Source organism: Camellia sinensis, chromosome 6, assembly GCF_055761805.1.
Source record: "Camellia sinensis isolate YWXY chromosome 6, ASM5576180v1, whole genome shotgun sequence".
Classification (NCBI taxonomy): Eukaryota; Viridiplantae; Streptophyta; class Magnoliopsida; order Ericales; family Theaceae; genus Camellia; species Camellia sinensis.
The window spans coordinates 197,040,540-197,112,628 of NC_138966.1; the positions used below are offsets into that span (position 1 = coordinate 197,040,540).

The 72,089-nt window shown below is 32.9% G+C and overlaps 4 protein-coding genes and 1 long non-coding RNA gene across 31 annotated transcripts in view; 2 read left to right on the top strand and 3 right to left on the bottom strand.

Moving 5' to 3' along the window:
* LOC145793974 (uncharacterized) overlaps nucleotides 1–2,217 on the bottom strand; it is a 5,086-nt gene extending 2,869 nt beyond the window's left edge. Inside the window, exon 1 of the mRNA XM_082876893.1 lies at nucleotides 2,190–2,217. Within this exon, the coding sequence (XP_082733019.1) occupies nucleotides 2,190–2,217 (28 nt within the window). The remainder of the gene's footprint in view (nucleotides 1–2,189) is intronic.
* Nucleotides 2,218–2,673: 456 nt separating this feature from the next.
* On the bottom strand, nucleotides 2,674–14,028 carry LOC145792183 (organelle RRM domain-containing protein 1, chloroplastic-like). 27 transcript variants are annotated; one of them, XR_014331497.1, is made up of 17 exons: nucleotides 13,830–14,028; nucleotides 11,604–13,555; nucleotides 11,439–11,521; nucleotides 10,991–11,126; nucleotides 10,531–10,617; nucleotides 8,221–8,520; nucleotides 7,156–7,263; nucleotides 6,585–6,666; nucleotides 6,378–6,493; nucleotides 6,013–6,076; nucleotides 5,296–5,418; nucleotides 5,083–5,204; nucleotides 4,507–4,569; nucleotides 4,281–4,387; nucleotides 3,934–4,143; nucleotides 3,562–3,799; nucleotides 2,674–3,116 (listed from the first exon to the last, which is right to left on the bottom strand). XR_014331497.1 is itself a non-coding variant. In XM_082872896.1 (13 exons), the coding sequence occupies exons 9-11, from the start codon at nucleotides 4,565–4,567 to the stop codon at nucleotides 4,024–4,026; spliced, it is 228 nt and encodes a 75-aa protein (XP_082729022.1). In that variant the 5' UTR covers nucleotides 4,568–4,569; nucleotides 5,083–5,204; nucleotides 5,296–5,418; nucleotides 6,013–6,493; nucleotides 6,585–6,666; nucleotides 7,156–7,263; nucleotides 8,221–8,520; nucleotides 10,531–10,617; nucleotides 11,439–14,022; the 3' UTR covers nucleotides 2,674–3,116; nucleotides 3,562–3,799; nucleotides 3,934–4,023. The 27 variants fall into 27 exon arrangements, 3 of the variants coding, with proteins under 3 accessions (XP_082729022.1, XP_082729021.1, XP_082729020.1); XR_014331493.1 differs by having other exon boundaries at nucleotides 7,156–7,282; XR_014331489.1 differs by lacking the exon at nucleotides 10,991–11,126.
* Nucleotides 14,029–22,385: 8,357 nt separating this feature from the next.
* On the top strand, nucleotides 22,386–32,204 carry LOC145792182 (putative histone-arginine methyltransferase 1.3). Its single transcript, XM_082872893.1, has 13 exons — nucleotides 22,386–24,863; nucleotides 25,515–25,658; nucleotides 25,899–26,002; nucleotides 26,139–26,237; nucleotides 26,338–26,407; nucleotides 26,825–26,921; nucleotides 27,514–27,568; nucleotides 28,274–28,357; nucleotides 30,674–30,751; nucleotides 31,199–31,302; nucleotides 31,388–31,560; nucleotides 31,652–31,803; nucleotides 31,956–32,204. Exons 1-13 carry the CDS (start codon nucleotides 24,668–24,670, stop codon nucleotides 32,040–32,042), a joined length of 1,443 nt encoding a protein of 480 aa, XP_082729019.1. The 5' UTR covers nucleotides 22,386–24,667; the 3' UTR covers nucleotides 32,043–32,204.
* Nucleotides 32,205–37,308: 5,104 nt separating this feature from the next.
* On the top strand, nucleotides 37,309–38,700 carry LOC145792187 (uncharacterized). The gene is made up of 2 exons (XR_014331524.1): nucleotides 37,309–37,538; nucleotides 38,426–38,700. It is a non-coding gene; the product is annotated as an uncharacterized LOC145792187 (long non-coding RNA).
* Nucleotides 38,701–68,895: 30,195 nt separating this feature from the next.
* The window catches only part of LOC145793975 (uncharacterized), a 5,111-nt gene continuing 1,917 nt past the window's right edge, over nucleotides 68,896–72,089 (bottom strand). Inside the window, exons 2-6 of the mRNA XM_082876894.1 lie at nucleotides 70,145–70,282; nucleotides 69,881–69,972; nucleotides 69,722–69,760; nucleotides 69,559–69,600; nucleotides 68,896–69,268 (exon numbers count right to left, since the gene is read on the bottom strand). Coding sequence (XP_082733020.1) covers nucleotides 69,104–69,268; nucleotides 69,559–69,600; nucleotides 69,722–69,760; nucleotides 69,881–69,972; nucleotides 70,145–70,282 — 476 coding nt within the window. The 3' untranslated portion in view covers nucleotides 68,896–69,103. The remainder of the gene's footprint in view (nucleotides 69,269–69,558; nucleotides 69,601–69,721; nucleotides 69,761–69,880; nucleotides 69,973–70,144; nucleotides 70,283–72,089) is intronic.

The window sequence follows — 72,089 nt, forward strand, 5'->3', positions numbered from 1 at the left end:
CTTTCTTTTTTTGTTGGTGATGGTGGTGTTGGAGGAGGTATCCCTTTTTTTTGTTTTCATTATTTCCTTTTAATATTATTTCTTTTTTTTTTAGGTCCCGTTTGGAAACATGTTAATTTAGGTTAAGTTTGGTATATTACAAAAAAGTTAAAAAGTCAAAAAATTACTTAAAAAGTTAAAAAGTTAACACTATTCACCAAAACTTAACAATTACGGCTGCACAACTCTCAATCCTAATTTTTCCCTACAAATCAATTTTTATAATTTTTTATTACACATTTTTACATAAAAAGTTAAAAAATTAACCCAAACATCCATATTTTTTTCCTCAATTTTTTAGTCCAAAAAGACAAAAAGTGCATTTTTTTAGGACATCCCAAACAACCTCTTAGTAACTTTTTAGCTATTTGGCTAAAAATGAACTAAAAAAAACTAGTATATTTGGGATGATTTTTTGGCTTTTTACGAAAAATGTGTAAAAAATAGAGAAAAAAATGAATCTTTGACTTTTTAGTATGAGTTGTTGGCTTTTTAGCCTTTTGACTTTGACTAAAAAAAACCGAGCAATTTGAACGACTTAAAATCTGAATTACATTATATATATAATTAAATATATATTATGAGTCATTAAATGATGTTAAAATTATCAAAATCGTTAGATTATATCACTAATTATTATACACCCGAGTAATACAATACAAAATTCTAACATTTTATTTTCTTTCTCATAAATGACAAAGATTATTGGAATAGTGCATTGATACCTCGATTCTCATCTCTCTTTCATTATAAAAATAATTTTGTTTTGATCTTATTAATAATTTTAGAGTTTAATTTTAACAAATTATATAACCAATCTAGTTTTTTTATTATTATTATTTTAAAGATTGAATTTGTGGGTAATTTGGGTTTAGTCTTACTTGAATTTATTATATTCGAATCAAGTTTAAACAAACAAGTTTGGACTGCAAATCTGACTTGAGGAATTCAAAAAAAAGTTGAACTAAAAATTTGTGGCAGGACTAGAAATAGGATTGACAACTACAATTGTAAACCACAATTCCAAAAGAAAATGTTATTGTCAATTAAAATATGACTTATTACCGTGAGGTGCTGATTTATTTATAATGGTGCTATATGTATTAATTAATATAATAATTAATATATGAACATATAACGATATATTATTATTTTAAAATTATAACCCCATCTATTATATAAATTAAAAATATTTAAAAATTTTAAAATTATACCACATTATCCATTAATATATTAATTGATATACTAATTTATGGTATTATTCTTATTTATTAGTTGGTTTTCTCCATTTCTATATTTTATATTAGGAAAATGGATTTTTAATTTGCAAGTTTTGTAAGAGCTCTAAGTTTCTAATTTAAGTTTTATAATTTTATAGTTTTTAAAAATTATTTTTTTTTTTCCATTGATTAGTTTTTATTTAAACAAAAATAAATAAATAAATAAATATTAATATCCCTTTTTTTAATTTGCAAGTTTTGTAAGAGCTCTCTCCTTCCCTCTCTATTCTACTTCTGTTCTGCTCTCTTCTGGAAGTGTTCTCTCTCCTCTTCTCTATCTCTGTTCTGTTTCTCTCTCTCTTGCTCGCCGTGACCCCCCTCGTCTCTGCCCAACACTACGGCGGCGCAATAAATGGCTCCGGCAACACCACAGTCTACGCCTTCAGAGAGTGCTTGAAAGACCTTTCTCGCTCCAATTGCGATCTCTATTTCGCTCAAATCAAAACCCAGATCCTTTGTTGCCTCCCTTTTCCAATGTCTGATTCGCGATGGTTGATTGTTCTACGATGAGTGTTATTTGAGGTACGACGATTACATGTTTTTTTTTTTTTTTTTTTTGTGTTGTTTAACAATGGTGCATTTGCTGTTGGGTCTGGCTTAGTGGTTTTTTTTTTTTTTTGGTGTTGTTTAATAATGGTGTTCTCCCATCTCTTCTGTGTGGTGTTCTCCCATCTCTTCTTCTCTCACTACAAGAAATTACATTTTTCGCAACGCAATAAAATATGTTGCTAAAAGGAAAAATTCGTTAGCAAAGAGTTTTGCTGACACACAAGGCTACGTTGGCAACCCGTAGGCAAAAGTGAGTCGGCAAAAGTTTTTGCCGACGAAATTATTATTGCATTGGTAAAAGTAATGCCTTTAGCGACGAACACAGTCGTCGATAAAAGCCTTCATCCATCGTCGGCAATTTACCTTGCGTCGGTAAAAGTCATTCAAATATGATGATTGTGACACTTTTCGCGACACAAATTTGCATGGGCAAAAAATATACTTTTAGCAACAACATATGCGTCTGCAAAAGTAAACTTTTGGCGACACATTGACGTCGGTAAATGTTGCCATTTGCCAACGATTTGTTTGTCGCTAAAACTTTACTTTTGGCAATGACAAATTAGTTTTGGCAAAAAATACATTTCTACCAGCACAATATGAGTAGGCAAAAATAAACTTTTAGGGCACATTTACGTCGGTAAATGTTGCCATTTGCCAACGATTTGGTTGCCGATAAAGCTATACTTTTTTAGCAAAAAATACACTTTTAGCAACACAATATGAGTGGACAAAAATAAACTTTTGGCTACACATTTACCGACAAGTTGTTTGTCGAGAAAGCTTTACTTTTTGACAACAATAATTTTTGTAGCGGCAAAAAAAATTGAAAATCATTTATATTTTTTTATAAGATTTACATATTTACAAGAGGCATCCCTCAGGTACTACTATTACAAACTAATAACATTGATATTAAATCACCTAAAGTTGATGTGTAGACAAAAAAAATACTGTTGAAAAATATGCTTTTGGAAGCGGGTGTATAAAACCTGAAAGGATAAACTCACTAAAATACTCAAATACATCCAAATTGTGAACCCATAGTAAAAACAGCAGATAACAAAATGAAAACATGAAACTAACAACCACCCAAATTTGTAGCAGACCAGCATCTAGTAGCAGCCTGCTTCACAGCAACATTGCAGCAGCAGCAGCCCAGCAAAATTCTACAACAGCACACCGGCGGCAACAGCAGCAGCACACCGACAGCAGACCAACAAGCAACAACCATCAGCCACTAGTGCTCTGAAAAATGAGAGAAGAAAAACAGTTAATCATTGGGGGGGGGGAGGGGGGGAATTTGGGGAAATCCTCTCTAATAATAGCGAGGCAGGGTGGGTTTCCATTACGTACGGATTTAATTGCCATCCATAATTCTACCCAAAAGATTCCACCAATGAATCTCCTTCATCAACAAAATCAACAAAAAATAACTATCTACTATGTAGACAATTCAACAACAAAAAAGTAGCATGATTTAAAGACGACTGATTAAGTTGCCATTTCTTTGTAGACAACATGTGCATGACTGGGGATTATTTGATATCAAACCAATAACCCATCTTGTGCAAGTCACTATCTCGAGTACAAATGCAATGTATGTTTTTAGTAATTTCTCTAAGAACGTAATGAAAATGAACTCTTATGATTAGATGGATTAAAAAAATGATGCATTATTGTTAGAACTTACATCGTTCCTGCCACACGGGTACTGACATGAGTCATGTTGGCTGGGATAAGTTTTGGTAGACCAAAATCTGAAATTTTGGGTGTCAAGTCTTTGTCGAGGAGAATATTGCTAGTTTTGATATCTCGATGAACGATATGTGGTCGCACTTCCTCATGAAGAATGGCAAGTCCCCGTGCAATCCCAACGCAAATTCTAGTTCGTGTTCGCCAACTAAACTGGATGCTACTGTAACTTCCACCTGAAAGCCAAGGTCATGATAATGATGATGATGCTTTAAAGCTAAAGTTCGTAAATTGAGGTGCCAAATTTGTGTTTTTATGCCAATCCAACAAGTGTAAGAGTACCAAACTAAGAACGGATAGATTAAATTACCAATAAGTGTTTGCGCAAGGCTGTTATTCTCAAGGTAGTTGTAGACCAGAATTCTATGATCTTCATCCACGCAACAGCCATAGAGCTTGACTAAATTTTGTGCTCTATATCTAAAATCACTCTAATCTCTGTCAAGAACTCCTTCACTCCCTGTTTTGATTCAGGTGAAAGAACCTTTATTGCGGTAACATTCCCATTTTAAAGCCATCCCTAACCATCAATAAGCAAATTTTATTTGAAAACAATGTGTTAGTCTACAGAAGCAAGACCATAAATTAGTATTTTATTATATGATGATAAAGTTAGCATTATTGTGGAAATATGTCAACCAAATATACGCCTATTACCTTATGATCCATGCTTTCTAGAGCTAGCAGGGCATCGTCTTGACTAGTGTACTGAATAGAAGCATACCCCTTTGACCTCTTCACCTTTTCATCCATAACAAGCTTAACTGTCAGTGCAACTAGATAGAATTAGCAAACTTGAAGCATGTACTGGAACAAATAGGTAGACATGACACTTTCTTTTTCTTTTTTTCATGAACCAAGGAAAAAAATATATGAAACATACCTTCGGCTATCTGGCCAAAATTTTCCTTCCTTAAACAAGTCTCAGTGGTGGAATATGACATATCTGTCATTCATGATGCAAGGTAAGAACTTATGTCCGGGCAACAATTGATGTCATCTTGAAGAGAAATAGAGAATTTGGGCATTCAACAGATACTGAAATAGTCCATTGTCTTTCACTTAGAAGTTGAGATGAGTGCATTGCATTTGAAAGCATTTGAATATATGTACAACTACTCTTTTGCAAGTGTTAACCAAAACTACACAAATACAATTTCACAATGTCAGCTTTAATTTATAGGATAGAAAGATTACATATGTATCTACAGCATACTAGATTTCTCCTAATTCTACTAGAAAAAAGACTCAGAAATAGAGAATTTTGGCTCTTTGACCATTAAGACTTTTCTATACCCAATAAAATCACAAATAACAATCCAATAATATTCAACCTTTACAGTTTTCAACGTTCATATAATATTCAAATTCATTATAGGCTATGAACATATAATACAAATGACAAAATATAGCATGCATACACAGTCTAGTCCAAAAATAAGAATATACTAGTTGTTACCTTCCCTTCAAGATGCATGCCTGACAGGTGCAACTTCACCCACATTCCGCAACCCATTCTCTTCCAGCAAGTATTGCACTCATATCATCTGCAGTACGAAAATTCATCCCCAACTCCAAAACCTGCATTTAAAGATTTGTAATTAATAGATCATATCCAATTTTATTACAGCTGAAAGGTTTGTTGGTTCTTTAGCATACTTCTGTAACTTACATTCATGAAGCAGAGCCGAACTCTTTCCCTACTCAGTCTGTGTTCCTTAGTTGTAAATTGTATGTATAAAACAGTCCTTAATGCACCTTAGCGAGCCATTTGATGAAGATAAAAGGTTTTTATCTGTAATTTTTTTCCCAGTTTAGTTTGAAATTGCAAATATAACTTGACAATCATGATACTGTAATCTTACTTTATTCACTGAACACGGTCTCTTCAAATTCCATGAATATACATCACACATTTGGAAATTAATCTTACTGTATTGTCCTTGTAGATTAACAATCATAGAGTACAGTTTTAGACATACTAAATGCTATAATCTGCTGTTTCTGCATTACCAGTCACACAGTTGGAGGTATATTGGACAGAGCCATTGAAGCAGAGGACAAAAAACATGGAGATTTATTGAGGCTGGTGATACTTCCTCTCTTCTAACTCTCTTCTGTGTCTACTATTGGCTGTTCTGCTATACACTATGGTCACTTTAAAAATCCTTTCGTTATTTACATTATGTTACTATAATGTGAGCAGGATCATGTTGAGGGCTACCTTGAAATGTAAGCATTTTCACTTCCATCATCTAATCTAACCTACATACAGATACATCTCTAACATAATCAATGTGGCAGATCAAATAGAAAAGAAATGTAGTGAACTTCCTTACTTGACAGCAACAGAAAATTAAGTACACAAATGTGGAAAATAAAACCAAACCTTGTTCAAAAGGGCACCTGGCTGGATCCCCAAAATACTGAGACAATGAATCTGCACTTCTTCCCTGCAAGATAAATGTGTCGGTATACTTAACTAAGCAAGAACTTGCAGATTTTAACAAAAGAAAATCAAACCAAATTTACTGCTGAATTTTCCACTAAGATTAAAATTTCAGTATTGGCAAATCCCCTTTATTTTATATCTCAGCATCACTGCCAACAAACATACACTAGTTTTGTCATGAAACTAGAATTATGTACATCTATGAAGATCCAACAATTCCTTTACAAAAAGAAGAGTCAGCATTTTTCCTTTCAAGCATATTTCTAAATTTTTCTCTTTTACAGAAAACATTGTATGCCTACTCCTGGGCATAAATCAAGTTCCTGAGGTCGCTAATGCATCAATGTCATTTTATTGTTCCTTGCACGAGCATCAGACAACTTAAGTAGGCTGTCCAATTTGAATCCTATGGCAGATCCTGAAATACAAATGAGGACATCAATGCCAAAAGCTTTCCACCAAACAAAATATTACAGATCATAACATACTTCAATCTCACAGAATAATACCTCAAGCAGTGCCTTGGTTCAATGCATATCCTATAGTGAGAATCGTCTGCATTACTTGATGTAATCTTGCAGATTCTTTTACCTATAATAACGGGTATGATAGTAAGGTTCTGGGAGCTGTGTTTTTGTAAAGTGATAAAACAAAAAGGAGAGATTTAGCCCCTCAATAAAGCTTTGTATAAGGGGTGAAAAACACCACCTGGTCAAGCGAAACCATGAACATGTTAAATGGGTCATCAATCTAACTAGAGGTTCCAACTGTCTTCAAATACTTCAAAAAAAATAAAGTAGGTAGAAAGAGAGAATAAAAAGGGTTTCAATAGTTTTCAGAGTTATGCAACCACCAAACTTGACTAGTTCAAGGACCAGGGCAGTTGGAACCATCTAACAGCCTCAACTGCTGGATCCATCATTACGCACATTGGTCTTGTCTAAGTTTTCACACAACGCACCACATACTACCCCAATTCTCTTTTAACCTCACAAGAATCCACCACAAAATTAATCACAGATATAGATTGAAGAGGGAAGTTGAACAGATGAAATGGAATGCAATCAGGATTAAAAATACCTGGTGAAATTCAACAAGGAGATTATTGCTCGCAAGATATCTCTCAACTGATAAAGCAGCAATGCATCCTAAACCTGCTGCAGTTATGGCTTGCCTCCTTTCATGATCCTATATGAAGACCGGGAAACTGAAATACAAGTCTCAAAAAATTACAAGTTCAATGACTAATACAAATCTGTAAGATCATCATATACATGTTGGGCCCATTCCCTAACAGTTCATAATTTAAAATTAACCAAATTACCCTTAACTACTAAAATTTAATAAAACATAAATAAATCTATCTTGCCCATTTGTTCTCTGTAATACTTCTTTTAATACTAAATTAGAAATAATTACCTTTTAATCAATAACAAAGAGAATGTATTAAAGGAAGTTCAACAGAGAACAAGTGGCCAAGAAGTCCACCAGCACAAGCTAAAAGCAAGATAAAAAACTGAAAGATTACATATCACACACAGCTTTCCAATATCTAACAATAAAAAATAAGGAAGTCTCCTTGAAAGAGGGGGCCGATGAAGCCCAAAAATATACAAAACAGAAAATTTTATCCCATAAACCCCTTAAATCTTCTATATTTATCCTCAAACACTCCTGAATTTCTTAGCGTGTCTTAGATAAATCTAAACATACCCCGTTAATGTTAGTGCAGATTCAGCAATATGACTCGGCATAAATTGATCCTTCAAAGCACGAATAGTTATCAAAGTTATTTTCTCTAAGACTCTTTTAACATATTGAGTCCTCCATGTATACTTCACTCATTCCATAACTGTTCATCTAAGAAAGGAAATACAGTATCATGGAAATATTTGTGCACTAGGATTGCACTAAAATTGTATACATCTCTTCCACCAGATATATATGCATTTGGTGAAAGTGTCCTGCAGCAGCCAAACCTAATCTGTCCTACACCTTACTGATGGAGTTTCATTTCCCAAATGAGTAATTAATCCATTTTGAAATGCCAAAGCAGCACATTTTGGGGCATGTAATGAACCTGGAGAGTTCCATAAAATAACAAACAGAAGCAGGAAATAATCAAGTAACATTTGACATAGTTACCTGTACATCTCCGGCAGCAAATACACCTTCAATAGAAGTTTTTGCAGTACCCTCCACCAATACATAACCTTAGCTGTCAAGTTCAATTTGGCCTTCCAAAAATTGGCTATTTGGTGAATGACCTATCCCATAGAATAAGCCTTTTGCCTCAAGCACAGACTCGTCCCTAGTGTCAACTTTTCTAACCAAAATGCCAGACATTTGCCCTGTCGTATTGCTAACAATATCCAGAGTCTTTGTATTGAAGTGCACGGTGATATTTGGATTGTTGTAAACTCAGAAACATTCGCCATAATAAACCTGTTAAACAAACATTCAGGGAGTTGAAACTCAACATCTAAATTGTTCATTAGTAATTCTATTCACCAAATGGGGTGAAAAGAGCAACCCATCCCATTAAATACATCAAACTCGTATAACAAGAAAGAATCAAACTAGAACATGCATCCAAAAAGAAGGGGGCCACACACATGTGAGGGAATAGAAAACAACCACCACCATAAAGCAAACTTTGGGTCAAAGTTTCATATCCAGATATCATAATGCCCCCACACGCAATCATGTTAAACAATACAAGTTTAGGGGCAATACTCAATAACGAACTTCGGGGCAATACCACAACCAAAGAATTAGCATAAACATACCAACTAGGAAGCACAAATGCTTTTAAAAAGGTGCCCTGTGCGTATGGTGGTACGTGTTAGACACCAACACTCTTTGGACATGCCCCAACACTGTGAACGTATTGTATATTTAGCATTAGAGCATTAGAATTTCCTTTTAAGAGTTTCCTATTTTGTTCTTTCCTAATGTGTTTAGTGCATCTCTCTACTTAAGAAACATTCGGTCTTGTAATTGATTAAGAGATTAATGCAAAACTAATTTTCTCTCTTTCTCCTCTACCAAGTTCTGAGACCTTGACAATGGGGGTTATGAGAAACAACCACCCACCAATGCTGGACACACATCCTATCATTTTTCAAATCTTTTAAAACCAAACACACTTCAAACATTGGCGGCACACATCTCCCTTAGACGTGACACATGTAATTTATCTAGTCATACCGGAAGATCATTTTGGTGGTGTGCCACCCACTAGCAAGGGGCTTTTTTAATTTTAGGAATTCAAACGCCTAAAACTTCCAATTTGTTTTGGAATAGAGCTTTTTAAAATAAATATAAAAATAATGTAAATTTAAACATATTAATCCCTCTTCCTTTAGCTTTTTAAATTTGAGAATCCAAAAGCTTAAAACTTCCAATTTGTTTTAAAATAGAGGTTTTTAAAATAAATATGAGGAGTGACGTGTCAAGAAGATGATTAGTTGATATTTAAATATTCTCTAATTATCAACCAATCATCTGCTTGACACATTACTGAGTCTAGAAAGTGCATCTAAAAAGTGAACTTGTATATCATTTTCCTTATTATTATTTTGATATCTATTTATTTTTTCCCATGTCCATGTTTTTTTTATTTAAAATTTCCCTGTTAATGCGTACATATTGTATCACAGCCGCATGGTGTATACATGTATTCAGGCTTCTTATTATCCTAGCAAATCATCATATTATCTGGAAAATGTTTCCACTGGAAGCAAAATAGGAGCCATGGGTAATTTACTAATTGATTCAGGACAACACTGACCCGAAACAGTTGCTTAGGGTTGAAGATACTAACTACAGAGCTTAAGACCAGGATGACTAGTAAGCTTGCAAAATGTTGGGGGTAATAGTAGTATCTTTAGCTTGAAAAATTTATTAATCCGGGTTACCATATTATTGTAACATCCTACTGATAAGCCTCACACATTGCATAATTAAGAGCATCATACAACACCATCTAGGAAGGTAACATAGTTACCAGTGAAATATGTCTCTTTGCTTCATTAAAAGCCCATTATCATATCTAAGTATAAAAAATAAGTAATTATAACCACAGAAAACAGTTTTAAGAGCCCAGTTTTAAGAAAGCAACACTTAGTGCTATGCGCCCAAATAGTAAATTGAAAGTCTAACATGCTTTTAGAAAGCAAAGTCCTCTATTGGTCAAATATAAAACTACTCTTCAATATATCATTTAAAACAACTACAAGAAGATAAAAATAACTCTGTATTCCTATAAATTAATTGAGGTATTAATTAAACAAAAGAAAAGAGATGTACATTCTGCTAGCTGCAATTGCCGCTGATAAACAATGGAACAAAACTAATAATAAAGCGGATCTACTGCAGCACTGACAACTATGATAGAATTTGTGCAAAAAGTTGACCTTAAGTAAATTGAATTTCAAGTTTCATAAGCAGTACCTTATGTGGAAGATTGGAGTAAAGTAAAACAAATGAGAAAATTGGAAGAATGTAGAACAAAACCCTCCTATCAAGAAAAACCCCAATCTGCAACAAATATGTTACATCAAGTTAGAAAGGGGGAAATGTACTTTAACTCAAGTTGGACAATTTCAAAGAGATCCAAATTCTAAGCAACATGTATGCTGTATAGAATTTTAACTAAATGTCACTACATCAAAAGATCTGCAAACTATTATTACACTAAAACATGAATAGTTTAAGAAAAAGAAAAGCCTCGCTAGCTATTTATGCAAACAAAAACCAACTCAGAGAAGCATTTAACATTAAAGATTTTTAAATAAGTTCTTATGCTTATAAAACATGTAATATGATTAGCAGGCGAAATGACCATCAGTACTTTACTGAGCTCAAAAGAAAAAACATTTCTCGGGACCACTTTTCTAGTAAGATATAATACCCACTACACTGCACTCCAGAGTTGTTAACCATGACAATAGAGAAGAATCTGAAAAACGTAGACATCCAATCCAAGCAGCAAGCATATCTCATCACACTGTGACTGAACAACTAGCATATACACGAGAATGAGATGCCTGGCAAGGCAAGAAAGAGCTTTTTATATCAGTTTCTAGACTTACCAAAAAGAGAGGATATGAAGCAAGCAACGAGCGGGGAAGTGCTGAAGTGAAGTACCAATAAAATGGGATGTGTCTAGAGTAAATATTGAGGAACAAATAAAATATGAATTTCACAAGATACTCTAGTTATGTCAAGGGTGTATTTTGACGAGAGTTTTGAGGAATTTATGACATAAAAAGTATAATAGAGTAGCACAAACAGACCACTACCTGAGCATAGCTGAGCAGCCAAGAATTAAAACACCCAAAAAACAGTAGCAAACTTACCAACAACATAGCACACCAGAGACCATCACAGCAGCAACCATGCCCAGACCACCCTCAGCCATTGACACAGATTCCAGTGAACACTGCTTCCATATGAAGAATACATCTAATTAAACAAACTGACATATGCATAGCTCAGCTCCTATTCCTAATGCAATATTGAACCTGCTGCCATGTCATGATCCTTGCTCCATTTAGCAGCAACTAAAAGTGATAACTCAGAGCCCACCCAGCAACGGGGCAGCCTCCTTATAAGCCCAGAGAACTCGAGGCCAATCCACAGCAATAGACAACAATATCACCAACCTCAAGGCCACACTCCAAAACAGCATGTCAATTTAGTATCAGTTAGGTAAAACAGCATGTAAATCCAAATCTTTTAGAAGAAAAATTCCAATAAATATTAGAAAATACAAAGTAATTAGTTTGTAGTTAATAACATTTCTATAAGGGAGAAAAAAGAAAAATTTTAGACTTAAATTCATATACAACAAATTAGATATTAGCATATTCCTATCGATGTGTATTTTTAATAGAAGCCACTGAAGTCAAGGAGCATTTAACCAAAAAATAACATGATATGCAAAACTTCTGCACCTGCTTTCACTTTTTCTCCTTTCTCCCCCCCCTAAGGTTAGGCTCCAAACCTTCAACCCAATGCTTTTTGAAAAGGCAGAAGGATAACAATTTCTCATTTGCAAAATTCAAGAATAGGAACATTGTTACAGTTGAAAGTTAATCATGTCACATAACAAACAGAGGCTTGGTTTCAAAAAATTAAGCCTTAACATGCCTAAGAAAGTTAATCAAAACTAACAAGTAAATGACAACAACATACTGACAGTCTAGCAAGCGCAATGATTTCAGCTTATGGATGACATATAAATGGTAATTTGGCTTCTTTGTGATATTATTATCAAGAAGACTAAGAAACTGCAGCTTAGGGAGTGATGCAAGAGGATCAATCTCAACCAAATTCGTTAGTTGATTGTTAGTGAGAACCAAAGTATGCAACTTGGGCAAGAACTCTGCAAATCCACAAAACAGAACATATCAAGCTTATGTTTGCTGAATAAGCATTATATTTTGTGATTTATTCACATTTTTATTTCACCAAACTTTTCATCTCCTTGGTGATTTCTCATATATAACATGATAAGCTTCAAATATAGCCATTTTCTTTATATATATATCTATACACAAGATCCAGAGGATTGCACCCGCCCATTGATAGTGAGTATCCTGTGGAGGCCAAATGGCCCATTTCACTAGCATAGAAAATGAAGGTAGAAACATTATCAGTTATGTACAACTATTTAGATTTTTTAATAATGTTTTCATCTTTCCATTTCAAAATTATGAGTCATTCAGATAATGGCATCTAATTTAATAACTATTCATTTTGTTTTTTGCTATTTATGAAATAAAGAAGTCCATGTTACTCAAGGAGAAACAAAACAGAGCTGAAGCCAGCCATACATGAACAATTGATGCTATCACATCTTAAGTCTAAATGGCCCATTAATTCCACTCCCACAGGTCAACTACCCCTAGACCACACACAAAAAGCACTAAAAAAAGGTACAATTCATAGCTCTAAACCCCACCAATTCATAGACCTCGTATTTTTTCCCTTTTGCATAGAGAAATTGACACTCGACGCAAGGAGAGAAAGGAATTCATAGAAATTAAGTGAGGTGTTCACTTGTAATAATACTATAGAGATATAGATAGATATGTATTAAAATAACACCCACAAGAAAACAATATAAAAGCATAGGAAGAGCCAGCCATTCTTAGTGGCATTTTATCAAGCACCTAGGAGGCATAAATAACATATATATAGTTTTCTTCTCTGCTAGACAGTAGAAATAAAATAGAGATACATAGAGATACCTAAGAAAACATAGATTCACAAACATACCCAGCCAAAAACAACAAAGAGAAACAGAGAAGTAATCATCGTACACATAACACAAATCATCTTGATATGGAGAGTCACGATTTTGGTATATGTTAATATTTAGATACATACAAACATATGCAAACGTCACACAAAGACAAGGAAGAGAATCACCTCATACGAATTTTCTTTCCAGCAAAAACCTAGCACAAATCTTGAATAAAGAGAGAATGGTGAAAGTAAAATAGGAACCATTAGAAGTAAAAATCAAAATTACCTGAAAAATTGGCAATGACAACGAAACCTTAATTTTTCAATCAAAACCCCCCAAATAAAAACCCAAAATTCTCAATTTAAAACTTAACTTCTCAAAATTTTTATTTTTATTTTTCAATTAAAGTCCCCAAATCACTAAACATATACATGAAATAGAACAAATGGTGATAGAAAAATCTGAACAGAGTTTGGCTAGAAACAGAAAAATCTACCTCCAAAGGGCTTCGGGACTACCGTGTTTGCCTCTCAATCTCCACCGATTCAATTGATAGTAGAACTTTGAAGAACAACGGTTTGAAGAACCCTTTCCCCTTCCAACCAATTCACTGCCTTTCTTCTCCCTCTGTCCCACAATCAGTGTCTTGTAGGTCGCCCATGCGGTTTCGTTAAAAATCAATTTTATTGTAGTGTATGACATAAAAGATGAAATTATATAAAAATAATAAAAAGAAAATTAATTTTTTTTTAGTTTTTTAGTAGAAAAAAAATTAAACTAAGTTTATGAAAATAAAATCAAACATATTGAAATTGATAATCTAACCACATTTTTTAGAAAAGTTTAAATTAACTCAAATTAGCCATGTCAACTTAAGAGTATGTTTAGCCTTGATGGGTTCATTTTGTGATCTAATTCAATGATCACTTTAATTTTACAATTCAATAACTAGAATATTTAAAACTCTTTCAAAAGTTATAATAAAAACACAAATCAATAAATCACCTGTTTCACTAGTAAAACTTTTACCGACGAATAGTGTTATCGTCGCTAAATGTTTAACTCTTTGCCCACGCCAACTTGTCGTCACCAAAAGTAAATACACTAATAGCAACGCTCATTGTGTTGGTAAAAAATAAGCCTTGTAGCTAAAACTTTTGAAATTTTGGTGCCAACAAATAATTTTTGTGCTTAAAGAATGTTATGCTTTTTTAGCAACGATAGTAAATTGTGTCGGTAAAGGTATACTTTTACCAACGAAATTCATCACTGTGTCGCAAAAAATATACTTTTCGCTACGAAAAATTGACATCGTCGCCAAAAGTAGTTGCCAAAGTGCAATTTCTTGTAGTGTGTGTGTGTGTGTGTGTGTGTGTTGTTTTGTTCTGTGTTGTTCACCATCATCCTTCTCTCTTTCTCTCTCTCTCTCTCTCCCTCTTGCCACTATTTCATTGAGAAAAAAGAAAAAAGAAAAAAAAAAGGGTGGTAGGAAGGGGAAGAGGGGGGCCAAAACGAGCCAGTCTATTTTCGAGTAGAGTTGTTTAATTTTTGGAAAAATTATTTATAAGTCCTATTAGGAAGACTTATGCTACATATCGTCCTACTAAAAAACTTATGTTCTCATAAGTCCTGGAGGAAATTTGTTGACACATTTACCCTCAATATTAGTTGTTAATATCATAAATAATAGTAAAACCATATATAGAAAATTGAATGTTACCATAGATTATATCTATATAAACATAACGTAATGTGACACCTACATAAACGTAACGTGACACCTACATAAACGTAACGTGACACCTATGATCTATGGTAACTTACAATTTGAAATTGCAAGTTACCATAGATCATATCTACATAAACGTAACGTAACATGACATCTACATAAACGTAACGTGACACCTACATAAACATAACGTGACACTTAGGAAATTGAATGTTACCATAGATCATATCTACATAAACGTAACGTAACGTAACGTAACGTAACGTGACACCTATATAAACGTAACGTGACACCTATGATCTATGACAACATTCAATTTCCTAATGTTATCATTAGGAATGGCAACGGGGCGGGGCGGGGCCGGGGATCACCCTCCCCGTCCCTGATCCCTGATGGCAGAACTTCCCCCCCTCCCCGTCCCCGATGGGGAACCCACCCCCACCCCCCACCTCCACCCCCGCCCCCTAACGGGGATCGGGTTTCCCCGACCCCGGAAATCCCCGCTAAAAAACAACATCAACAAATCTCAACATCTCAGTGAACTCAAAAAGCAACATTAAGAAGATCAAAAAAAAAAAATATATGTCATAGATATATATATATATATATAACAATCATAAAAAAAATTATATATATATAACAATCATCAAAAATCATAGATATATATATACACACAACAATCAGATCTATTCTTCTTCTTCAGATCTGTTCTTCTTCTTCATGAATCACAATCTGACGGACGGAGGGCTTCACGGACGGGGGGAAAGGGAGAGGGTTCATGATCTGACGGAAAGCTTCACGATCTGATGGATGGAGGGCTTCACCGTGAAGGCTTCACCGTGAAGCCTTCACGAACGGAGGGATCTGACGATGGAACGCTTCACGGACGGAGGGAGATGGAGATGGAGAGGGAGAGGGAGAGGGAGAGGAGAGGGAGAGGGAGAGGAGAGGGAGGGAGAGAGATGAGACTGAGTCTGAGATTTGAGGGAGAGAGAGATGAGGGCCACGGTCGGTGAGAGAGAGAGACACAGAGGAAATGAGAGGAAATGAGATCATCTGAGAGAGTTGAGAACAAAAGTACAACTAATATTTATATAATACAAAATATAATCGGGGAAAATATAATACAAAATATAATACAACTAATATTTAATAATACAACTAATCATCGAGGCGAGGATGAATCGGGGAAATTCCGGGGCGGGGCCGGGGCCAGGGCTGACGAGCCTATCCCCGTCCCCGGCTCGAAATTGATTGGGGAGTGATTTTTTAATACCATCCTCGTCCCCGTGGGAATATTTTTCGGGGAAAAACCACTTATTTCGGGGTCGGGGGATCGGGTCCCCGTCGGACCGGGTTTAAATTGCCATCCCTAGTTGTCATAGATCATAGGTGTCACGTTATGTTTATGTAGGTGTCATGTTACTTTACGTTATATAGGAAATTGAATGTTACCATAGATCATATTTATATGAAACGTAACGTGACACCAACATAAACCAACAACATTTTCACATTCAATTTAAAAAAATAAAAACTCATTAAGTTTGCGAAACGTAACGTGACATGTTACGTTACGTTTATGTAGGTGTCACGTTACGATACGTTTATATAGGTGTCACGTTACGTTACATTTATGTAAGTGTCACGTCACGCTACGTTTATGTAGGATCATGTGGAATACATTCCTATCTAAATAGGACTTGAGACTCTATAAGAAATTACATAGGACTTAGCCTACCATAAGTGTCCGAAAAGGGACTTATAAATAATTCTCCCTTAATTTTTTATCATTTTTGGTTTTAAATATTATAAACAAAAAATTATGTCCTTCTAAATTACGAGGACTTAAAAAATAAATTTTTTAATACAAATATATTTTTTTAACAAAATACAAAAATATTTAGAAAATGAATGACTTTTTTAACAATTGCCAAACATAATGGATTCTATTATTATTATTATTATTATTATTATTATTATTATTATTATTATTATTATTATTATTATTTTATCTCAATTGTCAATTAAACAAATTAAAATAAAAAAATAAATATATACTATGTGAGTGTTTGGGAAGTGAGTTTTTTTTATAGGTTTTTTTAATTGTAGGATATTATTGGAAATTTTTTTTTTTGTGTTTGGGAAGATAGTTGGGTTTTTTGTGGTTGGATGTGATGTTTGCGAGATAAAAAGTGAAATGATTATGAGGTTTGATGTGATATTTTGTTTAGATTGTTTTTTTTTGGTTTTGTAATCAATTTGTTTTTTAGTGAAAAAAAAACAATAAAAAACCAAAAACCAAACTTCCCAAACACCCCCTTATGTATACATTATATAGTTACCTATATTTATTTATGGTAAAAAAAAATTGCAGTTATGATTTAATTAAATGGGATTATGGAAACGATAATGTTCCTAATTTGGCCGCCATTATTTTTTTTATTTATGTATTAATACATGCATTACAGTACCAACTTGGCGAATAAAATGCTAGTTAGATACAGAGAGAGAGAGAGAGAGTGTGTTTGGATTTGGTTTTTGTTTTATTTTACTGGGTGTCTTCCTGTTAAATCCTTTCAACATTTGTATTGATCCTTGTTGTGGGTATTGTTGATTAGGTAGTTTTCATGCTGTATTGTTTTGGGATTGAGGAGATCAAGGTATGCACTCCAAATACTTGTGATATTGTTGCTCATTTTTTTTTACCTTATTGTAAATTTATAAAATACCACAAAATGTTGATATTTCTTCATCCTCTGTGCTTACAGATTAAGATTGGTTAGGTGATTAAGATCCGATTCACATTTTCCTCCTCTTTTGAACCAGTGTTTCTCTGATTTGGAGGCCATTGAAGTTGGAGCTGATTCACATTTTCCTCCTCTTTTGAACCAGTCCTATTTTTGTTCATTGTTGGAGTCATGGCGACAATGCTGCATTCTAAGTCCAGGCCCTCGTATTCTTGGTGGTGGGACAGTCACAATAGCCCAAAGAATTCAAAATGGCTTCAGGAAAATCTTAAAGGTGTTTGTTTTGTCACTTAATTTTTGTTGGTTTCTGGTTTTAAGGATTGATGTCTTTTGCTTGCAATTGATATTTCTGTGTTTGTCCTTTTCTTTTCTTTATGTTGTTTATTATTTTAAAGAATCATGAAATTATAAGATAGTAGAAAGCAGAGGCAGACCTTCATATTATCAAGTTAGGGAACTTACTCCTAGGTCTTTGGTCCGGTAATTACTGATATATGTGGGACGAGAGGACTACATGTACTTGGGGGATTAGTTGGGGAGAAGCCGCGGACACCCTTGTGAGCCAAAAAAAAAAAAGGGATGGGACTTGCCAAAAAAAATATATATATAGAAAAAGAAAGCCCAAGTATGGAATTTCTTGATAGTTATTATTTGGATTTCCATTCTTTCCATTAGATATGGAACCATTTTTGTTGTGTTAAATAATAATTTAGTACATAAATAACGGCTAACACTTTTTGACATTCGCTTTGGGTTGAACTTCATCCAGCAATGGAGAGGGAGTTAGTTCAGAAACATATGTTGAAGTTAAGACTTTCGGAGGATTTTAGAAAATGATGAAATTTGATGCTATAGTTTTTCCAATCCAAATGTTGTTTATGATTTTTGGTTAATATAATATTCATAATTTGTACAATTAAAATATATAATTTTAAGTAACTAAAATTGTTTATAAAATTGTTGTTCATATTAAATGAGAAAGGTAAAATTGGGATAAAATTCACCATTATGGAGAATTGAACTTTTGGGCAACATTTTATAAAAAATAGGACTTATTTGTCCAAAATAAAATTTGATAGGACTCAATAGTAATCTTGAGAGCAAAATAGGACTTATTGATAATTTTTCCAAGAAAAAATTTGATTCGTGGGGTTGCATTTATTGAATCAAAATAGCCCTAGCAAGTAAGGATACCATTGTGCCAACTACTCAACTTTGAGTAGAGTTGATTAAACTCTATTAGCATACAAGTAATATACGATGTAGGTTTGCAATTGAATCTCGTGATCTTAAGTGTGAGTGAACTTTGTTAGGGTTCCTTGACCTAGAAGGTAATACCTAAGTTGCATACTTGGAGGTGATATTTCTCTTCTAGAACCACGATTATGTGGTTCAAACCAAGAATCGAGTTTTAGAAACATGTTTATGCGGAGTAACTCATAATGCAGTTTAAACCAAGGCATTGGGATTACTGTTTTGATTTCAAATTTTAACCTTTTTCCCATGCAAATATGATTCGTGATAGTGCTTCCTTCCTCAATTCTTAGTTTCCATTTATTCCTAGATTGGGATGTATCTCATTTTCAAGCTGAGAAAGAGCTGACAATGCTAGTGTCAAGTTGAAGTCTTATTCGCTGCTTTTTCTATTTTTCAAGTTTTTCGGTATGGCTTCCATGCTATAGGTTCCCACCTAAGGTTTTGCAACCTATATGGAATTCTTGATTTTCTTTTGATAAATTATTCTGGCCTTGGTCCATGACAATTAGTGGTTGTTTGGTTTATGGGTTAGCATTAAAATGTCCTCGAATGTTATCTTTCCTACTTTCTATACTATTATTACTACCTTGTTACAAAGGTGAAATCAGCATGAATGACACTCTTCTTCCAAGAAGTCTAGTAAGTTTCTTCTTGTATTTCATATCATTTCCTACTAGTTTGTATGTTTTTTCATATGACGCTTTGCATTCATTAATGATAGAGTACGTAGATCACCTCAGTGCGTTCTAAGAAAATTGATCTAATGGTCATTTGATCCATCTGTCTTCAGTTTTTAACAGTCATAAAAGTTCCAGACATAATTGGTCCCAATGCTTCCCCTATTTTAATAATAATAAATGCATTTCAGCCTGTTTGAAATCGTATTTGAAGTGTCGCAAATATTTGATGGCCTATTTTAAAGCTTTTTTTTAAGGCCACAATATTAACTCTTCCACATGTGGTTTTCCGAACAGATATGGATGCCAAAGTCAAAGCAATGATCAAGCTCATTGAAGAAGATGCAGATTCCTTTGCAAGAAGGGCATGAAGTACTACAAAAAAAGGCCCAAGCTCATGAAACTAGTTGAGGAGTTCTACCGAGCGTACCGTGCCTTGGCGGAAAGGTATGATCACACAACAGGGGGGCTCCGCCAGGCTGATTGAACCATGGCAGAAGCATTTCCTAACCAAGTCCTGTTTGTACTGTCTGATGATTCACCTTCGGGATCTTCAGCACATGAACGTGAACGTCACACGCCTAAAATGCCACATCGGTGTGAGCATTGCTTGGAGAAAATATCTAAGCTGGAGAGTGAACTCTCTTGTGCTCAAGAGGAAATCAGATGCCTTAACAGTGTGGTTCTGATTGAGACTGCAAAGCTCAAGAGTGCTGAAGAAAAGTGTGTTCTGTTGGAGACATCAAATCAATCCCTGCGGTTAGAGGCGGAAAATCTAGTGAAGAAGATAGCAATGAAAGATCAACAGCTTTCTGAGAAGCACGAGGAGTTGGAAAAGCTTCAAGCTTGTGTACAAGATGAGCAATTGTGTTTCGTGCAAGTTGAAGCCACCCCCTAAACTTTGCAGAATTTGCACTCTCAATCTCAATAGGAGCAGAATGCTTTAGCATCGGAGCTTAAAAATGGGCTTCAAATGTTGAAAGACTTGGAAATATGCAAACATGATTTGGAGGAAGAAATTCGGCAAGTTAAGGAGGAGAATAGAAACGTGAATGAGCTGAATTCATCATTCGCCATTTCAGTGGAGAATCTGCAAAGTGAAATCCTTAAATTGAGGGAGATGAAGGAAAGACTCAACGAGGAGGTTGGACTGCAAATGGGTCAAACTAATTCCCTCCAGGAAGAGATTTCTCATCTGAAAGAGGAAATCAAGGATTAACTAATTCCCCCGCTCGACCGATCAAAGATCGGCTTGTACTAAGCATAATATTTTATTTTTGAAAACACATGTGTTCTTATTCTGGTTATTAACCTAGAATTACTATGTGATGCGCATAGCATATAAGTATAGACTAGATCGCCTAAGTTGGAACAAAACATTGCATGTTCGTTTGTGAAAATGATTTTGAAGTTTGCTACTCGCAAGTAGGCTAAATCGAGGATTTCAATGAATTGTTCCAATTCAAGTAATCCAACCTTCACCCACAGGCATTCAGGCTGTTAAACACTTAAGCAGTTAGCCTTATGGCAAACATGCTTTCATGGCAACATTAATACACATGCAATATGCTAAAGCATAAACACTCACAGTGTACTTCGAGCCAAAACAAAGAACTAGTTAGAAATCATGCATGATCCTAGTTCATGTTAAGATGGCTAATGCAACACATGCAAAAATGCAGCCAAAATAGGCTCGGCTATTCTAAGATGGCATATGAAATGCAACTTGATAACATGCTGTTGAACACGTATTCAAGTAAATATTGAAATACTATGCAGTTTGTATGATGCGGCGAGCCCGGTGCATGCAATACAGATGAATGGATGCACACATGCAAAGCATAAGGTATGCTAATTGAAATATGCCCTAAAACTAACCATCGTAAGTGGTTAAGTAAAAAGGAGAAAGAAATGGGGATTGGAAGACATGCATCACACACACGAACGCTTATTACAACAGTTAGCCCTCTTGACGGATGGTCCGAATAAGAAGCTAACTAGCTAATCTAAGCTAATTAAACTACTTATTACACAACGAAGCTAATTAACTAATCCTAGTTAACTAACTATTACAAAACAGTTTCATTAGCTAACTACACTAGCTAATTAAATACGAACAAATAGCTAAACACATTAACTATTTAGGTACAGAACCAAAGCATAAACTAGCTAAGGAAAGCAGTAAAACAAGGTCCTTAGAAGGAGAAGAGTGCATGCTTGCCCGGTCACCTCGTTTGGAAATCCATCATGATGCCCCAATTTGCCTCTGTTTGTAATTGCTCTCAGAAACTTACACCAAGCTCCAGATAGCTTCTAACTCACCTTGGGGACCTGTGGGAGGGTGGCCGACCGGTTATTGATGTGGGAGACCACCTGCCGACCACTTTTTGTTGTTGCAGGGCAGAAAAAGTGGTCGGCCAGCTAGTTTTTTTGGCTAGCCGACCAGTTGTTGCTGCATTTTTCCACTTTGCTGCAACAGAGAGCAAGAAAGGGGATGGTAATGCATTTGCAAGATATGTGTGCACAACCACCCTCCCTATCATTTCATAAGCTCAAGGGAGTGTAGTTCTCGACCCTTGGACCACCAATCACGCATCTCAATGTATGATGGCCGAGAGGCGAAGTTGCTCAATTCAATATGAAATGAATGCACAAGTAAACACATAAAGCCTAAAACTCTATCATGTATGATCAAGAGCGTCGGCGACTGAGAATTAAGGCACGTTTCATAACTTCAAGTATGAAATGTCCCTTATTTCCCGTGTTTGGACTAACACCTATTCCAAACACAATGCAACACATAACATGGCATGCACAATGCTATGTAACATGGAGTATGCAAAAATGCAATGCAACACAAGCATGCAAATATGCAATATAACTTAAGCATGCAAACATGCAATGCAACATGAACAACCTAACAAGGCTAATGGCATGCATGCACAATACTAAGAACAACATGGCCCACTTAATGCAATGTGACATGATTAACTTAACAAAGCTAATAACATGCAAACTATGCTAATGCATGCACAATACAAACAACAACTAGCATACACAATGCAAATGGACATGGCATACACAAATGCAATGAACCATATGGCATACTCAATGCAATGTGACCTAAGCATGCAAACAACATGGCATACACTATGCGATGAATCAACATGCAAACAACATGGCATACTCAATGCTCTGAACTACATGGCATACATAATGCTCAATGGAATTAAACCAAAATGGATAGACCTCGGTCATGCCCAAATCAGTGGCCATAATGATGAAACCAAGGCACAAAAGACAAGGCATGCATGCACAATGCATTGGCCTTTCAACTAGGCCTAAGAGCACAACCCTCGAGAAGGCTCAAGGAGTGACAAATGCGGAAGTGTAACAACACTAAATGCACTGAAATTAAGTAAGAAATGATGCCAAATCATTCAATCAAACACAAGTATAGCATGCAAAGGTCCTAAAGCATGAAAGCTAATAAAGAGGACTACAAAGGAGGCATGCAATACATGGAAACTATGCATGAACCAACCATGGACAGAGTTGAAATAGGTCAAAACAATGACCAAAACATGCTAAGATGGAGGCTCAAAGACCTAGGCATGCAAGCATACACACTAGGCCACAATAAGACAACAATGCACAATACTCAAAGGCATTTAAAACATGAAAGAAGTGGGAATATAGTTATGCTATAAGCTCTAAAATGAAGTATTAAATGATGCCAAATCATCTAAATAGCCCAAGATAGCATGCACGAGTCATCAAAACACAAAGCTAGCAAGGCCAATTGCACTACAGCTATACAAAGCATGAAGCATATGGCAAAGGCAGCCCAAAACATTCCTAGAACATGTTAAAATGATACTAAAACATGTATGGAAGGAAGCCAAAACAAGCTAACATGAAGGGCATAAGGCATAATGCATACAAGGCAAATATGGTGGATTACACTACACCTATTAAGACCAAGCATGGGATGACTTAACCAATAAAAATCAGAGTTATATCGTGGCAAAATAACCCCAAAAACACATTGAAATGATAGCTAGCAAGCGTAGGCATGGAGGCATACGCAATGATTCATGTTAAGGCATAAAGGGGGAAACCCTCCAACGCATTGAATGAGTGATAAATGCAAGTGCATGACCATGAAACATGGGTTAAAATCACATTATAAGTGATGCCAAATCATTCAAATAGGCCAAGCAATGCATGCTAGTGGACTTGACACACAAAGCTAACAAACTAGAATGCACTATAGCTATACAAAGCATGGCATGCATGACCAAAAAAACACAAATCAGAGCTAGAGCATGCTAAAACATGGACAAAAGCTTCTTAAAGTTAAGCCAAAAGCATGTTAGAATGACATGTTAAAGCATGATGCATGTTAGGCTATTTCATGGAATTGCACTACAAGTGCATGAGGCATGCAAGAGGTGACCAAACCAAACCCTAACAGAGGTATGACATGGCAAAACATCACTAAAAACATGCTGAAATGAAAACAAAACAAGTTAGAATGACATGCTACTTCATGAAGCATATAAGACTAGTTTGTGAGATTTACACTACAAGTGTATTAGGCATGCATGGAGTGACAAAACCAAGTAAAAAAAGTGGCATGCCATGCTAAAATAAGCCCAAATACAAGCCAATATATGGCCAACATAAGCTTAGCAAACATGCTCACACATGAGGCATATGAAGCAAGTATTCAAGACACAAGGAGAGGGGATGACCCTCTCCTTTTTGGGACCTCAAAACACCCTTCCAGTAGGTTGGACACACTGTTTGGCAGCATCTAGTTTTCTTTCTTCGCTAGACTCCATGTTTTGAAGGTTCTTATCGTTGTTGTTATTGCTGTTTACATTCAATATTTTATCACCTTGGATATAGTGAAAACATGTCGATGTTTACATTTTGGTGGCTTTATGATGCAGTTTGGTTTTGCGCTGCTAAATGTGCATGTTTGTTGACCCCTTTACTTTTGAACCAGAACTCTTATTCAAGGGGAATCACAATTCAGTTTAGAAAGGAGGAGGAAAGTAGGGACTTCCATTGTGCATTTGACCAATGGAAGAATGAAGTGGTTGTTCAAGGTGCTCTTTTGATATCCGCCTATAATTTTTGTTGAAAAAATGGATGTATATCTAGTCACCTGTTTGATACAATTTTTTTGTTTTGATTTGTTGCAACCCCTTTTTCCCTATTTTATATTTTGTTTAGTTGTTCTATTGAGTATTGTTTGGTCATTAAGATTCTTTAGTGCTTTGCTTGTAATTTGTACAAAGAACAATCGTATCTTGCATGGAACTTTAAATGAGGTGAAGCTTCTATTTGAAGTCATATGTCCCAACTTATTTTGAATGCTTTTGCATAAGATTGTGCCCTAATAGCTATAGGCACTTTAATTGGGTGTTGTATCTCTGTTGGGCATGCGTTTAGTATTGACACCTCTTGGGCATACTTCGGTGATGTGTCCCTAACTCAGATTAAATTTAATTATTTTGGACACTTTCACACGTTTCAAATACTTCTTAAGATTGCCTAAGTGTTCATTAAAATTTTTTTTTGACATTTTTTGATAAGTAAAATTACATTAGAGAAGGTGCCAAGGGGGCACCACCCTTATACAATGAGAAAAGAAAAAAAAAATCCCTAATTAAGATGGAGAAATTGAGATTTTGAATGAGGAGCAGTTGTAAATCATGGTTTAGAGAAGCCTAATTGTTTCTTGTTTTCCCTTGCAGGATCATGTGAACCAAATGGAACATTATCAGCTTCTAAAAGCAAGTTTGATGATAAGATAGAGTCATCTTCTGCCAAAATGTATTTTCATTACTATGGACAATTGCTACATCAACAAAATATGCTACAGGATTATGTGAGGACAGGTAATATTACTGAGCTTTGGTTTGTTGCTTGCTGATCTTGTTGTAGGTGTTTACCTTCTATGTTTGTAATTAAAAATTCTTTGTTAAAGGCATATGTGCCATTGTGCTGCTGGTAAAATGCTTTGTATCTTGTCAAACATTTTTGTTTTCCTTAATTGTAAAGAAATGCATGTCTATATTGAGTAGTTATAGATCACAAGGTGCATGCGTGAGTTGACATGATAAACATGCTTGTTTCAGGAACTTATTATGCTGCAGTCATTGAGAATTGCACTGATTTTGTTGGTCGTGTGGTTGTGGATGTTGGTGCTGGTAGCGGTATTCTGTCCTTATTTGCCGCTCAGGTTGCCTAAGTTTTGTTTGTGTTTGTGCATGAAAATATACTGACTTAATGGATTTATCTTTGTTTGTTGGCTTCTAGAATTCTATTCCAACTCCACCCTCTCTTTTTCTCTGCCTCACTTTTTTTTCTCATATCAGGCTGGCGCTAAACATGTTTATGCAGTGGAAGCATCTGAAATGGTAGAATATGCCAGGAAACTTATTGCTGGGAACCCATTGTTGGCTCAAAGAATTACGGTGCAATTTTTTGTTTTCTTGCATTTCAATTTAAATGTTAACGGAGTTAGAACACTGTTTCTTATCCTTTTTTGGGGGCATGTTTTCACTTAAATTATAGGTAGTCAAGGGTAAAGTTGAAGAAGTTGAATTGCCTGAGAAAGTAGATATTTTGATCTCGGAGCCAATGGGTAAGCTTATCATGGCATGTGCGCTATTGACAAATTCTAGTTAACTATGGCATTTTCTGTGATATTAAACATATAATGCCATGTTTGTTTTTTTTATTATTACTATGCAATTTAGTGACACCATCAATGTTATGTTACAAAGTGTGTGTGCGTGTGTTTTTTTTTACCCTCTTTTCTGGTTAAGTAATGGAGACACTTTTGTAACATTATAGAATTGGCATGAAGTTAGTATATGCTTGGACACAAGTGAAAATTGGGAAAGATATCTATTAAAAAAGTGACACATTGTGGTATTTTAGACTGGCACTCCGCCCAGTCTGCATGTTGGACAATCTATTCTATTAATAGTGATGGGGAGATTATCTATTGTTTTTTATGCACAGAATGAAGTCTCAGAATCTTTTTTTCTTCTTTTAGGGACCTTGTTAGTCAATGAAAGAATGCTGGAGACCTATGTAATTGCAAGGGATCGGTTCCTTGTTCCTAATGGAAAGATGTTTCCTACGATTGGAAGGTGATTGCTATGATCTTAATGATTTTTGTACCTACACAATACCATGGAAAAATGTTTAATGGTTCTCATTGTCATACTCCCTTAATCTCCTGTATTAAATTAGAAGACTTTCAGTTACTAGCTTGACTTCCCTCTGTGAACTTATGTGCTTTGACTTTTCTGCATACGTTATGGTGCAAATATCATGCATGGAACATATTGGAAATTCTATAAGAGATGGAAGAAACTCAATTCAAAAGCAGCCATGCTAGTTGGCAGGATTCTAGCTTTAGGCCTTGCTTAGGATGTTAAGTACGTTAGTTATTGATGTTTCTGTGTTTTTCTTTGATATTTATGTCCGGAACAGTTTTTAAATTTTCACTATGGACTATAAGTGGGAGGGTAGGTGTTATTTATTTATTTATTTGTTAGTGGCTTAGGTATATAGTGGGGTTGGGGTTGACTGAACCCAAAGTGTAGCAAGGGTCCCTAGGAGTGCCTACATATATTTGTTTCACTGTGTTTTATCATATTTGTTGCAAAGATTAATATGTGTGCTTTGTTATGTGTCATTTGTTTGGGTTCTGATGTTTAAGTTTGATTGCTCCTGCAGAATACATATGGCACCATTCAGTGATGAATATTTGTATGTTGAGATTGCAAATAAGGTAAGTGAAATGAGTTGAAGCATTTGTAGGGTTAATCACTATCATGTACCCTGTGATTAAGTGAAGGTTAAGAATGATATGTGAAATTTGCATGACCCCAATTGTAGGTGATTTTCCCCTCCTATTTCTTGTCAAAAGAATTCAATTTCAGTTTTTTTTTTTAAATTTATTTATCAAAAATAAAAATAAAAAATTCAGTTTTTAAATGTAAGTTGACCTTTTGGAATCTATCCAATTAAATAGTGATCGAACTAGTCTTACACCTATTTGTATGCAAATTGTAGTGAACGTTGCATTTTACTGGGACAAAGTCCTGGATCAAAAAATCAGGAACTTGTTTGTGCTGTTATTTTACTTGAGAAATTAAACAAGCAAAAAGGGGACTAAAAACAATATTAGGTCATTGGATTATTTGTAATTTTGGGTAAGATACATTAAATTATATCACTGCTTTTACCCTTCATTATTTTTCCTTGCAAATATGCTGGGCTCTTGTGCTCTTCTTTAATGAAGATAATATCTTCACTAGGAAAATTTTGTCTTCTGTTTTAGAATCAGTTTATTTTTGTTTGGTCACTTGTTGCTAAATGCATCCATTTGCTTTATATTGTTTATTTGTTACTACCATAAAAACTTGTTTTTTGTTGTGTTTTGGTTTTTTTGGCAATGAAAGTGGTCTAATATTTTTTACTCTTATCTACGCAGGCCCTCTTTTGGCAGCAACGAAGTTATTATGAGGTTGATCTAACACCTTTATATGGATTTGCTTTCCAAGGGTACTTTTCTCAGGTTCGTCTTACTTGCAAGCATAATTGTCAAATCGGGATTCGTACCATGAATCGAAATGGTTTCGTACCGAATCGCGAATCGTGAATCGTGAATCGTGAATTGTAAATATTCGGTCACTTTTTTAAATTACTTAAAAGCATATATATCCATACATTTAGATATCAAATATATCTTATGAATATAAAATATTTAGACTTAAATCTATGAAAATGTTATTTTGAATGATAATCACGTAGTTTAATAGGTAAAAAGTTAACAAAGTTCGTATGTAAGATCACCATCTTACCTTTTTCTTTTTTAGATAGTTTTTATCAACCATTCTTAATAAAGATAATAACAAATAGATAAAACTATCAATTTTCAAAGTAACAATAATTAACAATGATATTGATATTTGGACAATAAACAAACATACTTTTCTAAGTAATAGTGAGCAAATAATAAGAAATAATTAAAATATTTTAAAAGGTATAACTAACCTCACACATATAATATTCAATTTAATAAACTAACAATAGATAATTCATAGTGTAACTTTAATTTTAAACATCTTTAGAAGATATATTATGATTTTTTAAAGGGAAAAAAAATGAGAAAGTTAAAAATATGTCGAGTCTGACTGAATCTGATTGGATCCTATTAAAAATTCCATGATTCCTAAAATAACAACAAATCATGTATATATGTTGGTTATTTTGGTATTAAATGTTATTAGAAGTTGTTTATGTCATTTTCACTAAAAAGATAGAGAAAAAACGTCTAAAATATGTCAGACATAATAATTTCAAAAATTACATAAATCGTAAAAAGTGAATTAAATTGTGAATCGATTGTGAATCGTGCAATTCACTAGAGATTCACTTCGAATACCCATAGATTCGTATCGATTTTGCAAGAATTGCGAATCCTAAGATTTTGATAGCAGAACTTGCAAGTACTACAAATATTATTGAATTTTTAAGATGGTGTCACAGTTTTCTCATTATGCTTGGCTTTAAATGTCTACAAGTGCATTATAATGCATCTTATTTGTTGAACCTATTCCTGCTCTTTTCCTTCAATAATTTAGTTGTTGATACATAGAGTTTGGTTTGTAGAGGTTAGTTCTTTGAAGTTACATCTTTTGTTTGTTATGCAAAATTTTCTTATTATAAAAAATCACCGTGAAGAACAACATCACCATTTAAAAGCTCTAGAAGGGTATTTTGATTAATAAAATTGGGAGTAGAGAAGAAGGATTTATGTAAACGACCCCATTTGATGAGTTTGGAGGCTTGGTTTGGTTAAAGTTGGGATAGCTGTAAGTAGTGATCATTTGAAGAATGTAAATTTTTCTTAGAACTTCATTTTCATGTAGGATTTAGTTATTTCTATATTGCATGGGTACACACCAAGCTTATGAGTTTTGATCCCATTTGTAAGAGTGTCTTCTTTACCAAGCAGTGGAGATTTTGTCCACGCACATCTAATTCAGATTATCTATAACCTTAGATTGTAAGCAATTTTGAAGTATGTGTACCTTCTAGAACGTCAATAAATTTCATTCTCTTGTTAACACTGAAATAACTAATAATTAAATCCACTAGCATGAATCATTCCCTATTTTACTGGTTCACAGTGGGATTTTTTTTTTTTTATGAAAGGTAGCCCGCCCCTTGGATTGCCACCCTCAAAATCTTTTCAAACATATGGAAATGACATTATTTAAGATATCATAACAAAAAGCAGATGGTCTCAAGGCTTGTTTGAGATGATTTTATTTGTGGCAGGTCAATGTTCATTGAGGTGTGTCCTTTTGGAAGAATCTGTTATTTGTCTTCATTAGAAGAGTTCTCTCTCTTCCATGATGTGGATGATGTGGTCTGTGTAGAAAGAAAAATTAGGAGAAACTTTTAAGGGATTCCAGTTGAAAGTAGAAACTGTGAACACTCACATTGTTAGATTGTGGTAAATCTTGATACAGTCACTGACAGAAAAAAGCTGCCTGCAGTTTCCACATATGAATTGAATTAGGTCAATTTGAACACTCATATTATAAATGTGTTGGCAGGAAAGCATTGTTGAAAGGTTCTTGAAGCATTCAAGTACAATGTGTGTGTGTGTGTGTGTGTGTGTGTGTGCACGCCATGGTTACCATCAACTTGATGGTAAAGCATTGTTCAAAGGTTCTTGAAACTTTCGAGTACAATGTGTCTGTGCATACACTTCTGTCTGTCATGTTTATTGACAGTAATTATGTTGGCTTTTCTGTTTTTATCATGGTGACCTCTAATGATCTCTCTCTCTCTCTCTCTCTCCCCTTTACTTTCTGTACAGCCAGTGGTGGATGCTTTTGATCCTAGTCTATTAGTGGCTCCAGCAATATCTCATACGATTAACTTCACTTCTATAAAGGTATTAGTTAACTGTCTAAATAAGAACTATCACTTGCCAACCACAGTAATATTTATAAAAAAAATACTTGTTTCTTTATTAGCACAGCAATTGTTCTTTCATAGTCCATGACTGGTGGGCATTCATGGATTTGAAGAGGTCAAGTTAAAAAGGTTTTGTGGAATGGAATTACTGTTTCTGTAACTATGGAACTGCTGAAATTATGGATCACAAAGGGGGTCTACTAGGGTACAAAAATGTCGGAGGTTTTGATAGCTGCTCACATTGTCTTTCTTTGCAGGGTATATATGGATTTCTGTTTTGTAAACTTTGTGGGATTGTTTGGGCAATGGAATATGATGCAACCTGATTATGAAACTACCCATAGAGGCTGTAATATATCCATGTTAAATGGGATTGAAGTATGGAATAAAGCTTGATGATTGTCTTATATTTTTCATTCTGCAGGAAGAGGAGTTGTATGAAATTGATGTTCCATTGAAATTCAAAGCCCCTGCGGGTACTAGAATTCATGGGTTGGCATGTTGGTTTGATGTATTGTTCGATGGGAGGTAATCATTTGATGTTTGATTAATAATGTTCCTCTCTCTCTCTCTCTCTCTCTCTCACAACCATTGTTAATTCCTCATTCTACAGTACTGTACAAAGGTGGCTGAGCACAGCTCCTGGTGCGGCTACAACCCACTGGTATCAGCTGCGTTGTGTCCTCTCTCAGCCACTTTATGTCATGCCAGGACAAGAAATTACAGGTCAACTCCACATGATTGCACACAATGCTCAGAGTTATTCTATTAACTTAACGATGACAAGTTAGTGTTCATGATCTAACTAGTTCAGTTGTATTTGTTTGTTAATAGGATTCTTTAAATGTTCTAATTAGTGGTAAATGAACTTAAATAGCTAAAAGTTGGGCCGCTGGTGCCGGACAAGGAGGAATAGTCCATACATCATCCGGCAAATTTGATCTCAAAGAGCCCTATTACCGAATGTCTCAACCCCAAGCCTATTCAATTGCCCAAGATCAACCAACACATCATCTAAAAAATACACAGGTATTGAATCATCTTTGTCATCATGTTGTGATCCTCATGATTTGGTTTTGAAACAAAGGAATAATGGCACACCATGCCTTGCCATTGTTTTGCTTTTCCTATGCATTTGGTCATTTTTCGAAGTGTTGGTGACTTGGTTTGCTGCTTGGCAGGATATACAAATACAATCACAGGAAGAAGAAGCATTTGAGTTGATGCATCAACCATCTCAAAATGTGGATATTGAGTACATTGAGTGAGTCACTGAAAAAATAAATAAAAAGAAAAAAGAAAGAGAAGCTACTGAATATTGATTGATTCTCTGTAAATTATATCAAAATGAGTAAAAAATTTCATTGTTCAATACCCGGAGAATATCAAGATTTTGACTAGTTGAATAATCAAATGTGGCTTGCTTCAAATTATGTTATCTTGATAACCATTTATACTAGTACAAATTTTCACCGTTATACGAACAAACCTACCAATTAAGTGTTTCTGAAAGAAAATTTCAAATTTCAGAAAATGTTGAAGTGGTGACTGCTAGTTTCTAGGAGCTAGTTCTATTTATACGGTCACTGTTACTTCTTCCGAGATGGAGAAAAACAACAAATATTGAATTATACTACTTTTCCGATTAAATCTCTAGAAATTAAAATTTTCATTCAAATATGCCTTCTAATTTTTCAATTTGATTTTGGGAACAAGTTTATAAGCCAAATTTGTTGACTTATATATGTCAAATTACCTTTTAACTTTTTTAAACGTTTTTTTCGTAATGAAGTAAAAAGGCCAACTTATAAAACACTTCCTAAAACATTCACTTTTGAAAGTTAAAAAGCATAGTTTGTGACCAACTTAAAAAACAAATTGACAAAATTAATTCTAAGGAGTTTTTATACTTTTTTTGAAAAGTTCGAAGAATTGCACATCGTTTTGGAATGTGTAAAAAATTTTATATTTCAAGTCATTTATGTACTCGTTTTGAAATGTTTTTTAAATAAAAAAAAATTCACATATAAAAATTCATTCCAAATTGATTCTCATATATTATATATCTTACCTTTTTAGCACAAAAGAAAAAAAGAAAGAAATATAATAGAAATAAGAGTATAACTAAATCTACTTTTTAAATAATATATTAAATCTATCTTTTCAAAATTAATGGGACTAATTGATCTATAAAAAAATCTTTAAGGTTAAATAAATCACCATTACTCAAGATCAAATTTATAAGTAAGTTTTTCATTTTAATATTTATTTATAACCAAACCAAATCAAATGGAATCAAACTTTGCATATCAATCAATTGGGTTGACCAATTCGAATATTTTTTTAATATCTATTTATATTCTAAAAAAGCAAGAAGATAAAATGGAAAATTTAGTCAGAGTTTTTTAACAAAAAATAAATCTAAAAACATTCCATTTTCTTAAATAATATAATTATAAAAAAATATATATCTCACCATTTCCTAGGATATACTTTTTAAGTTTATTATAATGAGATTCACATATTCCTTCTCTATAATTCTTGTCATCCAAACATAATCAAATAGAAATAATTGGTCCATGAAAGAGATATCAGATCAATTCTTGAACTTATTTTTATCCATTCAATGTTATACAATTCAATTTAAGAAAATTCCTAAAATTCAAGTCTCTTCATCTCTTTAACCACCAAAAAAAAAAACTTAATTTCTACTTCTATCTCTTCATCTCCTCTCCTCTCATTTGTGTCCTACTAAAGAGCAAAAAAATAAAGAAAAAGATAAAAAGAAAATATAAAAAAGAAAAGAGAGCAAAAGTTATATATAATTATGTGAAAGAATTCATCATTCACTTGGAGTCAAAATTGTTAGTCTCAGCTAATTCTAGACTCTGTTTGGGAAAGTCTCATGGACCTTGACTTCAATTCCGCACTGGTGGTTTATCATCGTCTACTGCACACTTTGCACAAAAACAACACCAACCGTTTAATATACTATTTATAAGATTCATACATAATATTTTCATTTTCATTGTATTTACATTATAAATTTAAATACTGATTTAAAAAATTAAAAAAAAAACTTATATTTCATTCATATTATTTAGAGAAAATTAGTCTAACATCCCTCTCCAACTTTTAGCAATGGGAGAGGTCCACAATAAAAAAAATTTGTAGTCTAAGGTCCCTCACCTATACCCATATATAACACCCATTCTTTCATTTTCTCTCCTCTCCCTTCTTGCACCAAATAACTCTCTCTCTCTCTCTCTCCTCTTTGTCTGCAACATTGTTCAAAGCTTCATTGGCATTGACTACGACAGAGGAATTTGCACTAACAAGATTTATAAAGCTGATCGTCGATTTATATGAAGATTCTTGATAATGCTTTATACAACAAGATTTATATGAAGCAACGCACTAGTCCTCATTATTGTTCCTCCAATCACTAGTCCTCTGATGAAGATTCCTCCGTCAACAAATATCATTACCCTCGGAGGAAAAATATCAAGAAGCAGAACACTAGTAATCTTTATAAAAGCATTATAGCAGATATGAAAGCAGAAACAAAATGCATCAGTTACATATTCACAAGCACAACTGAAAAATATTTATCATTGCTTCTCTTACTTTTTTCTCGTTTCTTCTTCATTGTCTTTATTGTTGATCTCAATAAACCAAATCTTAAAATCTTCATACAACATTTATTGAAGAAATCCACATAAAAAGGTGTATTCGGGAGCTGAGGACATGGATTCAGCAAAGAAAGTGTTTGATGAAATGTCAAGGAGAGAATGTCTAAAGTCTCTCAAATCAATCTAGAGAAATTTCAATCCAAACCAGAGAATTTCTCTAGACCAACCTAAAAAAAATTTAGTTCAAACCAGAGAATTTCTCTAGTCATCCAATACATGAAGCAGAAGCAGCGATCATTATGCACAAAAGTAAAAGATAATGCTGCCAAGAAAACACAACATCTACCTGGTCAAGATGTGCATCTACAGATGTGAACAACGCCAAAAAAATTTGTGAACAAAGTTGGGACCATGAATTTGTTTAGTAACTTGCTACTGTGGATATTGAGCGGGGCTTCATCTAAAGGGTTCAACTCATTTCTTTCGATGTTTAGAGACGTGCGAGATCAAGGCGGCCAAGTTTATCCAGATCTAGCCAGGTAAGAAAATCATGCAACATAAAATGCTCCCTAAGGATTAGAATGTTGGTTGGTCCTTGTATTTTTTGAATGTTTAATTCTAATGTTATTGTAAAGGGTTTTGTAGAAATATTAGTTTATACATAAATGGTTGCATAAACTGGATATGGAGTAATGGTCAACAACAACAGTATTGTTAATAAATAGAAGTTGAAATAAGAAAAGGAAAAAGAAAAAAAAATTCTCTAGTTTGAACTTAGAGAAATTTCAATTTTCTCTGGTTTGAAACCAGAGAAATTTGGTGTTGGTGATGTGTAAAATTTTCTCTGTGATGTGTCCAGAGAAATTTGGTGTTGGAGATGTGTAAAATTTCTCTGTAATGTGTCCAGAGAAATTTCATGTGGGTGATGTGTAAAATTTTCTCTATGATGTGTCCAAAAAAATTTGGTGTCGATGAGTAAAATTTTCTGTTTGATATATCCAGAGAAATTTGGAATTGGAATTTTCTCTGTGATATGTCCAGAGAACTTTGGAATTTTCTCTGTGATTTATCCAGAGAAATTCTCTGAATCGAATTTTCTCTAGATCAATGTTAAGGGACCTTAGATATTATGAAAATATCAAGTCCCCTTTATGCTACAAAATTTTAATATCAGGGACCTTAAAAAAAAATCGCCATAATATTTTTCTTCATACATGATCTATAGTGAAGCATGAATTGAATTCAATCTCCACCACATATAGCCATTTGTGGATAAATTTGGGGTGCCAAATTTTGAGACCTAGTTTTTTTGTAAAAAAAATAGTCTATGTGGTTTGTCTCCAAAAACATGTTTGGTTGAAAATTTTTAAATTTTTTTTCAAAATCACTTTTTTTTTCAACTACACATTAATAATCACTTTTTCATTCTCTTCTCTTTTTCTCAATCACTTTTTCTCTTATACCCATTTAATCAACTACAAAAATAATAATAATAACTATTAAATCATCCCAAACTCCAACATTTGAAAATTATTTTCAAAATCTATAATTAGACAAATTTTCAAAATTTTTAAATTCTCTTAAAAATTTTATTTTAAAAATAATATGTCAAAACACAAACCCTATATTTGCTTCATTTTTCTCTCTTCTCTCTCTCCTGCTACACTGAAGACGAACTTGGTTCTCCAGCATTGACTGGATTCCCAAGTAGACCACTTCGGCCACATGGCACAGTCGGAGATCAGTAAGCTCAGCTGCATCTGATAAATCTTTCCAATTTTCTCTATTTGACATTCTCATTGAATTCTTGCTTTTATACAAGTAGGTGATTGATTACATTTCTTGCAAAATCGCATGAGATTCTATATAGATTTCGTGGGTTTTATTTTCCTGTTCGTTTTTATCTAAACCCCGTTTATGATAAAGTTTTAAACCCACCAAATTCATTTAGATTCCCCAATTCAACTTTCCTCATTTATTTCTATTTGATTCCACATTTTTATTTATTATTATTTTATTTTATTTTTTATTTATTTTTCCTGTGAGTTTGCTGAGATAAATGAGGATAACTGGAAGTGTAGTTGTTGAGAAATAGTTTGTTTTTGTAAGAAAATGTAATTTAAAATTGAATTTCCTAGGGGAAAAAACATGCCTTGTTTTGATATAAGCATTTTGCATTAGATGGTTACCATGTTAGGTTGGGACTGTTTTGCTGAGAAATGTAATTTGGAGGTTTTGACAGGCTAGGTGCAGGCAATGGAGATAGTAGGGGCTAGGTGCAGGGTAGGTGTCAGCTGAGAATCGTATGCCTCAATGTTCGATTCAGGTAAACAATTTGATTCAAATTTTAACTATAATTTACGTTGCTTGTCGTGGTTGATGATTTATCTCAATTAGATATATGAATCTCTTGAGTTTCGAATTCTAATTCTAAGCTCTGTATAATCTGAACCTTTAGGTTCTTGGAGAATCATGTTTTGGTTTGATTCATAATGTTTGTTGTTGAATTCAAACTGTTACATGACAATTATTAATCATTATTGTTGCTCCCATTGAAGGTATTTCTCTTGTAATTGACTTTGGATTGTTGAGTTTTGCACTAGTTCTTGGGATATTCATGGTTATATGATATGATGCACGAATATGGATACGGGACACGTAAATTTTAAAAAAATAGAAGACATGACATGCTGGAGACACGTTTAATATATATAATTTTATTTATTTATTATATGTCTAAAATAAAAAGAAAAATCATTAATTTTTATACAATTACAATAATAATAAAATTAATAAACATATTTTTTTAATTTTTTAATAAAAAATGAGTCTTTTTAAATAAAAATAATTTATTTTATGAATTTTAGGTTTAATAAAAATAAGGATAAAAAAAAAAGTGAGGGAAGAAACTAAAGGAGGAGAGAGAAATAGAAGAGAGAGAGAGAGACGGGTGAATCAGCAACAGGGGGAAAAAAAATAAAAAGGAGAAACAAAGGAAAGGGCGAGAGAGAATAGGAGAAGACGAAGAAAAGGGAGGAGAAGAAGGTGGAGACAGAAGACGAAGACGAGGAGGAGGAGAAGAAGAAGAGAGCAGACGAAGAATACCTCAGCTTCTTCAATTGATCTGAACAGGTTAGGGCTCCTCTCCCCTCCTCCACTCCCTCGATCTCTTTCTCTGTCTTCTCTCCTCCCTCGATCTCTTTCTCTCCAACAGTTAGGGCTTCGATCCACCTCATGCGTGTCATTTGCATTCGATTCGTAGATGTTGGATTTGAGATCAAACTACTTTTATTCGTTTGCTTATTTATTGTTCTGGCCTAAGATTTTAAGCTCAAATATGGACTTGACTGATGTTGTTTTTGATTTGAATGACTTTGATCTGGATTGAACGGATGCAGATCCTGAGCTAGCTAATTCGAAATGCTACAATCTAGAGTTTTTGGTTCTCTTAGATTTAGGGCTTTGATTTGGTATTGACCTAGAGTTCTATGTGCTATCTTTTTCCCTTTTCTTTTCCATCTTTCTTTCTTTCTTTCATTTCATTTAAAAAAAAAAATAAAAAAAATAAGCTAAATATTTAAAAACTGATGTTATAATTCCAAAAATAGAGGATGGTTACATAATTACCATAATGCCGTAGTTTTATACGCAAATATTTTTGTTTTTAGGTTGATTTGTTAGCTTGCTTTTTATGAATCCATATCAAGAAATTAGACAAAGTTATGAGCTTTCTCTCTACATTGAATTGGCTTTTCCTTGAGCTTCTTATGGGCTCATGAATTTTGGCAACAAAGTGATTATGATGGGTCAAACAGATTATTGTCATGATGATAATATTGCTAGTTTAAACAGTTTTATCTCATCTCATGCTTATGTTTCCTGTAGAGCTGATCTTGTATTTATGTTGTTTACTCTATTCTGGGGTGGTATGACCTCACTTTTCTTATAAAAATACAATGACATTCACCATATGTTGTTGGTCCTTATCGAGCATCTCTTTAATATTGGATTCATTGCAGGGTAGAAATGTCGATGCCTTGATTTTGTATTGACAAGCTGTGCCCTCTCTGTCTCATATCCAAATATGATTTTCCTTTGCCCTACAGGTATGTGTATGTATTGTTTCTTTCGATTTTGCTGTCAATGCTACTTTCTGAATGTGTTTTGTTGAAGTGGAAGTGTTTTAGCTTTTCATTGAAGTGAATAGGTGAGGTTGTTCAACCATAATTTGATTCAATTTACACTTCTTCTATGCGTCTGCTACATAATAAGACTTGATTCTTTCACTCTTTCATTTTTGATTCAGATAGAAAACTCGAAGATCTAATGATAAATTTTTGGTGAAAATCCAATAAAATTTTAGCACATTTTGCAATAGAGTTTGAAGGCAGTGATTTATTGTGCTCCCCTGGTACAACTTCAAGAAATTTGACTTATTTTGAATTGTTTTGAGTGTCTCCTCGACTAAAAAACTTATAGAAAACAGTAGGTTAAAATAGAATTCAGCATAGTAATAAAACAAAACACAACCTAGTTTGAGATTTATTTAAAATTCATTTATTGGAATTTTCTTCTATTACACAATATACTAGGCTTATGGAGGGACTGCCTGTTAAAATTTCATGAAATTACGAGGTAGAGAACTATTTTTAAAAATTCATCAAAGTCAGGCCTCTGCACAATTTCAATTCTGCGCAATCATGAAAACTGACCCCCAAAATAGCTATGCTTTTGCTTTACTAAAGCCTCTTTTCATTCCATCTTGTAAACATGATTTAAAATACATCAAAGATCAATAAATTCATGCTTGAAACAATTTAACAAGAAATTAAAAATTGATTTGAAAAATTTACCAACTAAGAAATTTTTGTCAAGCTCTCTAGAAATTGAGTGAAGTTCTGCTTAAGGACTTGTACCTCATTGTGTTTCGAATTATTTTGCAGGGGAAGTGTGGTATTGAGAAACAACCTTCTTATTTATTTATTTATTTATTATTTTTTTTTTTTGGGGGGGGGGGGGAGGATTGCTCTAATTGAGACTAGGTCAGGCACAATTTTTAAGGTCACAATTTTCTAGATAAGGAAAATTGCTTCTACGAATCATCTTCTTCCTTTTATTGGTGCTTTCGCTCTTTCCAAATATTTGGTTAATCGTGAATAGTAGAGTAGAGTCCAATTATATCTTTTGTGCTTGTATAGTATTTTGGTCCTTAACTCTCAAATCTTTGAAGCCCTTTTAACTGTGTCTCTTTGTGATGCTAGCTGTTTAGACATAATTGATAGTTACCTAAATCATTTTGAACTGAAATGACGCAGAAGTGGCTTCGGCAGAGTTAGTACTAGTTGTGGAGAAACATATGTTAGAATCTGCTTCTCTTGATTCTGTTGTTAAAGCCGTATTTTTCTTGTTATCAGATATATTCTTGGTGTTGTATGGAAAATTCCATTTTGTGGGGTGTCCAATAATTATCTACTTTATTTTATTTATTTATGTATTTATATGTTTTTTGGGGGACTTTTAACCTCTTTTCCCTTTTAACCTTAACTATGAGATTCTTCTTTTTATTTTCTGAAACAAAATTTTAGTATATAGAGAAAACCAATTGTATTGAAGAAATGCCCTAGCACTGTAAAACGTAGCTAAGGTCTTGCATAAACGATGAAATTCTGATACAGGGAATGAAACAATTACTCATGATAGAAATAAAGGAAGGAACAAAAGAACTTCAAAAATGGAATATCAACACGTAGGTGATTTAGAAAACCGTAAGTGAGGTGTTTAAGTTAAAGTAATATCGTTAAGCTATAATTACTCAGTAAATTCTCTTTCTTAGAGACTAATTAAACTTGAGCCCTGTTTGGTAGAGCTGTGGGAAAGTGCTTATAGCTTATGCCTAAACAGCTTATAGCTTATAACTTTCAGCTTAAGCTGATTTCCAGCTTATTCTTAAAGCATCTCCTGCTCCACTCAAAGAATAAGCTGATTTCTGACTTCCACAAAGTTATAAGTTATAAGCTATAAGCTAAACCAAACACATCAAAATAGCTTAAATTAAGCTGAAAGCTGAAATAAGCTGTAAATAATTTCTGCCAAACAGGCACTTGGTCACTTAAGATAATGAAACAATTAGTGGCTTAAGCTATTATTTCATACAACAAAAGAGAGAAGGATGGATAAAGTTAGAGAGAAAATTTCTTCTTGAGAGGTAGAAGAGAAAAAAAACTTTAAGTGAGTTGCTTAAGTTAAACTAAGATCATTAAGTTATAATAAGTAAGTAAATTCTCTTCCGTAGAGAATAAGCATGATTAGTTTGAGTTAAACTCGGTCATTTAAGAAAATGAAGTTGATTATATATAAATTTTGGTTTAAATTCACTTAAATGAGTAGCAAAAGCAACCCTATCAATGAAAATCTTTCCCCACATACAAACAGACTACCTGATGAAATACATGTTATAGCAAGCTCTGTTATCATGGTTCATTAGATGTTTCACTGTTTATACAAAATGGTAAGGTTTATGCATGATTACAAGTCTGTGGTTCGAGATGACTTACTTTGCCTTGTCTGGAGGAACATCTCTCAACCACTCAAGGTCAATGCTTCCATGTTTCTAACCATTCGGTTTTAGGAAATCCTGCATAATCATGTAATCATTATTGACTTTATTTATAGGTTTCTGCATTTAGCTTGTTATTACACACGACTAGAGCCATTTGAAGCTGATTTTGACAAATATGATTTGTACTCGTACCTTGATTCACTCTGCTAGCAAGTTGTTCATTCCTAGTTCTCTGATAGAATTAGAAATCTCATTGACATCTGCACATTGTATTGCTTCATAGTCCAGGGAGTCCATAGCATTAACTGATTTACCCTTTTTTGACCAAACTTACCTTTTGCATATAGAGAGCATTAGCACCTTCTTGACTAGGGCAGGATACCTTTTTTCTAGGATTGTATTATTGCCTCTTTGAATGGTTTAGTGAATCTTAGATTTCATTTCTAAATTAGTACAGGGCAACCCTACGCCCCCAATAGGCATGAATGCTACTTATGTGCTTATGTGATATTTTGGAAATGATTTGATTTGATTCCAGGGATCAACTATGAGAAAGATAGGGATTTCATTCCCAAACTTTGGGGAGTCTGATATGGCAGTGATTTGATTCTGTGGCAATCCGAGGTATTTGGGGCAGTAATCCAATTTCAAAGATTTGGGGATTCAATTTAGGCAGTGATTCATATTTTGATCATGATTTGAGTAATCGGTAGTAAATTAGGGCGGTGGTTTCCCGATTATAAAGAATTTGAGTTTGAATTTAGGTTCTTGCCTTAGCAATAAATAAAAAAAAGAAAAGAATGATTGCCTTTTTAAAATTTAAATCTCCAAGAAAACATGTGATTAAAGAATAATTTCTAAAAAAAAGAAACTTTCCAACTTAAGTAGAGCCACAGAGATTATGGAAGGTGTTTGATTGAATAAGAATCTTTAAGTCATTGATTTTAGGGGGAATTTCAACTTTTATGAAAAAGGAAGTGGTGACCAAATCTTCAATTTTGAATAAAATTTGGAATCCCCTAAAAGATATTTGACTAAGGAGACAATTGTTTGATTAGATACTTGGAATAAAATCGAAAGCTCCTTGGGAGGAAAGAATTTTGAAAGAAAACCCGAGTAGAATTTTAGTAATTATGAAATTTTTTTGATCAAACAGAAATCTTTAGATTTTTGACTTTAGATGGAATTTGATTTTATGGAAAAGTGTTGATAAGGAGGTAATGACCGAGTCTCTCACTTTGAAATGAAATTTTGAATTTCCTTAGAAGACATTTGACTATAAGGTAACTGATTGATTTCTTGGAACAAGATCTAAAATTTGTTGGAAATTTTTTGAAAATAAAATTTGAATAGAGTTCGGAAATTATAAAAAGTTCTTTTCATCAAGTAAAAATCTTTGGGCCACTGACTTTAAGGAACCTTAATTTTATGGAGAAATGTTAGACACGGAAGTAATGACCAAGTCTCTCATTTTGAATAAAATTTTGGTTCCTCTATAAGATATTTGGCTAAAGAATGATTGTTTGATTGATTCCTTGGAATAAAATTGGAACTCCTCAAAACATTTGAAAAAAAAGAGGAAAGGAAAACATTGAAATTTTAAATAAAAAAAGGCATTTTATTTTGAAAATGGATTGTGAAAAAAAAAAAAGAATTGAAATTTGATCACGCACTTTTGAAAATAAATTGGGCCACATTTCGAGAAACAATAAATAATGGAAAGACAATTGTTTAGATTGATCATTTGGTAGGATTCCTTAAAATTGCCTTGGTTGGGAATGGGTGATGATGATGACTTCGAGATCCGATGGTAAGTGTTAAACAAAATTGACTGGGTCCATTCACCTATTTTCAAGTTTGTTGCATAATATCCCGGACATTATTCGTGGGTTATGTTATGTCAATAAGGCAAGCATCAAATTATGCTACTAGTACTGTTTGATCATTCCCTTGTGGAAGGAGAGGTATATTGATAGTATTAACTGATGTATCCTTTTGTGACCAAACTTACCTTTTGCGTATAGAGAGCATTAGCACCTTCCAGATTAGGGCAGGATATCCTCTTTTCCAGGATTGTATTATTGCCTCTTTGAATGATTTAGTGAATCCTAGATATCTTTTCTAAATTAAGACAGGGCTACCCTACCCCCCCAATAGGCATGAATGCAAATTATGTGCTTATGTGATATTTTGGAAATGATTTGATTTGATTCCAGGGATCAACAATGAGATAACCCATGAATAAAGAATTTGATATTGAATTTGGGTTCTTACCTTTGTGATAAAAAAAAGAAAGAAAAAAAAAAAGAAAGTATTATTGCCTTTTTAAAATTTAAATGTCCAAGAAACACATGTGATTAAAGAATAACTTCTAAAAAAAAGAAACTTTCCAACTTAAGTAGAGCCTCAGAGATTATGGAAGGTGTTTGATTGAATAAGAATCTTTAAGTCATTGACTGTAAGGGCAATTTCAACTTTTATGAAAAATGGTAGATAAGGAAGTGGTGACCAAATCTTCAATTTTGAATAAAATTCGAAATCCCCTAAAAGATACTTGACTAAGGAGACTATTGTTCGATTAGATACTTGGAATAAAATCCAAAACTTCTTGGGAGGTAAGAATTTTAAAAAAAAACCGGAGTAGAATTTTAGTAATTATGACAAGTTTTTGATCAGTTAGAAATCTTTAGGTTTTTGACTTTAGGGGGAATTTGATTTTATGGAAAAGTGTTGATAAGGATGTAATGACCAAGTCTTTCACTTTGAAATGAAATTTTGAATTTCCTTAGAAGAACTTTGACTATAAATAAGATCTAAAATTCCTTGAAAATTTTTTTAAAATAAAATTTGAATAGAGTTCGGAAATTATGGAAAGTTCTTTTCATCAAGTAAAAATCTTTGGGCCACTGACTTTGAGGGAACCTTAATTTTATGGAGAAATGCTTGACAAGGAAGTAATGACCAAGTCTCTCACTTTGAATGAAATTTTGGTTCCTCTATAAGATATTTGGCTAAAGAACGATTGTTTGATTGATTCCTTGGAATAAAATCTGAACTCCTCAAAACATTTGAAAAAAAAGAGGAAAGGAAAACGTTGAAATTTTAAATAAAAAAAGGTACTTTATTTTGAAGAAGAATTTTGAAAAAAAAAATAGAAGTTGAAATTTGTTCGCGCACTTTTGAAAATAAATTGGGGCACATTTCGGGAAATAATAAATAATGGAAAGACAATTGTTTAGATTGATCACTCTGGTAGGATTATTTAAAATTCCTCAAAAGTGCCGTGGTTGGGCAACTATCACCTAATGGGTGATGATGATGACTTCTAGATCTAATGGTAAGTGTTTAACAAAATTGACTGGGTCCATTCACCTATCCTCGGGTTTGTTGCATAATATCCCGGACACTATTCGTGGGTTATGTTATGTTAATAAGGCAAGAATCAGATTATGTTATTTGTACTGTTTGATCATTCCGTTGTGGAAGGAGTGGTATAATGATAGTCATAATTGATGTACCTTTTTGTGACCAAATTAACCTTTTGCATATAGGGAGCATTAGCACCTGCCAAACTAAGACAGGATACCCTCCTTTACAGGGTTGTATTATTGCTTCTTTAAATGATTTAGTAAATCCTAGATCTCATTTCTAAATTAGGACAGGGCAACCCTATCCCGCAATAGGCATGAATGCAACTTGTGTGCTTATGTGATATTTTGGAAATGATTTGATTTGATTCCAGGCATCAACAATAAGAAAGACAATGATTTCATTCCCAAAATCTAGGGAGTTTGATATGGCAGTGATTTAATTTTGTGATACTCCGAGTTATTTAGGTCAATGATCCAATTACAAAGATTTGATTGTTCAATTTAGGCAGTGATTCATATTTTGATAATAATTTGTGTAATCAATAGTAAATTAGGGTGGTGGTTTCCCAATTATTAAGAATTTGAGTTTGAATTTGGGTTCTTACCTTAGTGATAAAAAAAAACAAAACAAAGAAATGATTGGCTTTTTAAAATTTAGATCTCCTAGAACACATGTGATTAAAGAATAACTTTGAAAAAAAAGAAACTTTCCAATTTAAGTTGAGCTTTGGAGATTATGGAAGGTGTTTGATTGAGTAAGAATCTTTAAGCCATTGACTGTTCGGGGAATTTCAACTTTTATGAAAAATGGTAGATAAGGAAGTGGTGACCAAATCTTTAATTTTGGATAAAATTTGAAATCGCCTAAAAGATATTTGTCTAAGGAGACAATTGTTTGATTAGATAATTAGAATAAAATCGAAAGTTCCGTGGAAAGGTAGAATTTTTAAAGAAAATCCGAGTAGAATTTTAGAAATTGTGAAATGTTTTTGATTGGATATAAATCTTTAGGTTTTTGACTTTAGAGGGAATTTGATTTTATGGAAAAGTGTTGATAAGAAGGTAATGACTGAGTTTTTCACTTTGAAATGAAATTTTGAATTTCCTTAGAAGACGTTTGACTATTAGGTAACGGTTTGATTGATTTCTTGGAATAAGATCTAAAACTCCTTGGAAATTTTTTGAAAATAAAATTTGTATAGAGTTCGGAAATTATGGAAAGTTCTTTTGATCAAGTAAAAATCTTTGGGCAGCTTATTTTGGGGGAACCTTAATTTTGTGGAGAAATGTTAGACAAGGAAGTAATGACCAAGTCTCTCATTTTTAATAAAATTTGGTTCCTCTATAAGATATTTGGCTAAAGAATGATTGTTTGATTGATTCCTTGGAATAAAATCAGAACTCCTCAAAACATTTGAAAAAAAGGAGGGGAGGAAAACATTGAAATTTTAAATAAAAAAGCCACTTTATTTTGTAAAAAAAGAAGTTGAAATTTGATTGCATACTTTTGAAAATAAATTAGGGCATATTTCGGAAAACAATAAATAAGGGAAAGACAATTATTTAGATTGATCACTCTGGTAGGATTCCTTAAAATTCCTCAAAATTGCCTTGGTTAGGCAACTATCACCTAGTGGGTGATGATGATGACATCGAGATCCGATGGTAAGTGTTAAACAAATTTGACAGAGTCCATTAACATATCCTCAAGTTTGTTGCATAATATCCCGGACACTATTCGTGTGTTATGTTATGTCAATGAGGCAAGCATCAGATTATGTTACTAGTATTGTTTGATCATTCTGTTGTGGAACGAGTGGTATATTGATAGTAATAACCGATATACCTTTTTGTGACCAAACTTACCTTTTGCATATGGAGAGCATTCGCACCTTCCAAACTAAGGCCGGATACCCTTCTTTCTAGGATTGTATTTATGCCTCTTTGAATGATTTAGTGAATCCTAGATCTCATTTCTAAATTAGGAAGGGCCAACCTTATCCCCCAATAGGCATGAATGCAACTTATGTGCTTATGTGATATTTTTGGAAATGATTTGATTTGATTCCAGGGATCAACAATCAGAAAGACAATGATTTCATTCCCAAAATCTGGGGAGTCTGATATGGCAGCGATTTGATTTTGTGATAGTCCGAGTTATTTGGGGCAATGATCCAATTACAAAGATTTGGGTGTTGAATTTAAGTAGTGATTCATATTTTGATGATGATTTGAGTAATCAGTTGTAAATTAGGGGGGTGGTTTCCCAATTATAAATAATTTGACTTTGAATTTGGGTTCTTACCTTAGTGATGAAAAAAAAAAGAATGATTGCCTTTTTAAAATTTAAATCTCCAAGAAAACATGTGATTAAAGAATAACTTCTAAAACAAAGAAATTTTCCTATTTAAGTAGAGCCTCGGAGATTATGGAAGGTGTTTGATTGAATTAGAATCTTTAAGTCATTGACTGTGTGGGGAATTTCAACTTTTATGAAAAATGATAGACAAGGAAATGGTGACCAAATCTTCAATTTTGAATAAAATTTGAAATCTCCTAAAAGATAATTGACTAAGGAGACAATTGGTTGATTAGATACTTGGAATAAAATCCAAAGCTCCTTGGGAGGAAATAATTTTGAAAGAAAATCGGAGTGGAATTTTAGAAATTATGAAAAGTTTTTGATTAGACATAAATCTTTAGGTTCTTTACTTTAGAGGGAATTTGATTTTATGGAAAAGTGTTGATAAGGAGGTAATGACCGAGTCCTTCACTTTGAAATGAAAATTTGAATTTCCTTTGAAGACATTTGATTATATGGTAACTGTTTGATTGATTCTTCGAATAAGATTTAAAATTCCTTGGAAATTTTATGAAAACAAAACTTGAATAGAGTTCGGAAATTTTCGAAAGTTCTTTTCATCATGTAAAAATCCTTGGGCCATTGACTTTGTGGGAACCTTAATTTTGTGGAGAAATGTTAGATAAGGAAGTGATGACCATGTCTCTCATCTTGAATAAAATTTTGGTTCCTCTATAAGAAATTTGGCTAAAGGATGTTTGTTTGATTGATTCCTGGGAATAAATCCGAAATGCTCAATACTTTTGAAAAAAAAGAGAAATGGAAAACTTTGAAAATTTAAATAAAAAATATGACTTTATTTTGAAATAGGATTTTGAAAAAAAATTGAAGTTGAAATTTGATCTTGCACTTTTGAAAATAAATTGGGTCACATTTCAGGAAACATTAAATAATGAAAAGACAATTGTTTAGATTGATCACTCTGGTAAGATTCCTTAAAATTCCTGAAAATTCCCTTGGTTGGGTATCTATCACCTAATGGTTGATGATAATGACTTCAAGATCCAATGGTAAGTGTTAAACAAAATTGACTAGGTCCATTCACCTATCCTCAGGTTTGTTGCATAATATCCCGGACACTATTTGCGGGTTATGTTATGCCAATAATGCAGGCATCATGCTATTAGTAGTGTTTGATCATTCCCTTGTGCAATGAGAGGTATATTGATAGTAATAACTGATGTACCCTTTTGTGAGCAAACTTACCTTTTGCATGTATAGAGCATTAGCACCTTCCAAACTAGGGCAGGATACCCTCCTTTCTAGGATTGTAGTATTGCCTCTTTGAATAATTTAGTGAATCCTAGATCTCATTTCTAAATTAGGACCGGGCAACCCTACCTCCCAATAGGCATGAATGCAACTTATGTGCTTATGTGATATTTTGGAAATGATTTGATTTGATTCCAGGGATCAACAATGAGAAAGACAGTGACTTCATTCCCAAACTTTGGGGAGTTTGATATGGCAGTGATTTGATTCTACGGCATTCCAAGTTATTTGGGGCAATGATCCAATTACAAAGATTTGGGGGTTCAATTTCGGTAGTGATTCATATTTTGATAATGATTTGTGTAATCAGTAGTAAACATATTTTGATAATGATTTGTGTAATCAGTAGTAAATTAGGGCGGTGGTTTCCCGATTATAAAGAATTTGATATTGAATTTGGGTTCTTACCTTAGTGATCAAAAAAAAAAAGGGAAGTATTATTGCCTTTTTAAAATTTAAATGTCCAAGAAAACATGTGATTAAAGAATAATTTCTAAAAAAAAGAAACTTTCCAACTTAAGTAGAGCCTCGGAGATAATGGAAGTTGTTTGATTGAATAAGAATCTTTAAGTCATTGACTGTATGGGAATTTCAACTTTTATGAAAAATGGTAGATAAGGAAGTGGTGACCAAATCTTCAATTTTGAATAAATTCGAAATCCCCTAAAAGATACTTGACTGAGGAGACAATTGTTTGATTAGATACTTGGAATAAAATCCAAAGCTCCTTGGGAGGAAAGAAGTTTGAAAGAAAACCCGAGTAGAATTTTAGAAATTATGAAAACTTTTTGATCAGACAGAAATCTTTAGGTTTTTGACTTTAGAGGGAATTTGATTTTATGGAAAAGTATTGATAAGGATTTAATGATGGAGTCTTTCACTTTGAAATGAAATTTTGAATTTCCTTAGAAAAACTTTGACTATAAGGTAATTGTTTGATTGATTTTTTGGAATAATACCTAAAATTCCTTGGAATTTTTTTTAAAATAAAATTTGAATAGAATTCGGAAATTATGGAAAGTTCTTTTCATCTAGTAAAAATATTTGGACGACTGACTTTGAGGGAACCTTAATTTTGTGGAGAAATGTTAGACAAGGAAGTAATGACCAAGTCTCTCATTTTGAATAAAATTTTGGTCCCTCTATAAGATATTTGGCTAAAGAATGATTGTTTGATTGATTCCTTGGAATAAAATCTGAACTCCTCACAACATTTGAAAAAAAAAAAGAGGAAAGGAAAATGTTGAAATTTTAAATAAAAAAAGACACTTTATTTTGAAGAAGAATATTAAAAAAAAATAATGGAAGTTGAAATTTGTTCGCGCACTTTTGAAAATAAATTGGGTTACATTTCGAGAAACAATAAATAATGGAAAGACAATTGTTTAAATTGATCACTCTGGTTGGATTCCTTAAAATTCCCTTGGGCAACTATCACCTAATGGGTGATGATGATGATTTTGTGATCCGATGGTAAGTGTTAAACGAAATTGCCTCGGTCCATTCACCTATCCTCTGGTTTGTTGCATAATATTCTGAACACTATTCGTGGGTTATGTTATGTCAATAAGGCAAGCATCAGATTATGCTTCTAGTACTGTTTGATCGTTCCCTTCGGGAAGGAGTGGTATATTGATAGTAATAACTGATGTATCTTTTTGTGACAACTTATCTTTTGCATGTAGAGAGCATTAGCACCTTCCAAACTAAGACAGGATACCCTCCTTTCTAGGATTGTATTATTGCCTCTTTGAATGATTTAGTGAATCCTAGATCTCATTTCTCTAAATTAGGACAGGGCAACCTTATCCCGCAATAGGCATGAATGCAACTTATGTGCTTATGTGATATTTTGGAAATGATTTGATTTGATTCCAGGGATCAACAATAAGAAAAACAATTATTTCATTCACAAAATCTGGGGAGTCTGATATGGCTGTGATTTGATTTTGTGATAGTCCGAGTTATTTAGGGCAATGATTCAATTACAAAGGTTTGGGGGTTCAATTTAGGCAGTGATTCATATTTTGATCATGATTTGAGTAATCAGTACTAAATTAGGGGGGTTGTTTCTCAATTTTAAATAATTTGAGTTTGAATTTGGGTTCTTACCTTAGTGACCAAGTCTCTCATTTTGAATAAAATTTTGGTTCCTCTATAAGATATTTGGCTAAACGATGATTGTTTGATTGATTCTTTGGAATAAATTCTGAAGTCCTCAAATTTTGGAAAAAAAGAGGAAAGGAAAATTTTGAAAATTTAAATAAAAAAAGATTTTATTTTGAAAAAGGATTTTGAAAAAAAATTGAAATTGAAATTGAAATTTGATCATGCACTTTTGAAAATAAAGTGGGGCACATTTTGGGAAACAATAAATAATGAAAAGACAATTGTTTAGATTGATCACGTTGGTAGGATTCCTTAAAATTCCTTAAAATTCCCTTGGTTGGGAAACTATGACCTAATGGGTGATGATAATGACTTCAAGATCAATTGGTATGTGTTAAACAAAATTGATTAGGTCCATTCAACTATCCTTAGGTTTGTTGCATAATATCCTGGACACTATTTGCAGGCTATGTTATGCCAATAAGGCAAGCATCAAATTATGCTATTAGTAGTGTTTGATCTTTCCCTTGCGGAATAAGAGGTATATTGATAGTAATAACTGATGTACCCTTTTGTGAGCGAACTTAATTTTTTCATATAGAGAGCATTAGTACCTTCCAAACTAGGGCAGGATATCCTCATATCTTGGATTGTATTATTGCCTCTTTGAATGATTTAGTGAATCCTAGATCTCATTTCTAACTTAGGACAGGGAAACCTTACCCGCCAATAGGCATGAATGCAAATTATGTGCTTTTGTGATATTTAGATAATGATTTGATATGATTCTAGAGATCAACAATCAGAAAGACAGTGATTTCATTCCAAAATCTGGGGAGTTTGATATGGCAGTGATTTGATTCTGTGGCAATCCGAGTTATTTGGGACAATGATCCAATTACAAAGATTTGCTGGTTCAATTTAGGTCGTGATTCATATTTTGATCATGATTTGAGTAATCAGTAGTAATTAGGGGGGTCGTTTCCCAATTTTAAAGAATTTGAGTTTGAATTTGGGTTATTACCTTAGTGATTAGAAAAAAAGAAGAAAAAAAATGAATTATTGCCTTTTTAAAATTTAAATCTCCTATAAAACATGTGATTAAAGAATAACTTCTAAAAAAAAAGAAACTTTGCAACTTAAGTAGAGCCTTGGAGGTTAAGGAAGTTGTTTGATTGAATAAGAATCATTAAGTCATTGACTTTAGGGGGAATTTCAACTTTTATGAAAAATGGTAGATTAGGAAGTGGCGACTAAAACTTCAATTTTGAATAAAATTTCAAATCCCCCAAAAGATAATGGACTATGGAGACAATTGTTTTATTAGATATTTGGAATAAAATCCAAAGCTCCTTAGGAGGGAAGAATTTTGAAAAAAAAACCAAGTAGAATTTTAGAAATTATGAAAAGTTTTTGATTAGACAGAAATTTTTAGGTTTTCGACTTGAGAGGGAATTTGATTTTATGGAAAAGTGTTAGATAAGGAGGTAATGTCTGTGTCTCTCACTTTGAAATAAAATTTTGAATTTCCTTAGAAGACTGTTTGATTGATTTCTTCGAGTAAGATTTGAAATTCCTTTGAAATATTTTTAAAATAAAATTTGAGTTGAGTTTGGAAATTATGAAAAGTTCTTTTCATCAAGTAAAAGTCCTTGGCCTATTGACTTTGAGGTAACCTTAATTTTATGGAGAAATGTTAGACAAGGAAGTGATGACCAAGTCTCTCATTTTGAATAAAATTTTGGTTCCTCTATAAGATATTTGGCTAAAGGATGATTGTTTGATTGATTCCTTGGTATAAAATCCGAACTCAAAACTTTTGAAAAAAAAGATGAATGGAAAACTATGAAAATTTAAATAAAAAATGGTGCTTTATTTTGAAAAAAAATATAAGTTGAAATTTGATCATGCACTTTTGAAAATAAATTGGGGTACATTTCGGGAAACAATAAATAATGGAAAAACAATTGTTTAGATTCATCACTCTGGTGGGAATCCTTAAAATTCCTCAAAATTAGCTTTGTTTGGCAACTATGACCACCTTGTTTATGATGACGACTTCGAGATCCAATGGTTATTGTTAAGCAAAATTGACTGGGTCTATTCACCTATCCTTAGGTTTGTTACATAATACCCGTACACTATTCACGGACTATGTTATGTCAATAAGGCAAGCATCGGATTATGCTATTAGTACTATTTGATCATTCCCTTGTGGAATGAGAGGTATATTGATAGTAATAACTGATGCTCTTTTGTGACCAAACTTACCTATTGCATATAGAGAGCATTAGAACTTTCTAAACTAGGGTAGTAGACCCTCCTTTCTAGGATTGTATTATTGCTCTCCTTTCTCGGATTCTAGTATTGCCTCTTTGAATGATTTAGTGAATCCTAGATCTCATTTCTAAATTAGGACAGGGCAACCCTACCCTTCAATAGGCATGAATGTAAATTATGTGCTTATGTGATATTTTGAAAATGATTTGATTTGATTCTAGGGATCAACAATCAAACATGCAGTGATTTCATTCCAAAATATGGGTAGTTTGATATTTCTGTGATTTGATTATGTGGCTATTTGAGTTATTTGGAGCAATGATCCAATTACAAAGATTTGGGCGTTCAATTTAGGCATTGATTCATATTTTGATCATGATATGAGTAATCAGTAGTAGTTAGGGGGGTGGTTTCCCAATTTTAAAGAATTTGAGTTTGAATTTGGGTTCTTACCTTAGTGATCAGAAAAAAAAAAAAAAAAGAAGAGATTTATTGCCTTTTTAAATTTAAATCCCCAACAAAACATATGATTAAAGATTAACTTCTAAAAAAAAGAAACTTTGCAACTTAAGTAGAGCCTTGGAGGTTATGGAAGGTGTTTAATCGAATAAGAATCTTTTAACTAATTGACTTTAGGGGTAATTTCAACTTTTATGAAAAATGGTAGATAAGGATGTGGCGACCAAATCTTCAATTTTGAATAAAATTCCAAATCTCCCAAAAGATAATTGACTAAGGAGACAATTATTTGATTAGATACTTGGAATAAAATCCACAGCTCCTTGGGAGGAAGGAATTTTGAGAGAAAACCCAAGTAGAATTTTTTAGATTAAGAAATGTTTTTGATTAGACCAAAATCTTTTGTTTTTTGACTTTTGAGGGAATTTGATTTTATGAAAAAGTGTTAGATAAAGGCTAATGAGGCTAATGACAGAGTCTTACACTTTGAAATTAAATTTTGAATTTCCTTTGAAGACATTTGACTATAAGGTAACTGTTTGATTGATTTCTTCGAATAAGATCTAAAATTCCTTGGAAATTTGTTGAAAATAAAATTTTAGTGGAGTTTGGAAATTATGGAAAGTTCTTTTCATCAAGTAAAAATCATTGGGCCACTGACTTTGGGGGAACCTTAATTTTGTGAAGAAATGTTAGACATGGAAGTGAAGACCAAGTCTCTAACCTGTGTAGTAGCTAAACAAGAAATCGGACTTTCTACGACTGAGTATTTGGTAGATAAAACAACACTATTGTCGACTAAAAATTTGGTCGCTGTAGTTATTTGAAGTTTTGGCGACTAAAAATTTAGTAGCTGAAGATGTGATTTAAATTAAATTAGTATGTTTTGAGTGACTAATAGATTAGTTGCCATTTTGCCTCATCAGTGACTAAATCTATTTTTGTCGCGAATACCTTTCACTTTTCCCTACTAAAGTCGCCATTTTTTTATGCCTTTTGGTGACTAAATGTTTTTTTAGTCGCCAATACCTTCCCTGACAATCTTCCCCCGACAAATCCCGCGACCAAAATATTTAGTAGGGAAAATATTTTGGCGACTAAAAACCTTACTTTTGGTGACTAAAAATTTAGTTTCCAAAGTGCAATTTCTTCTTGTGCATTTTGGCTATGTGATGGCAGTCATCGTGTGGTGTTGGGGTATTGATAGTGGCGATAACGATGATAGTGATAGTTGGAACAATAATGATGGTAATAGTAATAGTAATGATGGCAATAACAGGGGAGATGGAGGTGAACTGCATGAAATTGCTCAAGTCTACATTGTGCTCTTGGAGGAAACTAATGAACTCCATGAAATTCTCTTCTGTTGGGCAATAGTGACCACTGCATGGCCATATAGCCTGAAAAATATAGAGAGAAAAAAAAATCAGCAAATGAAGCATTGGTTGTGATTAGGGCTTTGTTTGAAAAGTTGGGTTGATTTTTTAACTTTTAAATTTTTTGGTTATTCTAAAATTTTGGTTAAAAAATTCGCTTGGGTTGATTTTTTAAATTTTTTTTGACTTTTGTAAAAAAAATGGTAAAATGATTATGGTTTAAATGTGATATTTTTTCTTATTAACTTTTTAACTTATTTTATTTTATTTTTTTGACTAATTTAGTCAAAAAAAAAAAAAAAAAAACCAACTTAACCCACATCCCAATCCACACACCTAAAGGTCTCTTTAACTTTTGGATGTCCAATGCCCCAAATGGAAGGGTTAACTTGTCAACAAGTTAATGGCCTTGGTCAAATCAACCTGGAAACATTTAGGGTGTGTTTGGTTTGTGTTTTGAGATAAATTTGAGTTTAGAAATTTTTTTAATTTGTTTGGTTGTATATTTTGAAAATAGTTTTGGAGTTTGGAAATTTGAGATAATTTGATATTTTTTTGTAGTTGAGTAGATATGTGTGAGAGAAAAAGTGATTGAGGAGTGAGGAGAGAAGAGAGAGAAAAAGTGATTGATTGATGTGTAATAGAGGAAGTAATTTTAAATTTTTTTTGAAAAAATTTGTACGCAAACATGTTTTTAGAAATTTTCTTCCAAAAACATGTTTTAAAACACAAACCACACACCCTTATTAATCACAATTATGGATTTGAACTGGTTTAAACATGTTTTAATTGAGTAAAATTGAACAAGCTTACACTTTCGCATTCTTGTCACATCCAATACAAATGAATGGTATTTACGTCATTGCTTGGTTGCACATTCGTGTGACTTAGGAGTAATTATTTAATGTCGTTGACATAGCAATGTCACAAGCACATCTTCACTTTTAATTTCTATGACTCACATAGGACTTACTTGAAATCAAAGGGTTGAGATAAGTTCATGGCGTGACACTCAATAATTTTTTTTTGACATATATGCCCCTCACATCCAAATACCTGAAGAAGGCCATTATGGGCAACCAATCTCCCAGATTGCAGTTGTGGCACCTCCTGCTAGAATTTGATTAAATTTGATTTCATTCATCAGCAATTGAAAACTCAATCCCAAACAAACCCATCAAATTCATATAGCTAAGACATGTATAGTTATGAAAAAAATTGAGTAAACAGAGTGATAAAGAGAATTTTTTTTTTTAGAAAAAAAATGAAGTTGCTAGAAAAGCCCAAAAAATGGTCTAGATTTTGATCGCAGCCATTCTTCTCCTGCTACTACTTCATTAAAGGCAAGAACCACTCTTGCCTGACCACCATGAACTCTTTGGTCGTAGCTCTAACCACAGTTGGCACAGTAGCACTGAACAGGTCATCAACCCCAAAAGACGAATCAGATGCAACCACGTGGCCTGCTTTGTCGCTCCTCCATAGCCTCCACTTTCGACCCTTACCACTATTGCCCACATTTCCCTACAAAAAATAAAATAAAATAAAATAAAGTTGAAAACACTTTCTACAAACAAAGAAAACAAGAAAATCAAGCTAATGGGTGAGTGATGGTTGAGAGTATGGGATTACTTGGTGGCTTGATTGGGTCTTCTTGAGACCAATCAGTGATTTCAGCCATTTCCCTAATGCACCCATTGTAGGTAGGTTTTTGTTTGAGGGGAAAACGTTTTCGCTGAGTGATTTTAGAAGGTTTTTGTCAGAGGGGAAAATTATTTTTGCTGAGTGATTTCGAAAGTGTTTTATAGTGAAAACTACGATGGATGAGAGAGAGAGAGAGAGAGAGAGAGAGAGAGAGAGAGAGAGGACCTTCGGTGGATTATATGTTAAAGTTCCTAATAGGGGAAGGCTTGAATTTTTTAATTCGAATTAAGAAAAGGAAAAACAGGATTAAAAAAAGTGAAAGTGCACCGGTCATAATTTAATTTTTTTAAAGGTAAATTATAAACACACTCTTGAGGTTTATTCAAATTATAAATTACTTTATCTAATTTTAGAAATTATATTATACCTTTAAGGTTTTTAATTTCATAACAAATATGTCTTTTTATTAGCAAATTATCAAGTTAATTAACAATTTTTAATAATGTGAAAATTTTATTTCATTTAATAATTCAGATAATTTTATTATTGTATAGGTGAATAGTTATAAATTTTACTTTTTCTATTAATTTTGTTAAATAAAAAATTCTAATAGGGAAGTATTTGTAATTTTTCAAATTACAGAGGATAATTTGTATTTTAAGCAAAATTTAGAGATTGTATTTGTAATTTATCTTTTTTTTTAAATATTAAAGTACTATTTCTATTTAAATTTTTATTTTATTATGATCTTAAGCTTTTTAAATTTGTGCCCTTATAAATTATTATTTAATAATCAATTGTAAAGTTATACGGTTCGTGTATTTTCAGAAAGAATGAAAGAAATTGATAGTAAGGAGGTTACGTAAAATTATATTTGTTTTGATAATAGTTGTTAGTGTGGAGATTATTAAATTAGTTTTAAATAAAATAATAAAATAAATAAAAATCATGGTTTTTACTTAAGAAAAAATTAAATATTAAGGTTCAAAATGTACTGTCCAAAATGTAGTAAAAAAATAAAAAATTGCACTTGGCCAAACGATTAGGCGGTCGTCCCATAACACCCTAAGCCGAATGGATTATTTTCTAATATCATCTCATCGCCTAAACTATCAATCCGCTCATGTGAAGCCTTCTATAATTTGAATGGATTACAAATCTGGACCGCAAACAAAACAAATTTGATACAAATTTACAGGTATTGGGTTGCTAATGTGCCTCAATTTGAGGCTTATTATGTGTTTATTTTTATAATCTGAATTGCTTATTTTGTAGGGTTCATTGAGTACTTCATGCATATCAAAAATTATATTGATCGGATATTGATAGCTACGTGATCGGATTGCATATTTTTTTAAAAAATATTTCTCGAAAGAAAAACTTTGTTTATTTTTTTTTATGGTAAATATAATTTGATCGTATGGTTATCGATATTCGATTAAGATAATTTTTGACATGCTTAAAGTACTCGACGAACCCTACAAAATGACTGTTTGAATCATAAAAATAAATGGGTTTGTTTGGAAAGTGTGTTGGCTTTTTGGCTTTTTGAATTTTTTAGTCTGGGGCTAAAGGGCTTTTTGATTTTTGATTTTTATTTTTTTTTTTGTTTTTTTGTGAGGAAAAAATGTAATGATTATGGGTTGGATGTGATATTTTATCTTATTGGGTTATATTTCGTCTTTTTGTGGCTAAAATAGTCCAAACCTAACCCTACCCAACCTAACCCTTCTTCCCAAATGAAGCCAATAAACCTTAAATTAAGATACAACAATTATTGTTATGTCATTGACACAACAGCAACCTCTCATCCAAATTTACTATTCACCACTTGCAATCTGCCCTGGAGAGAGCAAAACAAACGGGCCGTGAAATTAAACCGTCGCCAATATTGATATGTTCCTACTCACTTGCCATGTTGTCATCCACAAACTGCTAGTTGAGGTTTTAAAAATTAAAAATTAATTTGATAAAAATTTTCATGTATTTCTTGTCTTTTCAAGTTTATTTTAAATAAATTAATTTTAATTTTTTTAAAAAGTTAAAAATAAAATTTAAGGCAAATTACATATACCCCCTCGAGTTTTGGCTAAATTACAGATACCTCTCTGAGATTTTGGAAATTACATCCCGCCTCCTGAGGTTTGTTTTTTCATAACAATTTCATAACAAATTATCCCCTAATTTCTTATGCAAATATAGCATTCAGGGGGGAATTCGTAATTTCTCAAACCTCAGGGGTATCTGTAATTTAGCCAAACCTCGAGGGGGTATATGTAATTTGCCCTAAAATTTAAACATTCAATCAATAGGTTTATTGTTTTTCCATCAATAAGGAATAATCCAACAAAAATATTAGACGCCAAATATTTATGTAAAATTCTACCCGAGGTGGATTCCACTGTGATGGAAAGAATATTTGAAACGTAATCAATCAATAGTTTGGTTCCGTATGGGAAGAATATTAATCAATCAATAGTTTGGTTTTGTGAAAACCCAAACAAACCAATCGGCTGATTGTCCTTCCATCAATAGTTTTAAAAAAAATCCCATATGAAACCAAACAAGCCATTTTAATCTTTCCATCATTGATTATGTTTCAAATATATTTAAAAAGTTTTATATAATTTAATAGTTAAGTGTGCATTGAGATATTAAATAGAAAATTCAAGTACAAAGAATCATTAATCGAGGAAGCCAATTACTAAAGTAATTTTACCTTGGATAACTTGAAGTTGGTGTAGATTTTAATAGGATGAAGTATCAATAAATCTTGAAATGTAATCTTGTAAATTGTTTAATCTTTCATTTTTTTTTATAAACCCAAATATCTCATTAAAGTGAAAATTACATAAAAGAGTAGTCACTTACATATTAGAGTTTAATTTTTTAGAGATAAAAGTGGGTTTCTCTCAATGTAAAATTACATATTTAGGCAATCCGTACTATAGAGATTTTGAATTTTTCCTAAATTTGGAACAAATCTTACATTACGCACAATAATGTAACACTCTAATATAACACTTCAATAATGTAATAATTCAATGTAACACTAAAAAATTTCGCTGTGTACTTTTCTCAAACATAATAATGTAACACTCCAAAAAAATTTCTTAGTGTATTTTTCTCAAGCGTAGGACTCCATTATAACACCCCCCCCCAAAAAAAAAAACACTAAAAAACTCTTAATGTACTTTAAATAATTGTAATACTCACAGTTTGAAATTATACATTTGCCTAAAGGTTATTACGGGATTTTTGTACTCTTTTTGAAATGGTTTAAAGAATCCTACATTATTTTTTTAGAATGTTACATTTGAGAAAAGTACACTAAGAAATTTATTTATGTACATTAGAGTGTTACACTAACGTTGTGTTTGGTTGAGGGATTTAGGAAGGGAAATGGAAAAGGTGTGTGAAACTAAAATGAAGGTATATTTTATTCATATTTCACTTAACTTTCCTACTTTGTCTGTAAACAAGCTTCCCACTTGCTACCATGCAACACCAATTAATTAAATACATACCACAATGCTTGACTTATTAGGACTGCGTTTGGTTACTGTTTAAATATTTATCAAATTGTTTGTTTTTTTACTTATTTAGCTAACAATTGAGAAGAAAAAAAATTAACAAGATTAATTTATATTTGACAGTTGTTAAAAAAAGTCATTTTTTGAATTTTTGTTTGTATTTAATGCAATTTTTTAGAATTTGTACTAAAGTTTTTATTTTTCACATTCTTCTATCTGAGAGGGATATTAAAAGTTTTTTTAAAAAAATCAAATTAGCCAAGACACATTAACTCTTTTTAGCAAAAATTTTATTGTAAAAAAATTTAAAAGTTAAAAAAAAAAAAAATACTGTACCAAAAAATAATTGCCAATCCCATAAAAGTATCTTTTAAACTCATTTATAAATTTTTGAAGATATAATTTGTTGTCTCTAGTGACAACCCCTATGATTCTTTACGATAGATTTTTATGCAATAATCTTTTAATAGTGGTTTAAGAGTGGTTTAAATCCTTAAATCACTCGATTAATTATGTTTTGGAATTTAACCATCCTTAAACTACCATTGCACTAAACATTTTTGCAAAGAATCCTACTCTGTAAATAGTAATGCTATAGACCCCTAAAACATTACTTCTAAATTGATTCACACTAGCATTTGGGTTTTAATTAATTGATTCTTAAGGAAATCAACAATTGACATATAACTATCAGTATCATTAAGAATGAAATTAATGGTGATATTTTTAAGGTCTTAAGCATTTTTCAATAACGATAAGATTACATATCTCAAACACTTACAGGTCGAAGATATTTGATGCATTGATAATGCAAGACAATTCTCTAATACTTTTCAAGATTTATTTCTTTGCCATCTCCAACATCCAACCTTAATTTTCACAAATGAGAATTTCAGTGGGTAAGAAAAGTGAAAGTAGAGCTTACTTAAAAGGAAATATAGAACATTTATATAAGAATATTTTGATTTACCAGTAAAAAGAAAGGTTGTGAGCTCTGAGTATTAAACCAGACATTATAATATAAGTGTAGGTTGTGCCCATAACGATGGTGTGGATCAATCTATCAAACATGAGAAGCAAAAACGTCAAGTACTCCCTAATGAACTTTACTCATAAATTAGTCGAGTTAAATAAGGCTAAACATGTCTAAACATTGAGTTTGATCTCAAGCAACAATTATTCTGTGCCAGTTTGTAACAATACTACAAATATATTCTTATTCTTAATTTTTGCGGGAACATTTGGATCAATGTGGTTCTCACAAAAATTAAGAATCCAAATATATATGTGTCATTACCACATCAATACCATTAGTGATACTGAATAATTGCTCAATCTCAAGTGACTAAAGAAGGGAAAATAACCCAACGGTGGTGTTCAGGAAAAAAAATTTCAAAAAAGTGGTTAACATTATAAATATTTAATAATTAAAATGATAAATTTTTTATTAATTTGTAATAATTTTTGAAAATTAGCACTAAATGGGACTCACCCCTTGTGAGAGGGTTGTATCCCATTCTGTGTTAGTTTCTATATTTCTAACATTACTGAAATTTCGTGCTCTAGCCAAATGTTTAATAAAAAAAATGTAAATTTTTTTAATTAAATGTTAATTTTAAAATAATGAAATTAAAATATATGATTCTATAAAATGGGAGAAGTGACCTATACCGACCATATTAGGTCCCAAGCGGTGGGTATACAAAATGCGACTTAGGTTTTGTTTGCCAATTTCTAAATAAATTGTTTTTATTTGGTTTAGGTAAATAAGTTTTTTTTTTTTTTTTTCATATTTGCTTAGTTTTGTTTTTTCAAAAATATTTTTTGAATTTTTTAGTTTGTTTTTGTACTTTTTTAATATTTTAACTAAATTTTTACATGCATCTAACCTAGATACACTTAAAAAATAAATATTTTGTGAAAAATATAAAAAATATATATACAAAAATATATTGAATTTTTATTTTTTTTATTTAGTCATTTTTGAAAAGATTTTTGGACTAATAGTTTACTTTTTAAGTATAGGTACATTAAGTAAATTTTTTTAAAAAAATAATTACTTAAAATATTAAAAAAGTCTACTAAAATTAAAAATAAAAAAATAAAAAATCTCACTTAAAATAAAATCTCAAAACCAAACAGATTTGAGAATCTTGGTTGATTTGTACACTCTCGTGGTTAGCCTTGCAAGTGATGTGTGGATTGAGAGGGCAAGTTTCTGAAATTTTTTAAGGTAGGCCATGTTAGGTCGAGACCTAAATCCACTAACCTAGATGAAACAATGTGAACCAACTCAAAGCTAATTTCGACTTATGATTTAGGCTAGTTTGTTTCGAGAAATTTATGAAAAGAATAAATAAATAAAAAAATGTGATTGTAGTAGTGATGGTGGCTACAGTGGTAGAAGTGGTCGTAGTGGTAGCGTCTATAGTGTTAGACACGGGTGATTATTCAATACTCCCAGAGTATGGATACGTGGTGCTCCATAAGATTTTGATTGGTGGAGAGACACAAGGGCCCACGATTTATGATAGAGATGGGGGGACAACATGGGGCTAACTAATTGGTAATTAGTTTAGAGTATGGACACGTGGTACTCCGGAAGTATTGAATAATTTCCCGTTAGACACAGTGATGGTAGTGATAGATTTAGTTGAAAAAAATTTAAAAACAAAAAAATTTTCCTTGCAAATAAATTCATTTTTTTGTTCGCCGTTTGTTTCCCTACTCAATCTTTCCACAGTTGTCTCATCTTTCTCAGTGACCATTGCAGCTGCTTAGGCTTTGTTTGGCGATGGATTTTTTTAACTAAATAGTCACAAAAAGATAAAGTAGATTAAAAATCTAATAAAATAAAATGTTATATCTAAATCATAATTATTTCACTTTTTTTTCTCATAAAAGTCAAAAAAACTAAACTAAATAAACTTTTTAACCGAATCTAAAATAACTAAAAAGTTAAAAAACCAACTAAAAACCTAATTGCCAAACGGCAACTAAGTCATATGACTAAAGGAAAAACTTCCACCAACATGACCGTTAGTCCGCTTACATTATTATAACTGTTAATGTTATAAGGTCATTTTGAAGATAAATTATAATCCTCTTGCCTCATGAAACCTACCTAATAGTTTTATTTTTTATTTTTTTTGATAATCAAGTATTCAGATCAGTATGTTTTTAGGACGCACACTTCGACTAATCTCAGAATCCTTAGCCGATCGACCAGGCAACAAGTAGTGACCCTTGAGAAAACTAACTGGGAGTGAGAATCGAATTCAAAATGTCCATAATTTACGACTTGCCTTTAAAAATTTTCTCTCCCAACCAGTTGGGCTACACTTCCATATTCTAGATTCGTACACATTAAATTTTGGACCCACTTTGTTAATGGTTGGTGTCACCTTGACTTTTGTTATGTGAGCTACGAAGTCAGATCATCACCCATGGGCCATGGTTCACCATTGAGCTGCATAAATGCATGTTGACCCAATTGCTCACTCTAAAAAATCAAGCCTTTACATGAACATAAACTAAAGAACTTATTGTAATAATGTGTTGGGCAAATTATACAAATAGTTTCTATAGTTTGGGTCTTGTGTCATTTTATTCCCTGACTTTTCAATTGTGACACATTTGACCCTGAATTTTGAATCTTGTTCCAAATAAAGACAATTGAATATATAATTAGATTTTTCAAGGGTAAAATTGTCAATTTGATAAAATATAAACTAATTTGACAAAAATAAATGTCAAAAAAATATTTTTGAATTTTTAAAAATTATTTCTACCTACTAAAAATAAAATTATGTAAAATTGATAAATCTTTTAGACATTTATTTATTTTTTTTACAAAATTAATTTTTATTATGTGTTTGGATGATGATCATATAAAATTAATTTTAAAAAATTAATCATGTAATTTTTATTAATTTTACATAATTTTATCATTGGTGGATAAAAATAATTTTAAAAAAATTAAAAAAAAAATTTGACATTTATTTTTATCAAATTAGTTTATATTTTATCAAATTGACGATTTTACCCTTGAAAAATCTAATAATATTTTCAATTGTCCTTATTTGGAACAAGATTCAAAATTCATGGTCAAATGTGTCACAATTGAAAAGTCAGGGACCAAAGTGACACAAGTCCCAAACTATAGGGGTTATTAGTGTAATTAACCCTAATGTGTTTCTTACTATTCCAACAGCACAATTGCTTATTCATATTGAAAAAATAATAATAATAAAATTTAAACTTTTATTATTATTATTATTGTCAGCTATGAAGTATGGGTACTTTGAAAAAAATATGATACCCGTACCAGATACTTACCGGTATATGATACCTCTTATAGTACTTCTGCATACGTACTGGATACACGAAACACGTACCCAAATTTTTTCTTCTCAATTTTTAACGTACCTAGATGTACTTAGTATATATCCAAACCGTATCGTAACTCAATTGAAACAATATTTTTTTCTATTACAGAGATAAAACTCATTTAGCTAGATTTCTTTTTTATTTTTTGTTTTATGCGTAGTATGATTTTAAAATAAAATTATGGTTTGTAAGTTATTTAATATATTGACATTTAATTTTGATTAATATATTTACTTTTGGCATTAAATGTTAATTGTAGGTTGGACCTTAACAAATTAAAATATTTAATTAATTTTTACGTTATTCTAAACTAAAAATAAATATTTTTTTACAAGCGTCCCGAGCCGTACCCCTACCTTATTTTTTTTGAATTTTACTGTATTGACATACCTGTATCGTACTAGTACCAATACTCATTCATACCCATGCTTCATAAATTGTTAGGATATTAAACTATGAGTAGCATACCCTTCCACCTCTTATTGTCATTTTATATGAGAATGAGATCATTCATCTCAACGACCATCTTCAATGGTTACTCAAATCTTCTATTAAATTTGAATTTGATAAAAAATGAGTTCTTTTCCTACTCTAACGATTGCATAAATAGGTATCAAATTGAGAATTTCACTTTTCTTTCATCAAACTGAAGATAATGTGCCTTTTATCAAATTACTGTTCATTACCGTTGCCGGATGTCCCGCCAGATGTTCTCTTACATGACTATAGCAATGTGACATGATAATATATATATATATATATATTTTTTTTTTTCATGTGTTTGTTTGGCGATGAAGTACTGGAATATGTATCACCGATTTGAAATTTTGTATTTAAATACAAAAGAGGCTTCTGGATTAACACTTCTTTCAAAACTCTATATTCACTTTTAATCCATAAGCTTTTCAAACATACATAGCTTGATAGATATGCATATAAGGGTGTAACTTGATTCGGCTCAATCTAATTCAATTCGAATTTTTTTAAGATTTTAGTAATATATTTTTGAATTGAGTGCGGATTTGAGGAGAAATTATAATGTTTGAATTAAATTTGAGATAAACAGAGAAACTGAGCAATCTGAACGACTTAAAATCTTCATTAAATGATGTTAAAATTATCTAAATCGTTAGATCATCTCACTAATTAGAATAAAGGTTGAGACCCCCTTTGGGGGTCACCCCCTTGACACCTTTTAGTTTTGATTGGTCAACTTTTCCTTTTTTTTTTTTTTTCTTTTCACCCAATCCCCAACCTCCATGTGTGTGAGGAGGTTGTGGGGGTGGGTGTTTTAAGGGGTCTAAATCAATGCCCCACTAATTATTATACACCCAAGTAATACAATACAATACAATACAAAATTCTAACATTTTATTTTCTCTCACATAAATGACAAAGATTATCGGAATAATGCATTGGTACCTGAATTCTCATCTCTCTTTCATTATAAAAATAATTTTGTTTTGATTAGTTTTAAGGAATTTATTTATTTATTTATTTTTCTGTAAACACCTATTTTTTGCAAAAAGAATTCTAAACAAGTGTTAATGAGACACAAGGAATAAGAGGCTTATTGAAATCAAAACACTTTTTATTTAGCTGAATTCAAAATATTATTTTTTAAACATTTTTTAACTATTTCCAAGACAATTTGCCACAAAGACATTCATTAGCATTTGCCTTTTCAAAAATAACAATTATTTTCGTGCAAAATAAAAATGATTGTCAAACTTTTCATTGCTTGTATTTCTTAAAACATGAAAAGCAAAAATAAAACAAAACAAAAACAAAACCAAAAACGACTTTTTTTATCTTTTCCTTTTCCCTTCTTTTTTTGGTTGGTAAAGAGCGAAATCATTGCCATCTTGAAAAGACAATAATAATACATTAATAGAACATCATGTTAGTAACATCACCTTAATTGTGATGTGAAACTAGTACTACATGACAACACTCCCTAAACAGTCTTCATGGTGCTAAGCTCCTCCATTAGAATTTGGTGTCCACTATGATAGGTCTCTAGTTTGCTTCCAAACAAACTGATATCATCTGCAACTGCAAGCTCTATAAGTTTAGGGTTTACTTTTTTTTTGAAGCACTTGTTGAATCACTACACGCGGTAGTTTAAGGTCCATATGCTTATAACTGAAGCACTGGTTGAATCAGGGCTTCCCCCGTAGTTAAGCTCCACGAAGAAACCCGCTCCTTCGCCCCTAGCTAGTCTTCCCGGATTAACACAAATGCACTTCGCTTGCTCTTCTCCGTCATTTTTATCCCCAATTGACAACACCTGTCCGCATAGAAGATGAAGAGTTAAATTTCATTCATACAATCCAATCTGCTCTAAGCTAGATAAGAAAGAAAACTGGTTTGCAAACAGAATTTATGTACAAAAAAGTCCACTAGAATGGCGTGTCAATGGCAGTTTTGAAATAACAAGTCACTTTCATGAGTCTTTTGATTTGAAATGAATGAATATCATTTTGACACATCATTTTGTATAACTATTCTATTTCGTATATCCATCATTACTTTGATATAACTAGAACTATCATTTACCTTCACGAAATGAGCCAAGTGAGAGGATAGGATTAGGATATCTAGATTACAAGGGATCTGAAGAGCCTCTGGAGCGAGAGAAAAATCCACGGGAGTATCTTCCATTGGTGGGTATAGAGGATAGAAGCTGTTTTCAAAAAGTAACCGTCTTTTCAATTGTTTAAACTTCTTTAATATCAAATACAGAAATTTCCATTAAGAGAATAATAAAAACATGCCTGTGCTGGCTAAGTAGATGATTTGCAAGTCTATTCATGCGCTGCTTGGATCCCCCAGATGGATTCCGTGAGATCTCCTCTCTGCTAAGTTGTTTGAGAACATCTACAGTGCAACAACCTACCTTGATCTGAAAACCCAAAATGTGATTGAAAACTAATTAGAGACTTGTACAATGTGTTTTAACTCAAAATGCTTCAAACCATTGTTTTAGAATTTAAAATAATAAGATTAAACATATTCCCCTGGGAGAACCTTAACTAGATTCTTTCTAATTCCATGTTGCTCTTCCAAATTGTATTCATCTCAAGTTTAGGGCATTCTGCTAATTAGTGTGTTTTTACTCCAAAAGTACGGTTTCAAGCTTTTTTGTGGTGCATGAGATTGATATAATGCAAAAAAATTTCATCTCATCAATGCATTTTGAAGAATTCGGAGGAGCACACACAAACATGAAATTAATGTCTACAAGTACGAACAATCATAATTTAAGAATAAAGGCAATTAGTGATTACCCCATTTGCACTGAAAATCCCCGGATTTGTAAGACTGATTATTTTGAACAAATCTCAGAGATGCATTTGTAATTTATTTTAAAATAATTGAGTCATGACCAAATAAAAAATATTTTAAATTATAATTAAAATAATACCATAACTAATTGAAGTAGCTCCCCATAACTGAAAATTACAAAAGTTGTAACTAAGGTACATGATACACCCTCCAATAGAATTTTCTTTACGTAATTTCATTTTATTATATCCCTCTCAATTATTTTTTATTAGAGTAAATTACACTTTTCACTTTTAAAATTTAATTTAAATTTTATTTTTAACCTTATTATTTTAGTTTGAATAATGCTTTAAACCTAGTCTCAATTTAATTATTTTGTTCAAATAATTATTAGTTTCTTCTACACGTATATAGGAGAAATTTGAAACTTATTATAAAATTGTTAATTTTAACAATCTAATTAAAATTAGACTTAAAATGTAGTAACTAAATCGTTTAAATTGAAGTAATGGGATATTAAAATAAAATTTGAGCCAAATTAAAATATTAAAATTACAAAAAATACCTACAAAACCTACAACGTTCTTCGAATATTTTTCCTCATTTGTAAAATGAAAAAAAACATCAGAAATAGTTAAAAATGTCACTAATTTTTGATTTTGTGAAGAAACCTAATTTTTTAAAATTTCCTCAAGATAATTTGATTGAATGCAGTAGTTTGATTTTGCAGAAAATCAAAATTTCAACTCTTTTTCCAATTAATTTTAATGGGACTACTTCAATAAGAGACCCTTGAAAACAAAGTTTTTAATCAAATAATTGATATATGACAAAAAATAAAAGAAAAATAAGAACAAATGGGAATATCGATCTGGTTGACCCTTTGAAATTACATCATCGTCAATTTTTTATTTTTTTTACAAATGCAGTTTTATGACTTATGTTTCAAATTTGAAATACCCCAACAATTATCTTTTTATTTCAATTAAAATTGTATTAGTGGCAGTAGTGCCAGAGTCACGCGACAATTTTTGTTAACAAATTTAACACCAAATTAACAAAAAAAAAAAAAACCACATTAAACTAGCTTATAACTTACAGTCAAAGGGGCTAAAATTGAACAAAGAGATTTGAAAAATTATACTTCACTGGCTGGTAAAATATTATATGCTTCAATAATTAAAGAGATTCGAAAAGTGTACTTCCATTGATTATATGCTTCAATAATTAATCAACTAGTTGTGCAAGTAGTCATAACACCTTGTTTTAAGACCATGGGGAGCCGTAAGACAAGACAAACCAACATCATTTTTTTTGATAATTAGGTATCCGATCAATTTGCGCGCAATTCAATTATCCCCAAGACCCTGAAATTAGGCTTCGTTTGAGAACATACTAATTTAATAACTTTTGACTGAAATATGAATTAAAAAAAATTAGTATGTTTAAGATGACTTTTTAACTTTTTATGAAAAGATGTATAAAAAATAAAGAAAAAAAAGAACCTTTGACTTTTTAATATGAATTATTGACTTTTTGACTAATTTAGTAACTTTTTGACTTTTTAACTAAAAAAGAAGATTCCCAAAGGAGGCCTTAATGATCAGATAAGTCAACATCTCATATATATCAATAAGCTCTTGCTTTTACCTCAACTGCCCTTCTCTCAACTTCAGAGAAAAATAAGAAAACCCAGAAAAGAAGTAAAAAAATATCTAGTTTTAGGCTTTTCCTAAGCTGTTTTTGGGTTCAAAAAAGCCTAAAAGTCATAATCCTAAAATGTTAAACTTTAATAGATTTTTTAAAGTTCCAGACTTAACACAAATAAATAATTTTAAAAAAATCACTGAGGCAAATGAATTTCCCAAAATTAATTTCTTGAATAGTTTTTACACAAATGTTACCAAACCAAACCAACTCTTCTTGTATCCCAGATAATTAAGGTCAGTTATTATTGCAACCTCAACACCTCTGAGTCTATCCATTACACCATTGACCCCTTTGTGTCCCCCTATAAAAACAAAACTGGGAAAGGGAATCTGCAAATTGGAACATTTAGTCCCTGGCATTTTTCTGGATTCTCTTATTTAGTTTGTCTTGCTCACGGTACCTTCCACGCCGTTCTTCTCTCTGCCGCTTCTTTGAAATCTGCTCGTCTTTGGCTTTCTCCACTTCATGCATTTTCCTCTTCTCCCCAACCTTAAGCTTTCGCTTCTTCATCTGCACACCAGGCAAATGAACACACAAACTTAAAGCTAAACAACATAATAAAGGAATTTTAGCTTCACTTTGCACATGTTTTTTGAGGATATGAACTCCGAATGAAATCAAAGAAAAACAACACAACAATAAAAAAACTAAATACGAACAATCATGAGATTGATATAACGCAAAAAAATTTCATCTCATCAATGCATTTTGAAGAATTCGGAGGAGCACACACAAACATGAAATTAATGTCTACAAGTACGAACAATCATAATTTAAGAATAAAGGCAATTAGTGATTACCTCATTTGCACTGAAAATCCCCGGATTTGTAAGACTGGTTATCTGGTAAGACAATGTAATTTCTTTACAATTGTGACTTGCGAGACTGCAAACTGAAAAATGATCTGGATCTAGCAACCAGTTCACAGGTGGGCTTCCCCTAGTCTAGTAGAATCATGCATACCTGATGTTTGAGATCGGCTTGCTGAATATCAAAAGCAGGCTGCAGAATCAAAGCCAACAACATTAATCTAGAAATTAACACTTAATTATGATCTCAATTTTTTGTTAACTAACTGGGAAAATAGAGATACTATATAAATTAATTTAGCAATAAAATTACCTGAGGGAAAACAAAGTCATGATTTGCGTCCCGTATAGATGGCACGAGAATCACACGTGCAGCAGAACCATATATTCCACATAATCTTGAAGCTGCAAACCATTGGAGGAAAAAAAAATTTAAAAGAAAGAAAGATAAAATCTTCTCAAACAGAAAGAAAGATAAAAATTTAAAAGAAAGAAAGATAAAAATTTAAAAATTTAAAAGAAAGAAAGAAAGATAAAAATTTAAAAATTTAATGAGAATCAAAATTGTAAAGCTTACCCTCTTTTGTAACTTCATGTTCATCACTCAAACCCAAAACCCAACCCCCCCCCCCCCCGCCCCCCCGCCCCCCCCCCCCCCAACCCCCCGCCCCACCCCGCCCCAGCCCCCCCCGCCCCCCCAACCCCCCCCCCCCCCCTCACGTCACTCCCCTCCCCTCACTCACGTCACTCCTCTCCCCTCACTCCCTCCCTCCCCCCTTCCGGCCCACCCTCCCCTCCCCTCGCTAAGAGTGATGTGGAGAGATGAAAGGCTCAAGGAAGCTGCTTCAACGGGAGATGAAAGGTTCAAGGAAGCTGCTTCAACGGGTGATATGAATGCGAAGACGAATCCGGCAGTGACTTTCTGGGAAATGAGGTGGGTTTCAGAGAAAGAATAGGATTTACCGGTGGAATCAATGATGAGACAGGGTCTGTCTAGGAATTAAGAGAGGTTTTGGAAGCAGTAAATGTGGAGGTAGGTGGCTGGAGATGGGAATGTTAGGAAGCTTTGATTGGAAAACATGGGTTTCGGAAGATGAAGACGATTGGTTGTGCGGCGGAGGAGGAGAATGAGAGTGATGTGGAGAGATGAAAGGTTCAAGGAAGCTGCTTCAACGGGTGTTCAAGGAAGCTGCTTCAACGGGTGATCATCAAAGCACCGAAGACGAATCCGGCAGTGACTTTCTGGGAAATGAGGTGGGTTTCGGAGAAAGAATAGGATTTACCGGTGGAATCGATGATGAGACAGGGTCTGTCTAGGAATTAAGAGAGGTTTTGGAAGCAGTAAATGTGGAGGTAGGTGGTTGGAGATGGGAATGTTAGGAAGCTTTGATTGGAAAACATGGGTTTCGGAAGATGAAGACGATTGGTTGTGCGGCAGAGGAGGAGAATGAGAAAGCTTTGCCCTGTCTCTTTCAAAGAAAAGAAATAGCGAGAAGAGAAGAAAAGCGAGACCGCTCCCTCCCCTCGCCTCCCTCCCTCCCTCCCTCCCTCCCCTCCCCTCCCCTCCCCTCGGCATAGGTGGTGGTAGTGGTGTTGGCGGGGTATTGGCGGTGGTGGTGGTGGTGGTGGAATAGGGGAAGGTGTTGGTGGTGGTATAGGTGGTGGCGGGGGTATTGGTTGTGGTGGTGGAATAGGGGGAGCTGTTGGTGGTGGTGGTGGTGTTGGAGGAGGTATTGGTGGTGGCGGTGGTGGGGGTATTGGTGGGGGCGTAGGTGGTAGTGGTGGTGTTGGAGGAGGCGTTGGTGGTGGTATAGGTGGTGGTGGTGGTGTTGGAGGAGGTATTGGCGGTGGCAGTGGGGGTGTTGGTGGGGCATAGGTGGTAGTGGTGGTGTTGGAGGAGGCCGTTGGTGGTGGTATAGGTACTGGCGGGGGTGTCGGTGGCGGTGTAGGTAGTGGTGGTGCTATTGGAGGAGGTGGTGGTATAGGTGGTGGTGGTATAGGTGGTGTTGGAGGAGGTATTGGTGGTGGCCTTATCAAAGGTTTCAATGGCTGCCCCTCCCCTCCACTCCCCTATATATATACATACATATATGCGGGAAATAAAACTCAGAAAAAAATAAATAAACAAATAAATAAATTTCACTCAATTTAAAATTCCCTCCCTACTTCTCAAAAAAAAAATTTCCTCCCCATGCTCAACTATTCCTTTTTAACATTATTTCTTTCTTTTTTTTGTTGGTGATGGTGGTGTTGGAGGAGGTATCCCTTTTTTTTGTTTTCATTATTTCCTTTTAATATTATTTCTTTTTTTTTTAGGTCCCGTTTGGAAACATGTTAATTTAGGTTAAGTTTGGTATATTACAAAAAAGTTAAAAAGTCAAAAAATTACTTAAAAAGTTAAAAAGTTAACACTATTCACCAAAACTTAACAATTACGGCTGCACAACTCTCAATCCTAATTTTTCCCTACAAATCAATTTTTATAATTTTTTATTACACATTTTTACATAAAAAGTTAAAAA

Coding starts and splice junctions, on each gene's coding strand:
- LOC145792183 (XM_082872894.1), bottom strand. CDS start 4,576: ATGACAGATATGTCATATTCCACCACTGAGACTTGTTTAAGGAAGGAA. Junction 4,388..4,506: donor TTTTGGCCAGATAGCCGAAG/GTATGTTTCATA, acceptor TTGCACTGACAG/TTAAGCTTGTTATGGATGAA. Junction 4,084..4,280: donor TAGAAAGCATGGATCATAAG/GTAATAGGCGTA, acceptor GAATCAAAACAG/GGAGTGAAGGAGTTCTTGAC.
- LOC145792182 (XM_082872893.1), top strand. CDS start 24,668: ATGTCGATGTTTACATTTTGGTGGCTTTATGATGCAGTTTGGTTTTGC. Junction 26,238..26,337: donor TGTTGGCTCAAAGAATTACG/GTGCAATTTTTT, acceptor CTTAAATTATAG/GTAGTCAAGGGTAAAGTTGA. Junction 31,303..31,387: donor GATGTATTGTTCGATGGGAG/GTAATCATTTGA, acceptor CTCATTCTACAG/TACTGTACAAAGGTGGCTGA.